This window comes from Salmo salar, chromosome ssa20 (assembly GCF_905237065.1).
Source record: "Salmo salar chromosome ssa20, Ssal_v3.1, whole genome shotgun sequence".
Classification (NCBI taxonomy): domain Eukaryota; kingdom Metazoa; phylum Chordata; class Actinopteri; order Salmoniformes; family Salmonidae; genus Salmo; species Salmo salar.
Genome location: NC_059461.1, coordinates 88,889,118 through 88,956,280, shown reverse-complemented (window position 1 = coordinate 88,956,280; position 67,163 = coordinate 88,889,118). Strand labels below are relative to the sequence as shown.

At 44.1% G+C, this 67,163-nt stretch overlaps 2 protein-coding genes and 1 long non-coding RNA gene across 5 annotated transcripts; all 3 read right to left on the bottom strand.

Moving 5' to 3' along the window:
- Positions 1 to 6,848: 6,848 nt before the first annotated feature.
- Positions 6,849 to 43,114, bottom strand: LOC106581512 (aldehyde dehydrogenase family 3 member A2). Of its 2 annotated transcripts, none has more exons than XM_014163608.2 (11): positions 42,842 to 43,114; positions 33,751 to 33,929; positions 33,450 to 33,578; positions 33,095 to 33,197; positions 19,380 to 19,465; positions 18,566 to 18,774; positions 15,738 to 15,855; positions 10,723 to 10,864; positions 10,140 to 10,306; positions 9,667 to 9,766; positions 6,849 to 7,783 (listed from the first exon to the last, which is right to left on the bottom strand). In XM_014163608.2, the coding sequence occupies exons 2-11, from the start codon at positions 33,904 to 33,906 to the stop codon at positions 7,491 to 7,493; spliced, it is 1,503 nt and encodes a 500-aa protein (XP_014019083.1). In that variant the 5' UTR covers positions 33,907 to 33,929; positions 42,842 to 43,114; the 3' UTR covers positions 6,849 to 7,490. The 2 variants fall into 2 exon arrangements, with proteins under 2 accessions (XP_014019083.1, XP_014019082.1); XM_014163607.2 differs by lacking the exon at positions 6,849 to 7,783 and adding an exon at positions 8,957 to 9,313.
- Positions 43,115 to 43,359: 245 nt separating this feature from the next.
- On the bottom strand, positions 43,360 to 61,793 carry aldh3a2 (aldehyde dehydrogenase 3 family, member A2). 2 transcript variants are annotated; one of them, XM_014163606.2, is made up of 12 exons: positions 61,495 to 61,793; positions 60,820 to 60,993; positions 60,361 to 60,489; positions 59,844 to 59,946; positions 58,480 to 58,565; positions 51,990 to 52,198; positions 51,065 to 51,182; positions 50,531 to 50,672; positions 50,178 to 50,344; positions 49,399 to 49,498; positions 47,470 to 47,708; positions 43,360 to 44,000 (listed from the first exon to the last, which is right to left on the bottom strand). In XM_014163606.2, exons 2-12 carry the CDS (start codon positions 60,979 to 60,981, stop codon positions 43,986 to 43,988), a joined length of 1,470 nt encoding a protein of 489 aa, XP_014019081.1. In that variant the 5' UTR covers positions 60,982 to 60,993; positions 61,495 to 61,793; the 3' UTR covers positions 43,360 to 43,985.
- LOC106581511 (uncharacterized) lies at positions 45,882 to 47,466 on the bottom strand. Its single transcript, XR_006761044.1, has 2 exons — positions 47,407 to 47,466; positions 45,882 to 47,176 (listed from the first exon to the last, which is right to left on the bottom strand). It is a non-coding gene; the product is annotated as an uncharacterized lncRNA (long non-coding RNA).
- Positions 61,794 to 67,163: the final 5,370 nt, after the last annotated feature.

Genomic DNA, 67,163 nt, shown 5'->3' with positions numbered 1-67,163 from the left:
ATATTATAGTGTATAGATTATATTATAGTTATAGATTATATTATAGATTATATTATAGTGTATAGATTATATTATAGTGTATAGATTATATTATAGATTATATTATAGTGTATAGATTATATTATAGTGTATAGATTGTATTATAGATTATATTATAGATTATATTATAGTGTATAGATTATATTATAGATGATATTATAGTGTATAGATTATATTATAGATTATATTATAGTGTATGGATCATATTATAGTTATAGATTATATTATAGTGTATAGATTATATTATAGTGTATGGATTATATTATAGATTATATTATAGTGTATGGATTATATTATAGATTATATTATAGTGTATGGATCATATTATAGTTATAGATTATATTATAGTGTATAGATTATATTATAGTGTATGGATTATATTATAGATTATATTATAGTGTATGGATCATATTATAGATTATATTATAGTGTATAGATTATATTATAGATTATATTATAGTGTATGGATTATATTATAGATTATATTATAGTGTATGGATCATATTATAGTTATAGATTATATTATAGTGTATACAGGGCCTCCTGAAAGTCTTCACACCCCTTGACTTTTTCCACCTGTTGTTGTGTTACAGCCTGAATTTCAAATGTATTAAATTGAGATTATGTGTCACTGGCCTACACACAATACCCCATAATGTCAAAGTGGAATCACATTTTCAGAATTTTTTACTAAATTAAGAAAAAAATGAAAATCTGAAATGTCTTGAGTCAATAAGTATTCAACCCCTTGTTATGGCGATGCCTAAATAAGTTTAGGAGTAAAACTTTGCTTAATTAACAAGTCACATAATAAGTTGCATGGACTCACTCTGTGTTTAATAATAGTGTTTAACATGATTTTTGAATGACTACCTCATCTCTTTACCCCACAAATACAATTATATGTAAAGTCCCTCAGTCAAGCAGTGAATTTTAAACACAGATTCAACCACAAAGACCAGGGAGGCTTTCCAATACCTCACAAAGAAGGGCACCTATTGGTAGATGAGTCCTTAGTACTTCACTACCATATATCTTCAACACAAAAAAGTGTGTGTATAGTGTGTGTGTATGCATGTGTTTGTGTCTATGTTTGTGTTGCTTCACAGTCCCCGCTGTTCCATAAGGTGTATATTATTTGTTTTTTAAATAAAATTTTACTGCTTGCATGAGTTACTTGATGTGGAATAGAGTTCCATGTAGTCATGGCTCTATGTAGTACTGTGCGCCTCACATAGTCTGTTCTGGACTTGGGGACTATGAAGAGACCTCTGGTGGCATGTCTTGTGGGGTAGAGATTGACATGCATATAATTAATGTTAGCTCTCTGTGTACATATATGGGACAGCCCTGCTGCCCTGTTCTGAGCCAATTGCAATTTCCTAAGTCCCTCTTTGTAGCACCTGACCACATGACTGAACAGTAGTCCAGGTGCGACAAAACTAGAGTCTGTAGGACCTGCCTTGTATATAGTGCTGTTAAGAAGGTAGAGTAGCGCTTTATTATGGACAGACTTCTCCCCATCTTAGCTACTGTTGTATTAATATGTTTTGACCATGACAGTTTACAATCCAGGGTTACTCCAAGCAGTTTAGTCACCTCACCTTGCTCAATTTCCACATTATTTATTACAAGATTTAGTTGAGGTTTATGGTTTAGTGAATGATTTTTCCCAAATACAATGCTTTTAGTTTTTTTTTTATTATTTAGGACTAACTTATTTCTTGCCCCCCATTCTGAAACTAACTGCAGCTCTTTGTTAAGTGTTGCAGTAATTTCAGTCGCTGTAGTAGCTGACATGTATAGTGTTGAGTCATCCGCATACATAGACACACTGTCTTTACTCAAAGCCAGTGGCATGTCATTAGTAAAGATTGAAAAAAGTAAGGAGCCTAGACAGCTGCCCTGGGGAATTCCTGAATATACCTGGATTATGTAGGAGAGGCTTCCATTAAAAGAACAGCTTCTGTGTTCTGTTAGACAGGTAACTCTTTATCCACAATATAGCAGGGGATGTAAAGCCATAACACGTGTTTTTCCAGCAACAGATTATGATCAATAATGTCAAAAGCTGCACTGAAGTCTAACAAAACAGCCCCCACAATCTTTTTATCATCAATTTCTCTCAGCCAATCATCAGTCATTTGTGTAAGTGCTGTGCTTGTTGAATATCCTTCCTTATAAGCGTGTTGAAAGTCGGTTGTCAATTTGTTTACTGTAAAATAGCAATGTATCTGGTCAAACACAATTATTTACAAAACTTTACAAGGGGTTGGTAACAGGCTGATTGGTTGGCTATTTGAGCCAGTAAAGGGGGCTTTACTATTCTTAGGTAGCAGAATGACTTTAGCTTCCCTCCAGGCCTGAGGGGCACACTTTCTAGAAGGCTTAAATTGAAGATGTGGCAAATAGGAGCGGCAATATCGTCCTCTATTATTCTTATGAATTTTTCCACCCAAACTGTCAGACCCCGGTTGCTTGTCATTGTTGATAGACAATAATATTTTTTTCACCTCTTCCACACTCACTTTATGGAATACAAAATTACAATTCCTGTCTTTCATAATTTGGTCAGATATACTTGTATGTGTAGTGTCAGCGTCTGTTGCTGCCATGTCATGCCTAAGTTTTCTAATCTTGCCAATGAAAGAATAAATCATTAAAGTAGTCCACTACAGAGGACATTTAATAATATCATGATGTCCACTACAGAGGACATTTATTAATATCATGATGTCCACTACAGAGGACATTTATTAATATCATGATGTCCACTACAGAGGACATTTAATAATATCATGATGTCCACTACAGAAGACATTTATTAATATCATGATGTCCACTACAGAGGACATTTAATAATATCATGATGTCCACTACAGAGGACATTTATTAATATCATGATGTCCACTACAGAGGACATTTATTAATATCATGATGTCCACTACAGAGGACATGTATTAATATCATGATGTCCACTACAGAGGACATTTAATAATATCATGATGTCCACTACAGAGGACATTTAATAATATCATGATGTCCACTACAGAGGACATTTATTAATATCATGATGTCCACTACAGAGGACATTTAATAATATCATGATGTCCACTACAGAAGACATTTAATAATATCATGATGTCCACTACAGAGGACATTTAATAATATCATGATGTCCACTACAGAGGACATTTATTAATATCCTGATGTCCCCTACAGAGGACATTTAATAACAAGCTTTCATTTGATGTGAAAAAATCATTACACTGCTCTGAAAACTCAAACTGTTCCTGAAATATTTACCTACTGAAAACTATTTGAATATCAAACTCACAAAATGTATAACTACACAATTACACACACTTACCATAAAATGTGCTCATTGTGATGTTTTTTGTGGTGGTAGCCGTTTGAAGAACCAAACAATAAACAACTATCAAGGTGAAACGCCCACACGTGAAATCGTTGAAAAGCCCAGAATGTTCTCTTAAAGGTACAACAGGACCTAATACTGCGGCACGCAATGGCCTTAGAGACACGGTCCAAAAACACTCTTTCTTTTAGAGAGGTGAAACATAAAGGGGTCTCAGGAATATATAGCAGTATGTGTTATATGATAAGATCATAAACGTCAGGTATTGACTTTAGAGAGAGAGAGAGATAGAGAGAGAGACAGAGAGAGAGAGAGACAGAGAGAGAGAGAGAGAGAGAGACAGAGAGAGAGAGAGAGAGACAGAGAGACAGAGAGAGAGAGAGAGAGAGACAGAGAGAGAGAGAGAGAGACAGAGAGAGAGAGAGAGAGAGAGAGACAGAGAGACAGAGAGAGAGAGACAGAGAGAGAGAGAGAGACAGAGAGAGAGACAGAGAGAGAGAGAGACAGAGAGAGAGAGAGAGAGAGAGACAGAGAGAGAGAGAGAGAGAGAGAGACAGAGAGAGAGAGAGAGAGAGAGAGAGAGACAGAGAGAGAGAGAGCTAGGTCCCAAGGTGCCCTCGCTCTGAACCACACTCTGCTAGGCAATGTTCCAAATCAACCCTTAGCCCCTAGACACAACCCCCTAGGCACTCCTGTAGATCTGAAATGACTGGATGAAGTTTAAGGACTACAGCAGAGTCCCCCCAGCCTAAGCCTATACAAATTAAACGTACTGAAACGTTCTGAATGTCGCAGATAGAAATATAGTAAATATAGCTGAATCCCACCTCTACCAAACACATTTACATCTGCTACGATCAATCCCCCTCTACCAAACACATTTACATCTGCTACGATCAATCCCCCTCTACCAAACACATTTACATCTGCTACGATCAATCCCCCTCTACCAAACACATTTACATCTGCTACGATAAATCCCCCTCTACCAAACACATTTACATCTGCTACGATCAATCCCCCTCTACCAAACACATTTACATCTGCTACGATCAATCCCCCTCTACCAAACACATTTACATCTGCTACGATCAATCCCCCTCTACCAAACACATTTACATCTGCTACGATCAATCCCCCTCTACCAAACACATTTACATCTGCTACGATCAATCCCCCTCTACACAACACATTTACATCTGCTACGATCAATCCCCCTCTACCAAACACATTTACATCTGCTACAATAAATCCCCCTCTACCAAACACATTTACATCTGCTACAATAAATCCCCCTCTACCAAACACATTTACATCTGCTACGATCAATCCCCCTCTACCAAACACATTTACATCTGCTACGATCAATCCCCCTCTACCAAACACATTTACATCTGCTACGATCAATCTGACTTATTCCCTTCTCATAATAATTATGTGTTTGCCTGGTTGTAACAGAGACCATTTGGTTGTAACAGAGACCATTTGGTTGTAACAGAGACCATTTGGTTGTAAAAGAGACCATTTGGTTGTAACAGAGACCATTTGGTTGTAATCTGGTTATATGCCGACGTCTTCTCAACCAAAAAATTACAAATATTATCCACTGTTTCTCCCCCTAGAATCACAGAGGCCTAGACCTCCCCTCCTCTACTCCCTCTGATCCACAGTAATGGGTATGTGCAGCTTTATGGCACCAGCTAAACCAGACCAGACAAGACCAGACCACAATAGACAAGACCAGACTACACTAGACCAGACTACACCAGACTACACTAGACCAGACTACACTAGACCAGACTACACTAGACCAGACTACACCAGACTACACTAGACCAGACTACACCAGACTACACTAGACCAGACTACACTAGACCAGACTAGACTACACTAGACCAGACTACACCAGACCAGACTAGACCAGACTACACTAGACTAGACCAGACTAGACCAGACTACACTAGACCAGACTAGACTACACTAGACCAGACTACACTAGACCACAATAGACTACACTACACTAGACCAGACTAGACCAGACTACACTAAACCAGACTACACTAGACCAGACTACACTAGACCACAATAGACTACACTACACTAGACCAGACTAGACCAGACCACACTAGACGAGCCCAGACTAGACCACACCAGACGATACTAGACCAGATGAACCCAGACCACACTAGACTAAACCAGACCAGACCCACACTAGACTAAACCAGACCAGACCCAGACTAGACTAATAGAGACATTACAAATTACACCATAGTTTTTTTATTGACAGCACAATTCGTTTTTTATTGACAACAGTGAGTGAACACTTACTCCATAATGCCTGGCTGTAGTCACCAGCATTAACCACCAGGCTATTAGATGGCTGAGGAGAGAAAGTCATCCAAGAGCATGTAACAGGGTGGTTATTTATGATAACGGTTTTGTAAAATCAGAGCAGCTCTCTGCTGCCACCTGGTGTTTAATGTATAATAACTTGTAACAGCCTAAACACAGTACTGTATATAAACTTTGGGTAAAAAACAAACACAATCCTAAGGCTCTACAGTCTGAACCTTAGGTAATGACCTAAATTGGTATTATAAACTGGGTAGTTTGAGTCCTGGATGTTGATTGGCTGAAACGGTGGTATATTAAAGCCGTGGTATATCAGACATAAACTGGGTGGTTCGAGCCCTGAATGCTGATTGGCTGACAGCCGTGGTATATCAGACCGTATGCCACGGGTATGACAACAACATTTATTTTTACTGCTTTAATTACGTTGGTAACCAGTTTATAATAGCAATAAGGCACATCGGGGGTGCGTTGCGGTTTTGCCAAAGAACAGCCCTTAGCCGTGGTATATTGGCCATATACCACACCCCCTCGTGCCGTATTGCTTAAATATACCACAGGTATGACGCAAAACTACTTGTTTACTGTTCTATGTATGCTGGTAACCAGTTTATAAGTGCAATAAAGCACCTCAGGGTTTGTGGTATATGGCTAATATATCACGGCTAATGGATGTATCCAGGCACTCTGCGTTGTGTCGTGCATAAGAACAGACGTTATCTGTGGTATATTAGCCATATACCACACCCCCTCGGACCGTATTGCTTAAATATACTATTTAGTGATGCTAACAAAAGATAGTTGGCATACATCTCACCCCAGCAGGTGAAGCATGTCTTCTGTTATATTGAGTATTATTTATATACATACATTTTACTTAACGCTTCCTGAACTCTCCAGGGGAGAAGTGTATTGTACGTGTATCACAAAGGGCATCCTATTCCCTGTATAGGGCACTACTTTTGACCAGAAACCTATATGCCCTGTTCAAAAGTAGTGCACCATATCGGGAATAGTATGTAATTTGGGATGGAACCTGGGGTGTGTGTAACTGTAGCAAGAGAGACAGAAAAGACACGTCCAGAATAGAACAATAAAGATTGAATTGACATTATTGTACAGACCAGGCAGGGCTACCAGCTGCAGTAGGAGAATAAAAACAAAGCTGACAGCTGCATTTTACCCCTCTAGTACCACTATCCACTTTAAAAGGAAAGTGACAACAACATTTCTGTAACACTGGGGCATATTCATCAAAGGTTTATGAGAGCAGAACATTAGACCTACTGCACTAAAGACATGGTTGTTCATTGATTAGTCTACCTCATCTTTTGAACTGTTGTTAAGTGAGAGAACTGCATAAATAGTATTTTATAATATCATTAAAAAAATAAAAAATAAACGGATAAACACTCATTAGATACAAATTCATACCACAGAATTAATAGAAAAGGAAGACATGGACAAACAAATCAATAATACTCACATAATGCCTTGACATTAATGTATTAATACCACAGTCCACTGTGTCTCGACTCTTTCCCAAGATTCTCAGGCTTTCCTGAGAAACCCAGGCAGGAATATTCCCGTAATCATAAGTGAAGAAGCGGGATATCAGAAATCTTCCAAACAGGATTTTTGGAAAACTAGGGAATTTTTGTGAACGATTCCAAAAATGCAACCCCCCCCGAACCCCACGAACCCCCCTGTATCTATCCATCAATCACCAACAGGTGCAGCTGACGCCGGCCGCTAGTATTAGAATCACAGTCAGGACGACCAGGAGTCCCAGAGCCACAATGGACGCCGTCACGGCCCAGATGTAGGTGCCCTTGGAGAAGTCAACCAGTGGGGTCCTCATGGCCAGCCTGACCCTGCGAGCCTTCTGGTGGTTCTGGGGTGGGTACCGCGGCATGTTGACCCTCTCCATGCCCAAGGACTTGACCAGACACGCTCGATGGTGGCTGAACTGATCAAAGGTGTGTTTTCCATGATACCTGCCTGTTCCACTCTGACCTGTGGGGGGATGGGGGGCAGTAAGGGTTAGAAACATTAGATGTTATAACGTTCATGTAGCGTTTTCCAGGCCTTCCAGAAATCCCAGTTGGAAGATTCCCCAAAATCAGGAAGGAAGCAACAGGAAATCCGGAATCCACCAACCAGGATTTTGGAAAAAACTGGGACATTTGGGAAGGTTATTGGAATTTTGTAACCCTAGTCCAAAATCAAGGATGCACCATGTTAGTTACTGTATGTTGCTTTCCATTCCAGCAAACCTCTTATATGAGACATTATATGTGAAAGCAGTTTGGTGGTTCTAGATCTTGATCAGTGCTTTAACAAGATGTAAACAATCAAAGCTGAATTACAAATTGTCTGTCTGATTAGAATTAAATGATAGATTAGACAACAATACATCTACCAAGCATACGACGGCTCGCCATCAGCAAAGTCAGTGGCTCATCGTCATTACAGAGGATCAGGGGTGGAAAGCCAAAACCACTAACAGCAGTCAAGAGTTTGCACCACCAAGGTTATGTGTTTAGTCACAGTGACAGACACACAAAGCAAATAGACAATATTCTAAAGCCAAGGGGACCAGACACAGACAAAGGGACATGTCTTTTGTTGAATGTACACTAACGTTCAAAAGTTTGGGGTCACTTAGAAATGTCCTGTTTTTGAAAGGAAAGCAAAAAAAAATTGTCCATTAAAATAACATCACATTGATCAGAAATACAGTGTAGACTGTTAATGTTGTAAATGACTATTGCCCAAGGTCTTTGTTTCTGGCTATTTTGAGCCTGTAATCAAACCCACAAATGCTGATGCTCCAGATACTCAACTAGTCTAAAGGTGGCCAGTTTTATTGCTTCTTTAATCAGACAACAGTTTTCAGCTGTGCTAACATAATTGCAAAAGGGTTTTCTAATGATCAATTAGCCTTTTAAAATGATAAACTTGGATTAGCTAACACAACGTGCCATTGGAACACAGAAGTGATTGTTGCTGATCATGGGCCTCTGTACGCCTATATATTCCATAAAAAAATCTGCCGTTTCCAGCTACAATAGTCATTTACAACATTAACAATGTCTACATTGTATTTCTGATAAATGTTATGCTATTTTAATGGACATAAAATGTGCTTTTCTTTCAAAACAAGGACATTTCTAAGTGACCCCAAACTTTTGAACGTTAGTGTACGTCGGCCAATACAGGTACAGACTGGCTAGCGCCAGATTTGCCAGACCCTCCAACAGGTGCAGTTCAGGCCACCAGCAATTAGCAGGATGGCAGTCAAGGTGACCAAGAGACCGAAAGCAAAGACGGTGGCCGTCACGGCCCAGATGTAGGTTTTCCTAGAGAAGTCAACCAGTGGGGTCCTCATGGTCAGCCTGACCCTGCGAGCGTTCTGGCAGTTCTGGGGTGGGTACCGCGGCATGTTGACCTCCTCCATGCCCAGGGACTTGACCAGACACGCCCGATGGTGGCTTAACTGGTCAAAGGTGTGTTTCCCATGATACCTGCCTGTTCCACTCTGACCTGTGGGGTTCAGAGGTCACAGGGCTAGGGTCAAATGAAGGGGGGGGGGGGGGGTCAGGGGTTCATGTGACTTGTTGTTAAGGATTAGATGTTAGCTGCATGAGGCTCTAGCAGTATTTCAGTATTTTAGACTCAGTCTGTCTGTCTACCTCAGGCAAGCCACCATTGGACTGCCGTAGGCATGACTATTGTAGTGGCAAGCTGTGGTTGGGCCGGCAGTGGCATGCTATCATATCAGCTGCCATCAGTTAACCAGCATCGACCCAATACCGGCTAGCGTGCCAACCTAGGTCTGGCTAGGCAACATCCCAAAGACTTGGCGTAAGCGTAAAGTATCATAAAACAGTTCTTACCTACACCCCCAAAGGGCAGAGAGTTGAGGGTGTAGTGCATCATAACGTCGTTGACTGTCACCCCGCCACTGGTAGTCTCAGCCAGCATTCGCTTTATCACCTTATTGACAGAGACAGAGATGTCTTTTATCAGCCCCCCATATGTAAATACATACTGTACATATCAAAATAAGTACAAATGTTATTTCCACAGTAACAGCTCACCTTCCTACAGTATAATCACATTTCACCAAGAGCTAACCTAACTGTGACCCATGCCCAATCCCAAATCAACCCCTAAACCCACTTGTGGAGATCTGAGTGGATTTGACAGGCGTAAGCAATATCTTAATAGCTCCAACTTGTGAACTGAAGTTTCACCATGTCGCTTATACTAATTCAATTATATAAGATCTCCAGATGAGTGTAAGGTCGCAGGGATTGATTTGGGTTTCAGCCTTACTCCATAGCTTGCTCACTATCTCCCTCCAGACCTTCTTGTTGGAGGAGAACACGTAGATCGCCAGGGGCTTCTCTCTCTCACTGATGAAGTGGATGGCGTCATCTACGTCGCTGATGGTTACTATGGGCAACAGAGGGCCGAAGATCTCCTCCTGCATCAGCCTAGCATAGGGGGGCACGTCCTTCACCACCGTGGGGGCTGAGGGGTCAGAGGTTGTTGGCCAACCAAGTATAGTTCCCAAGTGTTTCAGAAATTCAAGTTGGAGGATTACAAAACTGCAACATTAATGGAACTTTCCCAAAGTCCTCTGTATTCCAGAAATCCCAGTTGGAGAAATCCCAATTCCCATCGGTAAATTCTTAGTTGGAGGACTGCCAGTTGGAGTAATTCCAGTTGGGAGATTCCTGGAATCAAGAGGGAATAAAGAGGGAGGCAATCCTCCAACTGGAGAATTCTCCATCTGGGAATCCTCCAACTGGGATATCTGGAAAACCTTGGAACTTTGGGAAATGTCCCAGGCATGTTGGAACGCTAGGTCAAATACAGTACTATTACAACCCAAGTCAACTACAAATGTATCACCAAATATCTGTGAGCCCTATCAGTCTGCATACCAATGTAGCGCTGTGATGAGTCACTCTGGCCACCTAGCGCCGCTGTGTAGCCATCCAGTAGAGCCATCACGCGGTTGAAGTGGCGCTGGTTGATGATGCGGCCATAGTCAGGGGAGGATTTGGGGTCGGGCCCATAGAACTCCTTGGATTAAGGAAAACAGTCTTTGGATTATTTCAGGGGTATTCAACCTGGGGTCCACGTGGAAGTACTGCAAGGGGATTAGGTTTAGTTATAATTTGTGTATGAATATTGCTAGCAACAAAATAATAAACAAATGTTGAATTACAAACCTACAGTAGAAAAGCGGAAAATGCCTTCTTTCAAGTCAAATTCTTATTATAAGCAAATTACACTGACTGGAGCTAATTACACTGACTGGAGCAAATTACACTGACTGGAGCTAATTACACTGACTGGAGCAAATTACACTGACTGGAGCAAATTACACTGACTGGAGCAAATTACACTGACTGGAGCAAATTACACTGACTGGAGCAAATTACACTCACTGGAGCTAATTACACTGACTGGAGCAAATTACACTGACTGGAGCAAATTACACTGACTGGAGCAAATTACACTGACTGGAGCAAATTACACTGACTGGAGCAAATTACACTGACTGGAGCAAATTACACTGACTGGAGCTAATTACACTGACTGGAGCTAATTACACTGACTGGAGCAAATTACACTGACTGGAGCAAATTACACTGACTGGAGCTAATTACACTGACTGGAGCAAATTACACTGACTGGAGCAAATTACACTGACTGGAGCAAATTACACTGACTGGAGCTAATTACACTGACTGGAGCAAATTACACTGACTGGAGCTAATTACACTGACTGGAGCTAATTACACTGACTGGAGCAAATTACACTCACTGGAGCAAATTACACTGACTGGAGCAAATTACACTGACTGGAGTATCTGACATAGGCTTTGAAAATGCACCTGCTAGTATCAGTCCCAGCAATTGCCGCTGGCCGCTGACATGGACATACATTTTTTCCAACACATGGCTAACCTTTGTTTAACCTCTCTAGGGGATGTGGGACGCTACCGTCCCACCTGGCCAACATCCAGTGAAATTGCAGAGCGCCAAATTCAAAAACAGAAATACTCATTATAAAAATTGATAAAACATACAAGTGTTATACATCAGTTTAAAGATTAACTTCGGTGTCAACCACGGTGTCAGATTTCAAAAAGACTTTACGGCGAAAGCAAACCATGCGATTATCTGAGAACAGTGCCCAGCAGACAAATCATTACAAACAGTAACCAGCCAAGTAATGGAGTAAAAAAAGTCAGAAATAGCGATACAATTAATCACTTACCTTTGATGATCTTCATATGGTTGCACTCCCAAGACTCCATGTTACACAATAAATGTTTGTTTTGTTCGATAAAGTCCCTCTTTATATTCAAAAACCTCAGTTTTGTTGGTGCGTTTTGTTGAGCAATCCATTGGAACAAAGCGCGATCACAACAGACAGACGTAAAATCAAAAAAGTACCATAAAAGTTAATAGAAACATGTCAAACGATGTTTATAATCAATCCTCAGGTTGTTTTTGTCATAAATAATCGATCAACTTTCAACCGGACAATAACTTCGTCAATAGAAAAGGAAAAACAAGAAAGGCACGCTCCCGGTCACGCGCAGGACTCATGTCTGGAAATTTCCACTGTCTTCTCATTGAAAGTGGTATTTCTCCCGCATTTTTCAGAGTAAAAGCCTGAAACAATGCCTAAAGACTGGCCACATGTAGTGGAAGCCATAGGGATCGTGAACTGCATCTTAAGTCTTTGTATGGTGGATAGGCTTTCAATGGAAAAACAGCCATTTCAAAATAATAGCACTTCCTGGATGGATTTTCCTCAGGTTTTCGCCTGCCATATCAGTTATGTTATACCCACAGACATTATTTTAACAGTTTTGGAAACTTTATAGTGTTTTCTATCCAAATATATGTATATCCTAGCTTCTGGGCCTGAGTAGTAGGCAGTTTAATTTTGGCACGCTTTTCATCCAAAATTCCGAATGCTGGGGACCCTAGTGAGGTTAACCAGCTATTAGCAAAATGTGTTTCGAGTTACCTTTCTAGCTAATAGGCTATGCTAGAGTGTACACTTCCAGTTATAATGTGGGGAGGTCAAAATAATAAAAAACTATCTATCAAATCTATGAATTTTAAAATGTTGATTAACCCTGTCTGATACCATACTGTAGCCTACAGTAATGTATAATGTAATAATACATTGACAGAGCTACCCTAGCATGTTTGCTAGTTAGCTACAGTAGTTAGCTACATTTTTTTCTTGAGGTAAGTCGAAGTTTGGTAGCCGTTCATTGGATAACAGTAACACTCCTAGTAGGAGTAGGAACATGAAGTGCCTTTTACTGAGGAGCGGTTTCCATCTGGCCACTCTACCATAAAGGCCTGATTGGTGGAGTGATGCAGAGATGGTTGTCCTTCTGGAAGGTTCTTCCATCTCCATAGAGGCACTCTGGAGCTCTGTCAGAGTGACCATCGGGTTCTTCATAGGGGTCTGAATACTTTCCGAATGCACTGTGTGTGTGTGTATATATATATATATATATATACAGTGCATTCGGAAAGTATTCAGACCCCTATGAATATATATATATATACAGTTGAAGTCAGAAGTTTACATACACCTTAGCCAAATACATTTAAACTCAGTTTTTCACAGTTCCTAACATTTAATCCTAGTAAAAATGCCCCGTCTTAGGTCAGGTAGGATCACCAGTTTATTTTAAGAATGTGAAATGTCAGAATAATAGTAGAGATAATGATTTATTTCAGCTTTTATTTCTTTCATCACATTCCCAGTGTGTCAGAAGTTTACATTCACTGAATTAGTATTTGGTAGCATTGCCTTTAAATTGTTCAACTTGGGTCAAACGTTTTGGGTAGCCTTCCACAAGCTTCCCACAATAAGTTGGGTGAATTTTGGCCCATTCCTCCTGACAGAGCTGGTGTAACTGAGTCAGGTTTGTAGGCCTGCTTGCTCCCACACGCTTTTTCAGTTCTGCCCACAAATTGTCTATAGGATTGAGGTCAGGACTTTGTGATGGCAACTCCAATACCTTGACTTTGTTGTCCTTAAGCCATTTTGCCACAACTTTGGAAGTATGCTTGGGGTCATTTTCCATTTGGAAGACCCATTTGCGACCAAACTTTAACTTCCTGACTGATGTCTTGAGATGTTGCTTCAATATATCCACATAATTTCCCTACCTCATGAAGCCATCTATTTTGTGAAGTGCACCAGTCCCTCCTGAAGCAAAGCACCCCCACAACATGATGCTGCCTCCCCCTTGCTTCACGGTTGGGGGGGTGTTCTTCGGCTTGCAAGCATCCACCTTTTCCCTCCAAACATAACGAGAGTCATTATGGCCGAACAATTATATTTTTGTTTCATCAGACTAGAGGCCATTTCTCCAAAAAGTACGATCTTTGTCCCCATGTGCAGTTGCAAACCGTAGTCTGGCTTTTTTAATGGCGGTTTTGGAGCAGTGGCTTCTTCCTTGCTGAGTGGCCTTTCAGGTTATGTCGATATAGGACTTGTTTTACTGTGGATATAGATACTTTTGTACCTGTTTCCTCCAGCATCTTCACAGGGTCCTTTGCGGTTGTTCTGGGATTGATTTGCACTTTTCACATCCAAGTACCTTTATCTCTAGGAGACAGAACGCGTCTCCTTCCTGAGCGGTATGACGGCTGCGTGGTCCCATGGTGTTTATACTTGCGTACTATCGTTTGTACAGATGAACGTGGTACCTTCAGACGTTTGGAAATTGTTCTCAAGGATGAACCAGACTTGTGGAAGTCTTCTAAAGAAGCTTCTAAAGCCATGACATCATATTCTTGAATTTTCCGAGCTGTTTAAAGGCACAGTCAACTGAGTGTATGAAAACTTCTGACCCACTGGATACAGTGAATTATAAGTGAAATAATCTGTCTGTAAACAATTGTTGGAAGTCCTAACCAACTTACCAAAACTATAGTTTGTTAACAAGAAATTTGTGGAGTGGTTGAAAAACGAGTTTTAATGACCCCAACCTAAGTGTATGTAAACTTCCGACTTCAACTATATATATATATATGTGGTTATATATAAAAAAATATATATATATATATATGAGAGAGAGAGAGAGAGAGAGTGCGCGCTATGGAAATAGATAGAGGGATAGAGATATAGATAGAGGGATAGAGATATAGATAGAGGGGTAGAGATATAGATAGAGGGATAGAGATATAGATAGCGGGATAGAGGGGTAGAGATATAGATAGAGGGATAGAGATATAGATAGCGGGATAGAGGGGTAGAGATATAGATAGAGAGATATAGATAGAGGGGTAGAGATATAGATAGAGGGGTAGAGATATAGATAGAGGGGTAGAGATATAGATAGAGGGGTAGAGATATATAGAGAGAGAGGGATGAAGATCGAGATAGGGATAGAGAGAGAAAGGGATAGAGAGAGAAAGGGATAGAGAGAGAAAGGGATAGAGAGAGATAGGGATAGAGAGAGAGGGATAAAGATCGAGATAGGGATAGAGAGATAAAGGGATAGAGAGAGATAGGGATAGAGAGAGAAAGGGATAGAGAGGGATAGAGAGAGAAAGGGATAGATCGAGATAGGGATAGAGAGAGAAAGGGATAGAGAGAGATAGGGATAGAGAGAGAAAGGGATAGAGAGGGATAGAGAGAGAAAGGGATAGATCGAGATAGGGATAGAGAGAGAAAGGGATAGAGAGAGATAGGGATAGAGAGAGAAAGGATAGAGAGAGAAAGGGATAGAGAGAGAAAGGGATAGAGATATAGACAGAGAGAGGGATAGAGATATAGATAGAGAGAGGGATAAAGATCGAGAGAGAGGGATGAAGATCGAGATAGGGATAGAGAGAGAAAGGGATAGAGAGAGAAAGGGATAGAGAGAGAAAGGGATAGAGAGAGATAGATTAAGTAAGAGACCAGTAGTGTCTGCCGGATGCCCTCCACCACCCTGTTCTGGATGCTGGGTTCACACAGGATGTAGTCTGGGGCAATGCACGTCTGACCGCAGTTCACAAACTTCCCCCAGGTGATACGCCTGTGGAAACACAGAGGAGTAATGGGCTTCTGCTGTACATGCAGACTATAATACCGTGATGCACTTCCTGATCTCCTCCACCACTCCCCTACGTGATACGCCTGTGGTGGACACACAACCCAAAATCACAGAGATAAAATAGATACCTTGAAAATGTTTCCGTTTCGATGCTTCTGATGCTTCAGCCTTGGCGCAGGGAGCTAATCATGTATATTATAATTACATCAAATGACTCCTAAACCCTGCGCCTCCCAATTGTAATCTTTGTGGTCAATCTTTGTGTAATAAAATTTTTTCCAAAGACAATCATGGTACCAATAATTGCTTCTAATATACCAGATGTATGTTCTTAAACTGATTCATCTGGTGTATTAGAAGTAAATATTATTGGTACCATGATTGCCTTCTTGTCACGTCCTGACCAGTAAAAAGGGTCATTTGCCATAGTAGTATGGTCAAGGCGCGGCAGTGCCTTGACCATACAGGGTTGTTTTGTGTGGTTTGGGGTTTTTTTTTCATGGGGAATTTGTTCTAGTTTTCTATTTCTATGTTTCGTTTTCTATGTTTGGCCGAGTATGGTTTCCAATCAGAGGCAGGTGTCTTTCGTTGTCTCTGATTGGAAGCCATACTTAGGCAGCCTGTTTTCCTTTGGGTTTTGTGGGTGGTTATTTTCCGTTTAGTTATTGTACCTGACGGAACTGTTGGCCGTGTTTGTTATTTTGTAAGTGTTACTCATTAAAGATTTAAAGATGAGCACTCAACACGCTGCGCCTTGGTCTGTTCAATACAACGCCCGTGACACTTCTAAACATTTTTAATTACACGAAGATTAACCACGAAGATTGCCATTTTTCCTTCACTACAATGGGGGTCCTTCACTACAATGGGGGTCCTTCACTACAATGGGGGTAATTCACTACAATGGGGGTCCTTCACTACAATGGGGGTCCTTCACTACAATGGGGGTCCTTCACTACAATGGGGGTCTTTCACTACAATGGGGGTCCTTCACTACAATGGGGGTCTTTCACTACAATGGGGGTCCTTCACTACAATGGGGGTCCTTCACTACAATGGGGGTAATTCACTACAATGGGGGTCCTTCACTACAATGGGGGTCCTTCACTACAATGGGGGTCTTTCACTACAATGGGGGTCCTTCACTACAATGGGGGTCCTTCACTACAATGGGGGTCTTTCACTACAATGGGGGTAATTCACTACAATGGGGGTCCTTCACTACAATGGGGGTCCTTCACTACAATGGGGGTAATTCACTACAATGGGGGTCTTTCACTACAATGGGGGTCCTTCACTACAATGGGGGTCCTTCACTACAATGGGGGTCTTTCACTACAATGGGAGTCTTTCACTACAATGGGGGTCTTTCACTACAATGGGGGTCTTTCACTACAATGGGGGTCTTTCACTACAATGGGGGTCCTTCACTACAATGGGGGTTTCACTACAATGGGGGTCTTTCACTACAATGGGGGTCTTTCACTACAATGGGGGTCCTTCACTACAATGGGGGTCCTTCACTACAATGGGGGTCCTTCACTACAATGGGGGTCTTTCACTACAATGGGGGTCCTTCACTACAATGGGGGTCTTTCACTACAATGGGGGTCCTTCACTACAATGGGGGTCCTTCACTACAATGGGGGTCTTTCACTACAATGGGGGTCTTTCACTACAATGGGGGTCTTTCACTACAATGGGGGTCCTTCACTACAATGGGGGTAATTCACTACAATGGGGGTCTTTCACTACAATGGGGGTCCTTCACTACAATGGGGGTCCTTCACTACAATGGGGGTAATTCACTACAATGGGGGTCCTTCACTACAATGGGGGTCCTTCACTACAATGGGGGTAATTCACTACAATGGGGGTCTTTCACTACAATGGGGGTCCTTCACTACAATGGGGTTCTTCACTACAATGGGGGTCTTTCACTACAATGGGAGTCTTTCACTACAATGGGGGTCTTTCACTACAATGGGGGTCTTTCACTACAATGGGGGTCTTTCACTACAATGGGGGTCCTTCACTACAATGGGGGTCTTTCACTACAATGGGGGTCTTTCACTACAATGGGGGTCCTTCACTACAATGGGGGTCCTTCACTACAATGGGGGTCTTTCACTACAATGGGGGTCCTTCACTACAATGGGGGTCCTTCACTACAATGGGGGTCCTTCACTACAATGGGGGTCTTTCACTACAATGGGGGTCCTTCACTACAATGGGGGTAATTCACTACAATGGGGGTCCTTCACTACAATGGGGGTCTTTCACTACAATGGGGGTCCTTCACTACAATGGGGGTCCTTCACTACAATGGGGGTAATTCACTACAATGGGGGTCTTTCACTACAATAGGGGTCATTGCAGATCATGATTTCTGCCAACAATGCCTGCAGTACCGTGGTCGGCAATGAACTTCCATGTCTTCAATCCTTCTAAATGTTTTTAAAAGTCACCAGTAAACCATTGCAAAAAAACATTAGCTAAAGTAAAGTATAACGGAGTGATATTGTAGCAGATAAACTCATCCACAGCTATATTTTTCACCAATAGCGCCATTGACTCTTGATCTTTTCAGTGGCTAAAACTGCTATGCTAGCTAGAAAAAATGTGCTAAAGCTAAAATTCCCTATCGGAGTGCTAACGGCCAAAGCTAGCTCTATTGTATCAAGTTACTGACCGGCATGCAACTCTGAGGTCGACGTTCTTATCGATGTAACAGGGGCTCTTCCCCCCCAGCTCCAGGGTCACGGGGGTGAGGTGTCGGGCTGCGGCCTCCATCACCAGTTTACCCACAGTGCTGTTCCCTGTGTAGAAGATATGGTCGAAACGCTGACGCAGCAACTCCTGGGTCTCTGAGACGCCCCCACACACTACAGGGTACAGCTCCTAGAAAGACCCAGGAAAATCAGGATTTCAGTTCATTTAGCCAATACGTTTTGGAAATTGCACAGATGCCCCTGTCACTTTCCATTGATTGTTAGCTAGCAGTGGGGCTAAAGTTAGCTGAAGCTAAAGTGGCTGTTAAAATCTAGAAAACCAAACCGTGGATTACAGTTCTCCCTGGCACATAGACTACTTTCAGTTCGAGGAACCGTCTAACATAAAGTCGTAAAATCCTGAACTTCCCCTTTAAAAAGGACAGTTACACAGAAGTAAAGTTTGTCAGATGCCTGTTCATATACTGTCAGGTGGTTCAGAGTGATGTGTACTATCCCTTTAAGAATGCTGAGCAGTGAGCCAGCCGTTGGACACTGACTCAAGACAGCAGGATATATCTGTAGCTAGTATGTATGATTTGCATGACAACAATAGAAGACTTGTCTATAGCACATACAGTATAAGGTGAGGCTAACACATTGGAACTAAAACACTGATTTCCAACTATTGGTTGACAGTCACGGTAATCACAGTAGTTTTGTAGTAACTTCAGCTCAGATATCTCTCATTTATATTCTTATACAATGACAGACCAGGAGGAATATAATAGGGACCTGGTCCAGATATCGTGGGAGCAGAGCTTTGAGGAGACTAGCAGAGTTTTCACTCAGCTCAGATGGCTTCACCACAGCAGCATTGCCTACAGAGAGAGAGAGAGAGAGAGAGAGAGAGAGAGAGAGAGAGAGAGAGAGAGAGAGAGAGAGAGAGAGAGAGAGAGAGAGAGAGAGAGAGAGAGAGAGAGAGAGAGAGGTCATGAGCAGGTGAGCTCCTGCATTTTTCAGCATGCTCTTAAAAAAAAGCTAGATTTAGAGTTAGATAAACTTAGAATTTTTTGTCAGGGACATATACAGGATGCTACCCTCTACAACATAACCTTCACTATGTCACCAGGACATATACAGGATGCTACCCTCTACAACATAACCTTCACTCCAAATCAAAACTCAATACCTACAACCTGATTTGATGGAATTACCTGGAAGGCTTACAACTACGAAATATTATTATTCCAAAACTATACAGCAAATGCTCTGGCAAACAAACAGAAACCTGCAAACACCGTCCAACCTGGACCTGAGTGAGCAATGTTTAGTCTGAAGCTACATTTATTTCCAAAAGCCAAGAAGAAAAATACATTACAATGATATATTTTACAAGAACTGAATGCTAAATTAAGGCTACCAAGCTTGATACAACTTCAATTAGCACTGACGTGTCAAGTGAGAGGTGTCAAAGTCCTTTAGCCCAACAATGGCAGGAGAGTCAAACAGGCTACTCCAACCAAATGGGGAGGCCTTAGAAGCTGCCTCCCGCTGTTCAGAGGTAATTAAAATACAGTAGCCTGTTTATGTAAAGAATGATAAGGCAAGAAAAGATCACAAAATGAACCTCCTTATGGAAAATCAAGAGATGCTTTTTGCTGACTAATAAAAAATGGGAACATAAGCAACTTAATCTTCCACACAGACCATCCCCTGGCATGGCACAGTGCTATATTAACACACTACCCCTCTTTGAACTCTTTAGGGATAGGGGGCAGCATTGGGAAGTTTGGATGAAAAGCGTGCTCAGAGTAAACTGTCTGTTACTCAGGCCCAGAAGCTAGAATATGCATATAATAGTAGATTTGGATAGAAAACACTCTAAAGTCTCCAAAACTGTTAAAATAATGCCTGTGAGTAATACAGAACTCATATGGCAGGCAAAAACCTGAGAAAAATCCAACCAGGGAGTGGGAATTCTGAGGTTTGTAGTTTTCAAGTGAATGCCTATCGAATATCCAGTGTCTGTGGGGTCAGATTGCACTTCCTAAGGCTTCCACTAGATGTCAACGGTCTTTAGAAGTTGTTTCAGGCTTCTATTGTGAAAGGGGAGCAAATAAGAGTACTCTAAGCAGATGGCCCAGGTGAAAGGCTTTAGTTTAGTCACGCACGTGGCCATGAGCACGAGCTCCGTTCCCTTTCCTTTCTAATGAAAACAGTATTGTCCGGTTGAAACATTATTGAATATTTATGATAAAAACACCCTAAGGATTGATTATAAACATCGTTTGACATGTTTCTACGAACTCAAATTGAACTTTTTTGACTTTGTCTAGACTTTGTGCCCGCGCTTTGTGCATTTGGATTACTGGACTAAACGCGCGAACAAAAAGGAGGTATTTGGACATAAAGATGAACTTTATCGAACAAAACAAACATTTATTGTCTAACATGGAGACCTGGGAGTGCCATCAGATGAAGATCATGAAAGGTAAGTGATTAATTTGAATGCTATTTCTGACTTTTGTGACACCTCTCCTTGGTTCGAAAATGGCTGTATGGTTTTTGTTGCTAGGCGCTGACCTAACATAATCGCATGGTGTGCTTTCACCGTAAAGCCTTTTTGAAATCGGACACAGCGGCTGGATTAACAAGAAGCGTATCTTTAATCGTATGTATAACACTTGTATCTTATATCAATGTTTATGATGAGTATTTCTTTAATTTGATGTGGCTCTGCATTTTCACCGGGTGTTTGTTTGAAACAATGCATTTCTGAACATAACACGCCAATTTCAAATGAGGTTTTTGGACATCAAGATTAACTTTATCGAACAAAACAAACATTTATTGTCTAACATGGAGTCCTAGGAGTGCCACCAGATGAAGATCATCAAAGGTTAGTGATTAATGTTAACGCTATTTCTGACTTTTGTGACACCTCTCCTTCTTTGGAAAATGGCTGTATGGTTTTTGTTGCTAGGCGCTGACCTAACATAATCGCATGGTGTGCTTTCACCGTAAAGCCTTTTTGAAATCGGACGCTGTGGTTGGATTAACGAGAAGTTTATCTTTAAAATGGTGGATAATACTTGTATGTTTGAGGAATTTTAATTATGAGATTTCTGTTGTTTGAATTTGGCGCCCTGCAATTTCACTGGCTGTAGGCCAGGTGTTCCGCTAGCGGAACCCCCTTCCCAGAAAGGTTAAAGGGGGCGGGGGGTGTTAACGATGGGTGGCATCTCAGGTTACTAGACAACGAGGACTCTGAGTCAGCTATAAATCTCTATAAGTCTGGAACAGTATTGGTACAGTGGCCACTCCCGCAGAGAAGCCAGAAGAACAGCCCACCTCAGCTCCCAACAAAAGTCTCAACATCACAGCAGAACAGTCCACACCAGACCCTGACCATAGCATCGACATCACAGCAGAACAGTCCACACAAGACCCTGACCATAGCATCGACATCACAGCAGAACAGTCCACACCAGACCCTGACCATAGCATCGACATCACAGCAGAACAGTCCACACCAGACCCTGACCATAGCATCGACATCACAGCAGAACAGTCCACACCAGACCCTGACCATAGCATCGACATCACAGCAGAACAGTCCACACCAGACCCTGACCATAGCATCGACACCACAGCAGAACAGTCCACACCAGACCCTGACCATAGCATCGACATCACAGCAGAACAGTCCACACCAGACCCTGACCATAGCATCGACACCACAGCAGAACAGTCCACACCAGACCCTGACCATAGTGTTAACACCACAGCAGAACAGTCCACACCAGACCCTGACCATAGCATCGACACCACAGCAGAACAGTCCACACCAGACCCTGACCATAGCATCGACACCACAGCAGAACAGTCCACACCAGACCCTGACCATAGCATCAACACCACAGCAGAACAGTCCACACCAGACCCTGACCATAGTGTTAACACCACAGCAGAACAGTCCACACCAGACCCTGACCATAGCATCGACACCACAGCAGAACAGTCCACACCAGACCCTGACCATAGCATCGACACCACAGCAGAACAGTCCACACCAGACCCTGACCATAGCATCGACATCACAGCAGAACAGTCCACACCAGACCCTGACCATAGCATCGACATCACAGCAGAACAGTCCACACCAGACCCTGACCATAGCATCGACATCACAGCAGAACAGTCCACACCAGACCCTGACCATAGCATCGACATCACAGCAGAACAGTCCACACCAGACCCTGACCATAGCATCGACATCACAGCAGAACAGTCCACACCAGACCCTGACCATAGCATCGACATCACAGCAGAACAGTCCACACCAGACCCTGACCATAGCATCGACATCACAGCAGAACAGTCCACACCAGACCCTGACCATAGCATTGAAATCACAGCAGAACAGTCCACACCAGACCCTGACCATAGAATCGACACCACAGCAGAACAGTCCACACCAGACCCTGACCATAGCATCGACATCACAGCAGAACAGTCCACACCAGACCCTGACCATAGCATTGAAATCACAGCAGGACCGACAAATGAAGAACCCCAAGCCCAGGGGATCTCACCCCCTCTGAGCACCCCCCATCAGCCACCCTGATAGCCCTCCTGACAACCCCCCACACCCACCGAGGACATACACAAGACACAGATTGTACTCCTTATGGACTCAAACGGGAAATATAAACATGAAAAAAAAACTCCCAAACACAGTGTGTCTAAACTCTGGTGTCCAAACACCCAGCGCGCCCTAGACCTTCTGTCTGAGGACCAACTAGGGTCACCCAGCCACGTAATAATACACAGAGGCACAAACCACCTGAGAACACAGCAGGAAAGGGTGGCCACAGCACTGAAGGGAGTGATTGAAAAAGCTTCTTCTACTTTCCCCAATGCACAAGTGGTTATCTCCACCTTGCTACCACGAAAAGACTTCCACCCTGCTACCATCCACCCTGCTACCATCCACCCTGCTACCATGAAAATACTTCCACCCTGCTACCATACAGCGGGTAAACGCAAGTATCAAATCAAATCAAAGTTTATTTGTCACGTGCGCCGAATACAACAGGTGAAATGCTTACTTACAGGCTCTAACCAATAGTGCAAAAAAGGTATTAGGTGAACAATAGGTAAGTAAAGAAATAAATCAACAGTAAAAAGACAGGCTATATACAGTAGTGAGGCTATAAAAGTTGTGAGGCTATATACAGTAGTGAGGCTTTAAAAGTAGTCAGGCTACATACAGACACCGGTTAAATGGTTAAAGTAACTATGCATATATGATGAACAGAGAGTAGCAGTAGTGTAAAAAGAGGGGTTGGAGGGTGGTGGGACACAATGCAAATAGCCCGGTTAGCCAATGTGCGGGAGCACTGGTTGGTCAGCCCAATTGAAGTAGTATGTACATAAATGTATAGTTAAAGTGATTATGCATATATGATAAACAGAGAGTAGCAGCAGCGTAAAAGAGGGGTTGGGGGGGGGCACACAATGCAAAAAGTCTGGGTAGCCATTTGATTACCTGTTCAGGAGTCTTATGGCTTGGGGGTAAAAACTGTTGAGAAGCCTTGTTGTCCTAGACTTGGCACTCCGGTACCGCTTGCCATGCGGTAGTAGAGAGAACAGTTTATGACTGGGGTATTTCCCATGACTATTTCCCATGACTGTGCCTCAAAACCAAATGTTTTCCTGGCCCACCACTCCACCCTGGACTTGACCAGCGTCTATGACCCGGTCCACCTATACAAGGAAGCAGTGCCCCCCGACCCCCGGACCTACACATAGAGGACCTACATAACACAATAAGACCAACAACATCCACACCCCCACCCATCCTCCCCAAGTCAACCATGCCCACACCCACATTTAGGCCCCCTCAGATCAGACCTATGCCCTTCCTGCCCACCCCATGCACCCCACCCCCGCAAAGAGGGCCTCAACATGGAAGTCACACATATACGCTCAGGCCGTGAGCGGGCAAACAGGCCCAACCCCACCCTTACACTAGCCCAAGCTAATGGAATGTACCAGATGCTCAGCACGCTCTGCTCACACTTACTGGCCTGAGGCCAAACCACACGACCAACAACATTGGACACTTTATGGAACACAAAGGCTTCACTATCTCATCCTGGAATATCCAAGGCCTGATGTCATCTGCCTTTGGCCTAAAGAGCATGAACCTGGACTTTACCAAATAAATCAGAAATACAGACATTGTCATTCTACAAGAAACATGGTATAGAGGAGATGGACCCACTGGTTGCCCTCTAGGTTACAGAGAGCTGGTAGTCCCATCCACCACACTACCAGGTGTGAAACAGGGAAGGGACTCAGGGGGTATGCTAATTTGGTATAGAGCAGACCTAACTCACTCTATTAAATTAATCAAAACAGGAACATTTTACATTTGTCTAGAAATTCAAAAGGAAATGTTCTTAACAGGGAAAAATGTCCTCCTGTGTTCTACCTATATGTGCTACAAAATGTTATTGTCAGGTAAATAAGCCCAAATCTATGCATTGTCTAGACAGCATCTCTCCTGGCCCCTTACACTAAGTTTGAATTTGTCCTGCTAGGTGACCTAAACTGGGACATGCTTAAACCACCTGACCAAGTCCTAAAGCAATGGGACTCCCTAAATCGTTCTCAGATTATCACCAATCCCACAAGGTATGACTCCAAACTAGAGGTCGACCGATTAATCGGAATGGCCGATTAATTAGGGCCGATTTCAAGTTTTCATAACAATCGGTAATCGGTATTTTTGGACACCGATTTGCCGATTTTATTTATTATTATTATTTATTTTTTACTCCTTAATTTAACTAGGCAAGTCAGTTAAGAACACATTCTTATTTTCAATGACGGCCTAGCAACGGTGGGTTAACGGCCTTCAATCTTGCAACCTTACTTGTCCAACACTCTAACCACCTGCTTTACATTGCACTCCACGAGGAGCCTGCCGGTTATGCGAATGCAGTAAGAAGCCAAGGTAAGTTGCTAGCTAGCATTAAACTAATCTCAGGTTGTTTAGAAGACAGCCACGGTTTGTCCTTTATTTAAAGGGGGAGATCAAGCTGGTCCTACCTGTTATAGGCCTATTTCTATTTTGTCCTCTTGATGTCTATAGTATTCTCTCTGGTATGCAATCTGGTTTCTGCTCAGGTTATGGATGTGTCACTGCAACCTTAAAAGGTCTTCAATGATGTCATCATTGCCCTTGATTCCAAGCAATATTCTGCTGCTGTTTTTATTCACTTGGCCAAAGCTTTTGATACAGTAGACCATTCCATTCTTGTGGGCTGGCTAAGGAGTATTGGTGTCTCTGAGGGGTCTTTGGCCTGGTTTGCTAACTACCTCTCTCAAAGAGTGCAGTGTATAAAGTCAGAAAATCTGCTGTCTCAGCCACTGCCTGTCACCAAGGGAGTACCCCAAGGCTCGATCCAACATAGCTCAGGCAGTAGGAAGCTCTCTCATCCATTTATATGCAGATGATACAGTCTTATACTCAGCTGGCCCCTCCCCGGATTTTGTGTAAAATGCTCTACAACAAAGCTTTCTTAGTATCCAACAAACTTTCTCTACCCTTAACCTTGTTCTGAACACCTCCAAAACAAAGGGGGGTTTAGAGCTTGAGGTAGTCACCTCATACAAGTACTTGGGAGTATGGCTAGACGGTGCACTGTCCTTCTCTCAGCACATATCAAAGCTGCAGGCTAAAGTTAAATCTAGACTTGGTTTCCTTTATCGTAATCGCTCTTCTTTCACCCCAGCTGCCAAACTAACCCTGATTCAGATGACCATCCTAACCATGCTAGATTACAGAGACATAATTTATAGATCGGCAGGTAAGGGTGCTCTCGAGCGGCTAGATGTTCTTTACCATTCGGCCATCAGATTTTCCACCAATGCTCCTTATAGGACACATCACTGCACTCTATATTCCTCTAAACTGGTCATCTCTGTTTACACGTCGCAAGACCCACTGGTTGATGCTTATTTATAAAACCCTCTTAGGCCTCACTCCCCCCTATCTGAGATATCTACTGCAGTCCTCATCCTCCACATACAACACCCATTCTGCCAGTCACATTCTGTTAAAGGTCCCCAAAACACACACATCCCTGGGTCCCTCCTCTTTCAGTGCACGGCAGCTAGCGACTGGAACGAGCTGTAGCAAACACTCAAACTGGAACGTTTTAACTCAATCTCTTCATTCAAAGACTCAATCATGGACACTCTTACTGACAGTTGTGGTTGCTTCGCGTGATGTATTGTTGTCTCTTCCTTCTTGACCTTTGTGCTGTTGACTGTGCCCAATAATGTTTGTACCATGTTTTGTGCTGCTACCATGTTGTGTTGCTACCATGTTGTTGTTATGTTGTGTTTCTACCATGCTGTGTTGTCATGTGTTGCAACCATCCTGTATTGTTATGTGTTCCTACCATGTTGTTGTCATGTTGTGTTGCTGCCATGCTGTGTTGTCATGTGTTGCTGCCTTGCCATGTTGTTGTGTTGGGTCTCTCTTTATGTAGTTTTGTGTTGTCTCTCTTGTTGTGATGTGTGTTTTGTCCTATATTTATATTGTATTTATTTATATTTTCTAATCCCAGGCCCCCGTCCCTGCAGGAGGCCTTTTGCCTTTTGGTTTTGTCCCAGAGTAGGCCGTCATTGTAAATAATAATTTGTTCTTAACTGACTTGCCTAGTTAAATAAAGGTTAAATAAATAAAATAAAAAAAAGAATGTACTTTTTACTCCATACATTTTCCCTGACACCCAAAACTACTCGTTACATTTTGAATGCTTAGTAGGACAGAACAATTTATAATTCACACACCTATCAAGAGAACATCTCTGGTCATGCCTACTGCCTCTGATCTGGAGGACTCACTAAACAGAGAACATCCCTGGTCATCCCTACTGCCTCTGATCTGGAGGACTCACTAAACAGAGAACATCCCTGGTCATCCCTACTGCCCCTGATCTGGAGGACTCACTAAACAGAGAACATCCCTGGTCATCCCTACTGCCTCTGATCTGGAGGACTCACTAAACAGAGAACATCCCTGGTCATCCCTACTGCCTCTGATCTGGAGGACTCACTAAACAGAGAACATCCCTGGTCATCCCCACTGCCTCTGATCTGGAGAACTCACTAAACAGAGAACATCCCTGGTCATCCCTACTGCCTCTGATCTGGAGGACTCACTAAACAGAGAACATCCCTGGTCATCCCTACTGCCTCTGATCTGGTGGACTCACTAAACAGAGAACATCCCTGGTCATCCCTACTGCCTCTGACCTGGAGGACTCACTAAACAGAGAACATCCCTGGTCATCCCTACTGCCTCTGATCTGGAGGACTCACTAAACAGAGAACATCCCTGGTCCTCTCTACTGCCTCTGATCTGGAGGACTCACTAAACAGAGAACATCCCTGGACCTCTCTACTGCCTCTGATCTGGAGGACTCACTAAACAGAGAACATCCCTGGTCCTCTCTACTGCCTCTGATCTGGAGGACTCACTAAACAGAGAACATCCCTGGTCGTCCCTACTGCCTCTGATCTGGAGGACTCACTAAACAGAGAACATCCCTGGTCGTCCCTACTGCCTCTGATCTGGAGGACTCACTAAACAGAGAACATCCCTGGTCGTCCCTACTGCCTCTGATCTGGAGGACTCACTAAACAGATAACATCCCTGGTCGTCCCTACTGCCTCTGATCTGGAGGACTCACTAAACAGAGAACATCCCTGGTCGTCCCTACTGCCTCTGATCTGGAGGACTCACTAAACAGAGAACATCCCTGGTCGTCCCTACTGCCTCTGATCTGGAGGACTCACTAAACAGAGAACATCCCTGGTCGTCCCTACTGCCTCTGATCTGGAGGACTCACTAAACAGAGAACATCCCTGGTCATCCCTACTGCCTCTGATCTGGAGGACTCACTAAACAGAGAACATCCCTGGTCCATCCCTACTGCCTCTGATCTGGAGGACTCACTAAACAGAGAACATCCCTGGTCCATCCCTACTGCCTCTGATCTGGAGGACTCACTAAACAGAGAACATCCCTGGTCCATCCCTACTGCCTCTGATCTGGAGGACTCACTAAACAGAGAACATCCCTGGTCCATCCCTACTGCCTCTGATCTGGAGGACTCACTAAACAGAGAACATCCCTGGTCCATCCCTACTGCCTCTGATCTGGAGGACTCACTAAACAGAGAACATCCCTGGTCCATCCCTACTGCCTCTGATCTGGAGGACTCACTAAACAGAGAACATCCCTGGTCCATCCCTACTGCCTCTGATCTGGAGGACTCACTAAACAGAGAACATCCCTGGTCATCCCTACTGCCTCTGATCTGGAGGACTCACTAAACAGAGAACATCCCTGGTCATCCCTACTGCCTCTGATCTGGAGGACTCACTAAACAGAGAACATCCCTGGTCATCCCTACTGCCTCTGATCTGGAGGACTCACTAAACAGAGAACATCCCTGGTCATCCCTACTGCCTCTGATCTGGAGGACTCACTAAACAGAGAACATCCCTGGTCATCCCTACTGCCTCTGATCTGGAGGACTCACTAAACAGAGAACATCCCTGGTCATCCCTACTGCCTCTGATCTGGAGGACTCACTAAACAGAGAACATCCCTGGTCATCCCTACTGCCTCTGATCTGGAGGACTCACTAAACAGAGAACATCCCTGGTCATCCCTACTGCCTCTGATCTGGAGGACTCACTACACACATGCTTCGTTTCTAAATGATGTCTGAGTGTTGGAGTTTTCCCCTGGCTATCCATAAATACATTTAAAAAATAGTTCCATCTGGCTTGCTTAATATAAGGAATTTAAAATGATTTATACTTTTACTTTTGATACTTAAGTATATTTTAGCAATTACATTTACTTTTGATACTTATGTATATTTAAAACCAAATACTTTACTCAAGTAGTATTTACCTGGGGGATTTTTCACTTTTACTTGAGTCATTTTCTATTAAGGCACTTTACTTTTACTCACATATGATAATTGGGTACTTTTTCCACCAATGATTTTAAAGTAATCAATTTTCTTCTTCTTCATTGGCTGATTGCTCCCAACTCATAGGAATCCCCACCCAGTTGACTAGTTTACGAATTCCTGTTATCAACACCTCAGAACCCTGAGTTGCACACTCTACTCCCCCATCCCCCTCAACCGGAGGGCCTGAGAGTCCCTAGAACAGGGGTGGGCAACTCCAGTCCTCCAGGGCCTGATTGGTGTCACAGTTTTGCCCCAGCTAACACACCTGACTCCAATAATCACCTACTCATGATCTTCAGTTCAGAATGCAATTTGATTCATCAGCTGTGTTTGCTAAGGGATGGAGAAAATGTGTGACACTAATCAGGCCCCCCGAGGACTGGAGTTGTCCACCCCTGATCTAGTGGTACCATAAACCTGCTTCTCAAATTTTCTCTGACCTGTGTGACCTTTGCCTTGATAGGTTGCTAAGGAGGTTACTAGGGGGCCGGACATCTGCCAACATCTCTGTCTTTGCTCATCAACAACTGGACTCAGTTATAGCTCTGGACTTGTGGGAGGGTGTCCAAAAACCATCCCCATGTAGACTACCAGACAAAAGTTTGGACACACCTACTCATTCAAGGGTTTTTCTCTATTTTTACTATTTTCTACATCCACACAAAAATACCTCACTTTGTGGGCATATTTTCGTGGACAAAGTATGGGCGCAGAAAAGCCTCTCGCTTCACCTCTTCCTCTCTGAGAATACAAGACAACAAGGGAGGTGGGAAATGGTGAGTGTTGTCAGTGGAGGCTGTTGAGGGGGGGACGGCTCATAATCATGTCTGGAACGGAGCAAATGGAATGACATCAAACACATGGAAACCATAGAAACCCTGTGTTTGATACCATTCCACCTATTCTGCTCCAGCCATTACCATGAGCCGGTCCTCCCCAATTAAGGTGCCACAAACCTCCTGTGGTGTGTGTGTCTGCGTGCATGTCTGTGAGGGATGAGAGATATAGCTGAATAATAGACAACTACACAGAGGCGGCAAGAGTTGGAACTAAAGGAGGGTCCAGCTGAAGAACTAAGGGAGGGGCCAGCTGAAGAACTAAGGGAGGGGCCAGCTGAAGAACTAAGGGAGGGGCCAGCTGAAGAACTAAGGGAGGGGACAGCTGAAGAACTCAGGGAGGGGCCAGCTGAAGAACTAAGGGAGGGGCCAGCTGAAGAACTCAGGGAGGGGACAGCTGAAGAACTCAGGGAGGGGCCAGCTGAAGAACTCAGGGAGGGGCCAGCTGAAGAACTCAGGGAGGGGCCAGCTGAAGAACTCAGGGAGGGGACTGCTGAAGAACTAAGGGAGGGGCCAGCTGAAGAACTAACGGAGGGGCCAGCTGAAGAACTAACGGAGGGGCCAGCTGAAGAACTAAGGGAGGGGCCAGCTGAAGAACTAAGTGAGGGGCCAGCTGAAGAACTCAGGGAGGGGACAGCTGAAGACCTAAGGGAGGGGCCAGCTGAAGAACTAAGGGAGGGGACTGCTGAAGAACTAAGGGAGGGGCCAGCTGAAGAACTAACGGAGGGGCCAGCTGAAGAACTAACGGAGGGGCCAGCTGAAGAACTAAGGGAGGGGCCAGCTGAAGAACTAAGTGAGGGGCCAGCTGAAGAACTCAGGGAGGGGACAGCTGAAGACCTAAGGGAGGGGCCCGCTGAAGAACTCAGGGAGGGGACAGCTGAAGACCTAAGGGAGGGGCCAGCTGAAGAACTAAGAGAGGGGCCCGCTGAAGAACTAAGGGAGGGGCCAGCTGAAGAACTCAGGGAGGGGACAGCTGAAGAACTAAGGGAGGGGCCAGCTGAAGAACTAAGAGAGGGGCCAGCTGAAGAACTAAGGGAGGGGCCAGCTGAAGAACTAAGGGAGGGGCCAGCTGAAGAACTAAGGGAGGGGCCAGCTGAAGAACTAACGGGGAGGGGAGGGCAGCTGAAGAACTAAGGGGGGGGCAGCTGAAGAACTAATGGGAAGAACTAAGGGGCAGGGGAGGGCAGCTGAAGAACTAAGGGGGGAGGGGGGACAGCTGAAGAACTAAGGGGGGAGGGGGGGACAGCTGAAGAACTAAGGGGGAGGGGGGGACAGCTGAAGAACTAAGGGGGAGGGGGGACAGCTGAAGAACTAAGGGGGAGGGGGGACAGCTGAAGAACTAAGGGGGAGGGGGGACAGCTGAAGAACTAAGGGGGAGGGGGACAGCTGAAGAACTAAGGGGGGGGGGGGACAGCTGAAGAACTAAGGGGGGAGGGGGGACAGCTGAAGAACTAAGGGGGGAGGGGGGACAGCTGAAGAACTAAGGGGGGAGGGGGGGACAGCTGAAGAACTAAGGGGGAGGGGGGACAGCTGAAGAACTAAGGGGGGAGGGGGGACAGCTGAAGAACTAAGGGGGAGGGGGACAGCTGAAGAACTAATGGGGGAGGGGGGGACAGCTGAAGAACTAAGGGGGGAGGGGGGGGACAGCTGAAGAACTAAGGGGGGAGGGGGGACAGCTGAAGAACTAAGGGGGGGAGGGGAGGGCAGCTGAAGAACTAACGGGAAGAACTAAGGGTATTGTGGGTATTTTATTAGGATCCCCATTAGCTGTTACAAAAGCAGCAGCTACTCTTCCTGGGGTCCACACAAAACATGAAACATAATACAGAATGACATAATACAGAACATCAATGGACAAGAACCGCTCAAGGACAGAACTACTGTCATCCATTTTTTTTTGAAGGCACATGTAGCCTACATATCAATGCATACACACAAACTATCTAGGTCCAATAGGGGAGAGGCGTTGTGCCGCCAGGTGTTGCTTTATCTGTTTTTTGAAACCAGGTTTGCAGTTTATTTGAGGAATATGAGATGGAAGGAAGAGCCCATGCAATAAGGGCTCTATATAATACTGTACGCTTTCTTGAATTTGTTCTGGATTTGGGGACTGTGAAAAGACCCCTGGTGGCATGTCTGGTGGGATAAGTGTGTGTGTCAGAGCTGTGTGTAAATTGACAATTTGGGATTTTCAACACATTGTTTCTTATAAAGAGAAGAAGTGATGCAGTCAGTCTCTGCTCAACTCTTAGCCAAGAGAGACTGGCATGCACAGTATTTATATCAGCCCTCTGATTACAATGAAGAGCAAGACGTGCCGCTCTGTTCTGGTCCAGCTGCAGCTTAACTAGGTCTTTCCTTGCAGCACTTGACCATACGACTGGACAATAATCAAGATTAGACAAAACTAGAGCCTGCAGGACTTGCTTTTTGGAGTGTGGTGTCATCTCTTTATTACGGTCAGACCTCTCCCTATCTTTATAACCATTGAATCTATATGTTTTGACCATGACAGTTTACAATCTAAGGTAACGCTGAAAATAAACACAGCTATGGAGGAATAGGAATAGAGGGGAAAGATAAACATGGGGGGGCGTACCAGCAGCGATGGCCCCGACCAGGGGCTGCAGGGTGAGGGCCCAGGGGTAGTTCCAGGCCCCAATGATGAGGACCACTCCCAGGGGCTCTGGCTGGATGTACACCTTCAATTACATGAAACTGTATTAATCCTCTCAGTCCGTGGCTAAATGGTTTGGGAGAACCCTTTGAAGAACCCTTTTGAGAACCAGGTAGAACCCTTTTGGGTTTCATATAGAACCCTCTGTGTGAGGGGTTATTCAAATGCTTCTCTCATGGGGACAGCCGTAGGACCTTCTCTCTAAAGAGTGTAGTTAAGTGTAAATGACTGCTGTAAAGGACTGATGTAGTTCGATGATACGTCGTCCATACTGTACCTGGTCTGAGATGGTGAGGAGGCTCTTCTCTACTGGCCGAGGAGCATCCCACTGCGCCAGCTTCGACACAGCCAGGCTAATCTCATTCTCCAGGCCGATCAGCTCCAACAGCGGAGTGTCGTACTGGCTCTGTGGAACGCAAAGTGAGGTTTCTTGATGTGAGATATAGGACGCATTCCAAATGGAACAGGGCCCGTAGAGATCTATGGGCCCATAGGGCAATTTCACTTTACTTCCTGAATTGTTTGTCTTTACTTTTTAATTGACCCCAACCCTGATAAGTCCAGTGCGAAGATTTTACCCTGTTGATGTCCTGTTTGAGGGCGGTGGCAATCTCTCCCTGTCTGTCTGTGATCATCCTCTGGAGGGACTTGAGCTGCTGAACTCTGAACTCCAGGGGTCGCGACCTCCTGGTAAGGAAGGTCTCCCTGGCCCGCTGCACCACCTGCATCTCCATGAAAAAGTGTCACCAGCACACACCTGGATAGACAGACCGACAGACAAAGGTCAAAAACTCGCACCTGTAGAGTACACACACAGGTGCCTGTCACCAGACCACACCTGTACAGTACAGATACAGGTACCTGTCACCAGACCACACCTGTAGAGTACACACACAGGTACTTGTCACCAGACCACACCTGTAGAGTACAGATACAGGTACCTGTCACCAGACCACACCTGTACAGTACAGATACAGGTACCTATCACCAGACCACACCTGTACAGTACAGATACAGGTACCTGTCACCAGACCACCAGACCACACCTGTACAGTACAGATACAGGTACCTGTCACCAGACCACACCTGTACAGTACAGATACAGGTACCTGTCACCAGACCACACCTGTACAGTACAGATAAAGGTACCTGTCACCAGACCACCAGACCACACCTGTACAGTACAGATACAGGTACCTGTCACCAGACCACACCTGTACAGTATAGATACAGGTACCTGTCACCAGACCACCAGACCACACCTGTAGAGTACAGATACAGGTACCTGTCACCAGACCACACCTGTACAGTATAGATACAGCTACCTGTCACCAGACCACCAGACCACACCTGTACAGTACAGATACAGGTACCTGTCACCAGACCACACCTGTACAGTATAGATACAGGTACATGTCACCAGACCACCAGACCACACCTGTACAGTACAGATACAGGTACCTGTCACCAGACCACCAGACCACACCTGTACAGTACAGATGCAGGTACCTGTCACCAGACCACACCTGTACAGTACAGATACAGGTACCTGTCACCAGACCACCAGACCACACCTGTACAGTATAGATACAGGTACCTGTCACCAGACCACACCTGTACAGTACAGATACAGGTACATGTCACCAGATCACACCTGTACAGTATAGATACAGGTACCTGTCACCAGACCACCAGACCACACCTGTACAGTACAGATACAGGTACCTGTCACCAGATCACACCTGTACAGTACAGATACAGGTACCTGTCACCAGACCACACCTGTACAGTACAGATACAGGTACCTGTCACCAGACCACACCTGTACAGTACAGATACAGGTACATGTCACCAGATCACACCTGTACAGTATAGATAAAGGTACCTGTCACCAGACCACCAGACCACACCTGTACAGTACAGATACAGGTACCTGTCACCAGACCACCAGACCACACCTGTACAGTACAGATACAGGTACCTGTCACCAGACCACCAGACCACACCTGTACAGTACAGATACAGGTACCTGTCACCAGACCACCAGACCACACCTGTACAGTACAGATACAGGTACCTGTTACCAGATCACACCTGTACAGTATAGATACAGGTATCTGTCACCAGATCACACCTGTACAGTACAGATACAGGTAGCTGTCACCAGACCACCAGACCACACCTGTACAGTACAGATACAGGTACCTGTCACCAGACCACCAGACCACACCTGTACAGTACAGATACAGGTACCTGTCACCAGATCACACCTGTACAGTATAGATACAGGTACCTGTCACCAGACCACCAGACCACACCTGTACAGTACAGATACAGGTACCTGTCACCAGACCACACCTGTACAGTACAGATACAGGTACCTGTCACCAGATCACACCTGTACAGTATAGATACAGGTACCTGTCACCAGACCACACCTGTACAGTACAGATACAGGTACCTGTTACCAGATCACACGTGTACAGTATAGATAAAGGTACCTGTCACCAGACCACCAGACCACACCTGTACAGTACAGATACAGGTACCTGTCACCAGACCACCAGACCACACCTGTACAGTACAGATACAGGTACATGTCACCAGATCACACGTGTACAGTATAGATAAAGGTACCTGTCACCAGACCACCAGACCACACCTGTACAGTACAGATACAGGTACCTGTCACCAGACCACACCTGTACAGTATAGATACAGGTACCTGTCACCAGACCACCAGACCACACCTGTACAGTACAGATACAGGTACCTGTCACCAGACCACACCTGTACAGTACAGATACAGGTACCTGTCACCAGATCACACCTGTACAGTACAGATACAGGTACCTGTTACCAGATCACACCTGTACAGTATAGATACAGGTACCTGTCACCAGACCACACGTGTACAGTATAGATACAGGTACCTGTCACCAGACCACACGTGTACAGTACAGATACAGCTACCTGTCACCAGACCACACCTGTACAGTACAGATACAGGTACCTGTCACCAGACCACACCTGTACAGTACAGATACAGGTACCTGTCACCAGATCACACCTGTACAGTACAGATACAGGTACCTGTCACCAGACCACCAGACCACACCTGTACAGTACAGATACAGGTACCTGTCACCAGACCACACCTGTACAGTATAGATACAGGTACCTGTTACCAGATCACACCTGTACAGTATAGATACAGGTACCTGTCACCAGATCACACCTGTACAGTACAGATACAGGTACCTGTCACCAGACCACCAGACCACACCTGTACAGTACAGATACAGGTACCTGTTACCAGATCACACCTGTACAGTACAGATACAGGTACCTGTCACCAGATCACACCTGTACAGTATAGATACAGGTACCTGTCACCAGACCACCAGACCACACCTGTACAGTACAGATACAGGTACCTGTTACCAGATCACACCTGTACAGTACAGATACAGGTACCTGTCACCAGATCACACCTGTACAGTACAGATACAGGTACCTGTCACCAGACCACACGTGTACAGTATAGATACAGGTACCTGTCACCAGACCACACCTGTACAGTACAGATACAGGTACCTGTTACCAGATCACACCTGTACAGTATAGATACAGGTACCTGTCACCAGACCACCAGACCACACCTGTACAGTACAGATACAGCTACCTGTTACCAGATCACACCTGTACAGTATAGATACAGGTACCTGTTACCAGATCACACCTGTACAGTATAGATACAGGTACCTGTCACCAGACCACCAGACCACACCTGTACAGTATAGATACAGGTACCTGTCACCAGACCACACCTGTACAGTACAGATACAGGTACCTCTCACCAGACCACCAGACCACACCTGTACAGTACAGATACAGGTACCTGTCACCAGATCACACCTATACAGTACAGATACAGGTACCTGTCACCAGACCACCAGACCACACCTGTACAGTACAGATACAGGTACCTGTCACCAGACCACCAGACCACACCTGTACAGTACAGATACAGGTACCTGTCACCAGATCACACCTGTACAGTATAGATAAAGGTACCTGTCACCAGACCACCAGACCACACCTGTACAGTACAGATACAGGTACCTGTTACCAGACCACACCTGTACAGTATAGATACAGGTACCTGTCACCAGACCACACGTGTACAGTATAGATACAGGTACCTGTCACCAGACCACACCTGTACAGTATAGATACAGGTACCTGTCACCAGATCACACCTGTACAGTACAGATACAGGTACCTGTCACCAGACCACACCTGTACAGTACAGATACAGGTACCTGTCACCAGACCACACCTGTACAGTACAGATACAGGTACCTGTCACCAGACCACACCTGTACAGTATAGATACAGGTACCTGTCACCAGACCACACCTGTACAGTATAGATACAGGTACCTGTCACCAGATCACACCTGTACAGTACAGATACAGGTACCTGTCACCAGACCACACCTGTACAGTACAGATACAGGTACCTGTTACCAGACCACACCTGTACAGTACAGATACAGGTACCTGTCACCAGATCACACCTGTACAGTACAGATACAGGTACCTGTCACCAGACCACCAGACCACACCTGTACAGTACAGATACAGGTACCTGTTACCAGATCACACCTGTACAGTACAGATACAGGTACCTGTCACCAGATCACACCTGTACAGTATAGATACAGGTACCTGTCACCAGACCACCAGACCACACCTGTACAGTACAGATACAGGTACCTGTCACCAGACCACCAGACCACACCTGTACAGTACAGATACAGGTACCTGTCACCAGACCACACCTGTACAGTACAGATACAGCTACCTGTCACCAGACCACCAGACCACACCTGTACAGTACAGATACAGGTACCTGTCACCAGACCACACCTGTACAGTACAGATACAGGTACCTGTCACCAGATCACACCTGTACAGTATAGATACAGGTACCTGTCACCAGATCACACATGTACAGTACAGATACAGGTACATGTCACCAGACCACACCTGTACAGTACAGATACAGGTACCTGTCACCAGACCACCAGACCACAATGTAAATTGTCCGGTGGCGATTTTTATGAATTATTCAGCAGTCTAATTAATGGCATGGGGGTAGAAGCTGTTGAGGAGCCTTTTGGTCCTAGACTTGGCACTCCGGTACCGCTTGCCGTGCGGTAGCAGGGAAAACAGTCTATAACATTTACATTACATTTAAGTCATTTAGCAGACGCTCTTATCCAGAGCGACTTACAAAATGGTGCATTCACCTTATGATATCCAGTGGAACAACCACTTTACAATAGTGCATCTAAATCTTTTAAGGGGGGGGTTAGAAGGATTACTTTATCCTATCCTAGGTATTCCTTAAAGAGGTGGGGTTTCAGGTGTCTCCGGAAGGTGGTGATTGACTCCGCTGTCCTGGCGTCGTGAGGGAGCTTGTTCCACCATTTGGGTGCCAGAGCAGCGAACAGTTTTGACTGGGCTGAGCGGGAACTGTGCTTCCTCAGAGGTAGGGGGGCCAGCAGGCCAGTGGTGGATGAACGCAGTGCCCTTGTTTGGGTGTAGGGCCTGATCAGAGCCTGAAGGTATGGAGGTGCCGTTCCCTTCACAGCTCCGTAGGCAATCACCATGGTCTTGTAGCGGATGCGAGCTTCAACTGGAAGCCAGTGGAGAGAGCGGAGGAGCGGGGTGACGTGAGAGAACTTGGGAAGGTTGAACACCAGACGGGCTGCGGCGTTCTGGATGAGTTGTAGGGGTTTAATGGCACAGGCAGGGAGTCCAGCCAACAGCGAGTTGCAGTAATCCAGACGGGATTACAGAGCTGGTCATGGGTGCACCTCAGCCACGCTCAAGGTCCTAAATGATATCATAACTGCCATCGATAAGAGACATTACTGTGCAGCCGTATTCATCGATCTGGCTAATGCTTTCGACTCTGTCAATCACAACACTCTTATTGGCAGACTCAACAGCCTTGGTTTCTCTAATGACTACCTCGCCTGGTTCACCAACTACTTCTCAGATAGAGTTCAGTGTGTCAAATCGGAGGGCCTGTTGTCCAGACCTCTGGCAGTCTCTATGGGGGTGCCACAGGGTTCAATTCTTGGGCCGACTCTCTTCTCTGTATACATCAATGATGTCGCTCTTGCTGCTGGTGAGTCTCTGATCCACCTCTACACAGACGACACCATTCTGTATACTTCTGGCCCTTCGTTTGACACTGTGTTAACTAACCTCCAGACGAGCTTCAATGCCATAGAACTCTCCTTCCGTGGCCTCCAACTGCTCCTAAATACAAGTAAAACTAAATGCATGCTCTTCAACCGATCGCTGCCCGCACCTGCCCGCCCGTCCAGCATCACTACTCTGGACGGTTCTGACTTAGAATATGTGGACAACTACAAATACCTAGGTGTCTGGTTAGACTGTAAACTCTCCTTCCAGACTCACATTAAACATTTCCAATGGAAAATTAAATCTAGAATCAGCTTCCTATTTCGCAACAAAGCATCCTTCACTCATGCTGCCAAACATACCTTTGTAAAACTGACCATCCTGCCAATCCTCGACTTCGGCGATATCATTTACAAAATAGCCTCCAACACTCTACTCAACAAATTGGATGCAGTCTATCACAGTGCCATCCGTTTTGTCACCAAAGCCCCATATACTACCCACCACTGCGACCTGTATGCTCTCGTTGGCTGGCCCTCGCTTCATACTCGTCGCCAAACCCACTGGCTCCAGGTCATTTACAAGTCTCTGCTAGGTAAAGCCCCACCTTATCTCAGCTCACTGGTCACCATAGCAGCACCCACCCGTAGCACACGCTCCAGCAGGTATATCTCACCGGTCACCCCCAAAGCCAATTCCTTCTTTGGCCATCTCTCCTTCCAGTTCTCTGCTGCCAATGACAGGAACGAACTGCAAAAATCTCTGAAGCTGGAGACTCTTACCTCCCTCACTAGCTTTAAGCACCAGCTGTTAGAGCAGCTCACAGATCATGTGGGAGTTAATGTAATGTAACTAGATGCAGCTGCTATGCTGAAGAAACATAATTGAATAGCAGGAAGTAGCAAGGACAATGAGTATGAATTGAGTATGAATAAGACACCATTTCGTAGACGTTAACCTGACAACGTAACGTGTTTTAATTAACCCTCCCGTATTATTTTTTTAAAAAATGTTAAAAAACAACACGGTCCAAAGTAGTAGTAACTAAACATTAAGTTAAGCATACGTACAAATTCAACCACACCAACTCCCTCTTGTTTGAGGAGTTTCTCTGCATGCTAAGCAGGACTGTGTTTAAGAAGGTTCAGTGGGTGTTTAATTTTAGGGGGGAGAAAAGCAGGAGAAGAATGATGGCAAATTGACTGACATGTGAACCATATGCAATAAGTGTATTTTTGTTGTATAAGTTAGGGGGTTCTGCCACCAAACCGGAACAGATGTGTGCATCATCAGGCGTAAACAAGAAAGAAACTCGGGTTGGAAGACAATGGTGGCGAAAGGGCTAAGGGGATGTACCCATATGCTGTATGTGGATAAAAGCAGAGCCGATGCTCAGGGAAGTTAGATGTTTCCGCGGACCACCTCGGTTTGCTACTTTGTATTAAAGCCTATATTGAATTCAAAAGTTCTTGTAAGAGTATTATATTCTTAAGACAATTTTCCACGACAATCACTGCACCTGTACATAGCTCATCTGTAAATAACCCATCCAATCTACCTCATCCCCATACTGTATTTATTTATCTTGCTCTTTTGCACCCCAGTATCTCTACTTGCACATTCATCTTCTGCACATCCTACCATTCCAGTGTTTAATTGCTATATTGTAATTCCTTCGCCACCATGGCCTATTTATTGCCTTACTTCTCTTATCCTACCTCATTTGCACATGCTGTATATAGATTTTTCTACTGTATTATTGACTGTATGTTTGTTTATTCCATGTGTAACTCTGTGTTGTTGTTTGTGTCGAACTGCTTTGCTTTATCTTGGCCAGGTCGCAGTTGCAAATGAGAACTTGTTCTCAACTAGCCTACCTGGTTAAATAAAGGTGAAATAATTATTTATTTATTTTAAATCTGGAGCATCAGCATTTGTGGGTTCGATTACAGGCTCAAAATGGCTAGAAACAAAGACCTTTCTTCTGAAACTCGTCAATCTATTCTTGTTCTGAGAAATGAAGGCTATTCCATGTGTGAAATTGCCAAGAAACTGAAGATCTCAACGCTCTGTACTACTCACTTCACAGAACAGCGCAAACTGGTTCTAACCAGAATAGAAAGAGGAGTGGGAGGCCCCGGTGCACAACTGAGCATGAGGACAAGTACTTTAGTGTCTAGTTTGAGAAACAGACGCCTCACAAGTCCTCAACTGGCAGCTTCATTAAAATAGTACACCGCAAAACACCAGTCTCAACGTCAACAGTGAAGAGGCGACTCCGGGATGCTGGCCTTCTAGGCAGAGTTGCAAAGAAAAAGCCATATCTCAGACCGGCCAATAAAAAGAAAACATTAAGATGGGCAAAAGTTTCATCAACAGTTCTGAATTCACGCTGCTCCAGATGCATAGGGGGTTGTACCTAATAAAGTGACCAGTGTATCTATAGACTTTCCAGAATGTGTTCTGGGAATACCCGGGGTATTAAACATTTGGCTGTAAGTGTTAAACAGTTGAATCTATTAACTCAGAAGATGGTACCATTCAGCTTGTCTGGGGATGACAAAAAAAAGGACTTCAACAAAGCCAAAATAGAAAATGATTGGCTGTTAAATTGGAGACGTATAAATAAATAACTGTTAAATTGGAGACATATAAATACATAACTGGTGTGCCTTGTAACTACTTTAAAATGTGGAACTGTTGCACTAAACAATACAAACATTACTTTGGCATACAATTTAAGACTGTGAACATTGTACAACTTAATGTAAACATTGTCTGACATCATATAGTACAAATCGCACTTGAAATGAACATTTCTTTCAAGTTATTGCAAATAAATGCATATTTTCACTTTTTTTCTGCGACAATCACTGAATTAGTTATTGATTTCTTCATCTTTAAATGCAATATTTGAGATTTTATGTATTTCTATCAAGTCAAAACTGGAATATTTCCTCAAAACAAAGGTTGTAAAAGTATACTAGACATTTATAGATGAAATCATATCTAGTTTGATGATTCTGTGCAAACGGTGAATTAGTTATTGATTTATAAAGCTTTAAATGGCATTGTATAGATTTAATGTATTTCTAAAACATCAAAACTGGAATATTTCCTTAAAACAAAGGTTGTAAAAGTATACTAGACATTTATAGATTAAATCATATCTAGTTTGATGATTCTGTGACAAACGGTGAATTAGTTATTGATTTATAAAGCTTTAAATGGCTTTTGGCGAATGTCTGATGAATATCCTAATGTGTGAATATAAACTTTACCTCGGTTATAAAATATGACTTTATAATTATTCGTTGGTTGGTTGTCAATTCTAAAAGTGTATACAACTAAAATAACAGTCTAATGAACGTTGTAATTACTGTGATAGACTACATACAGTACTTTGTCTGTTGGATCAATCTGAACAACAATGTCCCATACTCACACGTGAATGAAAGCATCAATCTGGAGCAACAATAGACGAAATCAATTTATCCCGATTTATCCAAGTAGTGAAATCACCGCTGGCAGTGTTAAAGAAATAGCAATCAGAAACGTTCCTATCCTGAGAAAATAAAAGTATTGCTGCATAACCAACGAGATGAACAGCGTTATGCCACAGTACAATACGGTGTGTCCTTGTTCCTGTCTCACTGACGTGACCGTGGGAGGCACATGGCTGCACATTTAACGTTTATCCCACAAAGCTACCGGTGGTACCGGGTTTACCCCATCACACGTAACTAATAACTAGGTAGCCTGCTTAAATTAGACGTTTTTTTGTTGCATTTTTACAAATTATAAAAATGGACCTACAAAATGGCCATATGGTTAGTCCTACAATATCCCAGATTTTTTTTCATGAAGTTACATCAGTAAAATACCAGAATGGCTTATGAAATGTTTTTTTGTTGTTGCTAAAGATAAAAAAGTGACATAAAAGAAGTGTAATAAATACCCATAAACAAGATAACTTTTTATTTGAAATGAATAACTTTTCTCAGTCTTATTATATATTACTTCATCACAGCTAAGCCTAAATGTCATTTTAATATCTTAAATAAAAAAAACTGATCACTGTGGAAGACAAGTCTGTTTTCATCTCATTGTTAATGTTATACAGTATATAACGCAGGCAAGTTTTCTTTTCACACTAAACATAAAAGTACTGTTGACAATAATCAGTATAAAAACTAGCACAACAAGAGGCACATTCTTTACATTACAAAACAGTTGCACTCCTTTAGGAAACTCTCAGGAATAATGCAAATGCACGGTACTCAGTCTTCCATTGAGGCTAGAATCCATTTACAACAGTGCAACAGAGATGAAATGCGTAGGACACGATATGAAATTAAAAAAATTACCTCAAATATACAGGTTTACTGGCATCATAAACACCTCTAAAATCATTAATGATTCATAACCCTTGTTTGAATGACAGTTAAATAATTGTGATTTAAAATGAACTATTGCAATTTTGTTATGTTTATGACTGACACTGAGCCATAACTGTTGCCCCCCCAGCACTACAAGTCTAAATCAGGGTCCAAGATGGCGGAGCCTCACGTAGTTTCACCACATCAGCATCACCGCAGGTACCTCTGCAAGAAACACAAGGCACAAAATGTCTCCCATCATCACTTTTCACAAACAGGACAACAATGAATATGACAATCAACAGTGACACAGCAAATTACAAAGACAGATATGTGTGGAGGTACTCGAGGACCCAAAACAAAGGCCTTATTTAGTGAAGGAGAATGATGCATGCTGGGTAATTAAAGGGGGCCGTAGATCATGTTTCTAGTGTTGTGTGATTAGATTTCCTCAACAACACCAAACATTGTCTGAAGGAGACAAAGCCATTCTTGTGTTGGGAGCACAAGGGTTCTGTCCACAATGTCAACCTATTCCCTATATAGTGCACTACTTTTGACCAGAGCTCTATGGGCCCTGACCAAAAGAAGTGCACTATGCAGAGAATAGGGTGTAATTTGGGACAGACACCATTATTTGGAGCTGTGGGAGTTAAGAGAGGGAATATTCGCATAATGTATCTTGCCATCTCTGTGAAAATGTACTCTCCAGGATGGATTCAAGAGACAAAATAGAAGCACTCAGTTAGCATTGAGACACACAAATAGCTCATTGAATAACAATAGCTGGGTTACTTTCGAGATAATGATTTAAATCGTATTTAATAAACTGTTTTCATTTGAAAGAAATCGAACCGTTGACAACATAAACTACGTATTCTAGAAAAACACTTTATTCGGCCAACAAGCTGCAGTTCGCTACACTCGCATTAACATCTGCTAACCATGTGTATTTGAGTATGAGTCAGTTAGTGTGACAAAAAACTAACTTCTATGTCAGTGTCCTAAATGGCACCATATTCCCTATATAGTTCACTACATTTGACTAGGTCCAGGTCAAAAGTAGTGCACTAAATAGGGAATAGTGTGCCATTTGTGATGGACCCTATATCTCCCTCTCTTCCTTGGATCGCCGGTCTCCGAGAGATTCTCGTTTATTAAACCAGTCATGACCGAGACGCCCCAGTCCCTCCCCCCAGTCCCTCCTCCCAGTCCCTCCTCCCAGTCCCTCCCCCCAGTCCCTCCCTCCAGTCCCTCCCTCGGCCCTCACACAGGCCACTATGGTATTTAAGTAGGAGGGCTGTAGTGACCAGCGGAGCTAAGACAGGGATCCATTGTGGGGATCTTAACTGTTTCGTAGTATCCACTTATGTGTTTGTGTCCAGAATGGCACCCTTTTCCCTATGTAGTGCACTACTTTTGACCAGGGCTTAGTCAAACGTAGTGCACTACATAGGGAATAGGGTGCCATTGGCTCTCTAAACCATTGATTAAAAACTAGAGCAGGAAGGCCTGTTAGCTAACTCAGTCTGAACCCCCCCCCTGATAAATAAGGGAACAACAGTTAAAAGGATCTATTGTAAGCCTATATTTTGAAATCTGAGTTTATAGTTTGGGGTGGCAGGGTAGCCTAGTGGTTAGAGCGTTGGGCCAGTAATCGAAAGGTTGCTGGATCGAATCCCCGAGCTGACAAGGTAAAAATCTGTCATTCTGTTGTTCCCTGGTAGGCTATCATTGTAAATAAGAACTTGTTCTTAACTGACTTTCCTAGTTAAATAAATAATAATTGATTAAGTCTTGCATCCTCAATTTCACATCTCCCAACACTTAGAGATGTTTTGATCAAGTAAAACCTTGTGATTGGAGGCTTGTTAAGCACATGGCACCTTGGGGATATCTATGGTCTAATTACCATTGAAAAACATTTTGGGAATGTGTTTTAATTCATGATGTTATCCCCTCGGACAAAATGCACATCTTGTTTGACATATTATTTCAATTAAATATCTGACCTGTACTTTAGTCTATCTGACCTGTACTATAGTCTATATGACCTGTACTATAGTCTATCTATCTGACCTGTACTATAGTCTATATGACCTGTACTATAGTCTATCTATCTGACCTGTACTACAGTCTTTCTGACCTGTACTATGCTCTATCTATCTGACCTGTACTATAGTCTATCTATCTGACCTGTACTATAGTCTATCTATCTGACCTGTACTTTAGTCTATCTGACCTGTACTATGGTCTATCTATCTGACCTGTACTATAGTCTACCTATCTGACCTGTACTATAGTCTATCTGACCTGTACTATAGTCTATCTGACCTGTACTATAGTCTATCTATCTGACCTGTACTATAGTCTATCTATCTGACCTGTACTATGGTCTATCTGACCTGTACTATAGTCTATCTGACCTGTACTATGGTCTATCTATCTGACCTGTACTATAGTCTACCTATCTGACCTGTACTATAGTCTATCTGACCTGTACTATGGTCTATCTGACCTGTACTATGGTCTATCTGACCTGTACTATAGTCTATCTGACCTGTACTATGGTCTATCTATCTGACCTGTACTATAGTCTATCTGACCTGTACTATGGTCTATCTGACCTGTACTATAGTCTATCTGACCTGTACTATGGTCTATCTGACCTGTACTATAGTCTATCTGACCTGTACTATAGTCTATCTGACCTGTACTATAGTCTATCTATCTGACCTGTACTATAGTCTATCTATCTGACCTGTACTATGGTCTATCTGACCTGTACTATAGTCTATCTGACCTGTACTATAGTCTATCTGACCTGTACTATAGTCTATCTATCTGACCTGTACTATGGTCTATCTGACCTGTACTATAGTCTATCTGACCTGTACTATAGTCTATCTATCTGACCTGTACTATGGTCTATCTGACCTGTACTATGGTCTATCTGACCTGTACTATGGTCTATCTGACCTGTACTATGGTCTATCTGACCTGTACTATAGTCTATCTATCTGACCTGTACTATAGTCTATCTGACCTGTACTATAGTCTATCTATCTGACCTGTACTATGGTCTATCTGACCTGTACTATAGTTTATCTATCTGACCTGTACTATGGTCTATCTATCTGACCTGTACTATAGTCTATCTATCTGACCTGTACTATAGTCTATCTATCTGACCTGTACTATAGTCTATCTGACCTGTACTATGGTCTATCTGACCTGTACTATAGTCTATCTGACCTGTACTATAGTCTATCTATCTGACCTGTACTATGGTCTATCTCTCTGACCTGTACTATAGTCTTCCTATCTGACCTGTACTATAGTCTATCTATCTGACCTGTACTATAGTCTATCTATCTGACCTGTACTATGGTCTATCTGACCTGTACTATAGTCTACCTGACCTGTACTATAGTCTATCTATCTGACCTGTACTATAGTCTATCTCTCTGACCTGTACTATAGTCTTCCTATCTGACCTGTACTATAGTCTATCTGACCTGTACTATAGTCTATCTGACCTGTACTATAGTCTATCTCTCTGACCTGTACTATAGTCTTCCTATCTGACCTGTACTATGGTCTATCTGACCTGTACTATAGTCTATCTGACCTGTACTATAGTCTATCTGACCTGTACTATAGTCTATCTGACCTGTACTATAGTCTATCTGACCTGTACTATGAAGGCAGCCAAGGCAGAGAACAGGGCCAGTAGTGCCATGCGTCGGAGCCTGCGCAGGTTGACCCGCTTCAGGAAGAAGAAGCGCGCCCAGCCCAGCTTCTTAGCCGTGTGGGGCGGGTAACGCATGGCGTTGGCATCCTCCATGTTCAGCTTCTTAATGAGACAGGCACGCAGGTGGCTGAGCTGGTCAAAGCCGTGCTGGCTGTGGTAGCGTCCCATACCACTGTTACCTTGGGGAAGGGAGGAGAGGGACGATGGTGGGAAAATTCAATATACAGTGAGGGAAAAAAGTATTTGATCCCCTGCTGATTCTGTACGTTTGCCCACTGACAAAGAAATGATCAGTCTATAATTTTAATGGTAGGTTTATTTGAACAGTGAGAGACAGAATAACAACAACAAAAATCCAGAAAAACGCATGTCAAAAATGTTATAAAATAATTTGCATTGTAATGAGGGAAATAAGTATTTGACCCCCTCTCAATCAGAAAGATTTCTGGCTCCCAGGCGTCTTTTATACAAGTAACGAGATGAGATTAGGAGCACACTCTTAAAGGGAGTGCTCCTAATCTCAGTTTGTTACCTGTATAAAAGACACCTGTCCACAGAATCAATCAATCAATCAGATTCCAAACTCTCCACCATGGCCAAGACCAAAGAGCTCTTCAAGGATGTCAGGGACAAGATTGTAGACCTACACAAGACCATCGCCAAGCAGCTTAGTGAGAAGGTGACAACAGTTGGTGTGATTATTCGCAAATGGAAGAAAGACAAAAGAACTGTCAATCCCCCTCGGCCTGGGGCTCCATGCAAGATCTCACCTCGTGGAGTTGCAATGATCATGAGAACTGTGAGGAATCAGCCCAGAACTACACGGGAGGATCTTGTCAATGATCTCAAGGCAGCTGGGACCATAGTCACCAAGAAAACAATTGGTAACACACTATGCCGTGAAGGACTGAAATCCTGCAGCGCCCGCAAGGTCCCCCTGCTCAAGAATGTACATATACATGCCCATCTGAAGTTTGCCAATGAACATCTGAATGATTCAGAGGACAACTGGGTGAAAGTGTTGTTGTCAGATGAGACCAAAATGGAGCTCTTTGGCATCAACTCAACTCGCCATGTTTGGAGGAGGAGGAACGCTGCCTATGACCCCAAGAACACCATCCCCACCGTCAAACATGGAGGTGGAAACATTATGCTTTGGGGGTGTTGTTCTGCTAAGGGGACAGGACAACTTCACCGCATCAAAGGGAGGATGGATGGGGCCATGTACCGTCAAATCTTGGGTGAGAACCTCCTTCCCTCAGCCAGGGCATTGAAAATGGGTCGTGGATGGGTATTCCAGCATGACAATAACCCAAAACACACGGCCAAGGCAACAAAGGAGTGGCTCAAGAAGAAGCACATTAAGGTCCTGGAGTGGCCTAGCCAGTCTCCAGACCTTAATCCCATAGAAAATCTGTGGAGGGAGCTGAAGGTTCGAGTTGCCAAACGTCAGCCTCGAAACCTTAATGACTTGGAGAAGATCTGCAAAGAGGAGTGGGACAAAATCCCTCCTGAGATGTGTGCAAACCTGGTGGACAACTACAAGAAACGTCTGACCTCTGTGATGATATTTTATAACATTTTTGACATGCGTTTTTCTGGATTTTTTTGTTGTTATTTTGTCTCTCACTGTTCAAATAAACCTACCATTAAAATTATAGACTGATCATTTCTTTGTCAGTGGGCAAACGTACAAAATCAGCAGGGGATCAAATACTTTTTTCCCTCAGTGTTACTAAGACACACACATCACATCATATCAGTATCGTGTGTGTGTGTGTGTGTGTGTGTGTGTGTGTGTGTGTGTGTGTGTGTGTGTGTGTGTGTGTGTGTGTGTGTGTGTGTGTGTGTGTGGTAGTGTTAACTTACCCACCCCTCCGAAGGGGAGGGTGTTGACAGTGAAGTGGACCAGACAGTCATTGGCCACTAGGGCCCCACTAGAAGTCTCTGCTATCACCCTCCTAATCAACTACAGGTGGAGGGAGGGAGGGGGAGAGAGAAAGGGGGAGAGAGAGGGGGAGAGAGATGGAGAGAGGGAGAGAGAGGTGGAGAGAGGGAGGGGGAGAGAGAAAGGGGGAGAGAGAGGGGGAGTGAGATCGAGAGAGGGAGAGAGGTGGAGAGAGGGAGGGGGAGAGAGAAAGGGGGAGAGACAGATGGAGACAGAGAGGGAGAGAGAGGTGGAGAGAGGGAGGGAGGTGGAGAGAGGGGGAGAAGGGGAGGGAGGGAGGTGGAGCGAGAGGGAGGTGGAGAGAGAGGGTGAGAGAGGTGGAGAGGTAGAGAGAGGGATAGAGAGGGAGGTGGAGGGAGGGAGGGAGGGCGGGAGGGAGAGGAAGAAAAAGAGGGAGAGAGGAGAAAGAGGGAGGGAGACAGAGAGGGAGGTGAGAGGGAGAGAGAGGAGAGAGGGAGGTCAGAGAGGGAGAGAGAGAGGGGGAGAGACAGAGACAGAGAGAGACAGAGAGAGACAGAGAGGGAGAGAGAGGAAGCGAGAGAGCGACAGAGAGAAAGACAGAGCGAGTCAGAGGGAGAGAGACAGAGAGACACTAACTTAGTATTTAACATAGGTCAGAAGTCATATTCATTAATATGGATAAGTTTCATTAGTTAAATCTTACAGACTTTAGCTTTGATTTCACTTCTGTGGTCTTTACCTTGTTGTCAGGTGAGAACACGTAGAGGGCCAGAGGCTTCTCTCTCTCATTGATGAACTGTATAGCCTCGTCCACTCCACTAACAGTGACAATGGGGAGCACGGGACCAAAGATCTCCTCTTGCATCACCTTGGAGCCCCCTGTCACGTCCTTCAGCACCGTGGGGGCTGGACACACACGCACATTGAGAAATAACACAATAACACACACAGTGAGCAGACACAAAGGGGCAGGGGGGAAAGGGAAGGCTCGTGAATACTACAAACATGAGGAATAACACACACACACACACACACACACACACACACACACACACACACACACACACACACACAGGGGCCTCGTTAACGTACCTATATAGCATTGTGACTGGTCGCTGTCTCCTCCGATGGCCACAGTGCTCCCCTCGAGCAGTGACATCACTCTCTGGAAGTGGCGCTGGTTAATGATGCGTCCGTAGTCCTCGAAGGTCTTTGGGTCGTCCGTATAAAACTCCTAACACCAGCCCAAAGGTAAAATATACTATAGCGAATGACCATTAAAATGCAGATATAGTGCCTAGTGAAAGTCTGCACCCCCTTGAATGTTTTTCCTTAATATAAAAAGGATGGAATTATAATTTTTTCCCCCTCTATTTTCCAGTATTGTGGTGGCAGCATCATGTTATGGGTATGCTTGTCACCGGCAGGGACTTGGGAATTTGTCAGGATGAAAATAAATATGAAAGGAGCAGAGCCCAGGTAAAAAGTTTGAGGAAAACCCCACCTCATGCCAAACAAGTAGTGGAATATTAATTAGCCTACTGTATGTGTAAGCCCCATTCTGTAATTCTATGTTTCTATTCAAGTCATTTCTATAATCTCTGCTGTACATGCAGACTATAATACCGTGATGCATTTCCTGATCTCCTCCACCACTCTGTTCTGGATGCTGGGTTCACACAGGATGTAGTCTGGGGCAATGCACGTCTGACCGCAGTTCACAAACTTCCCCCAGGTGATACGCCTGTGGAAACACAGAGGAGTAATGGGCTTCTCATCTGAGTAAAGTATGAAACAGTCCTTGAGCTGTTCTCATCTGAGTAAAGCACTATGAAACGGTCCTTGAGCTATTCTCATCTGAGTAAAGCACTATGAAACGGTCCTTGAGCTGTTCTCATCTGAGTAAAGCACTATGAAACGGTCCTTGAGCTGTTCTCATCTGAGTAAAGCATGACACAGTCCTTGAGCTGTTCTCATCTGAGTAAAGCACTATGAAACGGTCCTTGAGCTGTTCTCATCTGAGTAAAGCATGACACAGTCCTTGAGCTATTCTCATCTGAGTAAAGCACTATGAAACGGTCCTTGAGCTGTTCTCATCTGAGTAAAGCACTATGAAACGGTCCTTGAGCTGTTCTCATCTGAGTAAAGCACTATGAAACGGTCCTTGAGCTGTTCTCATCTGAGTAAAGCACTATGAAACGGTCCTTGAGCTGTTCTCATCTGAGTAAAGCTATGAAACGGTCCTTGAGCTGTTCTCATCTGAGTAAAGTATGAAACAGTCCTTGAGCTATTCTCATCTGAGTAAAGTATGAAACGGTCCTTGAGCTGTTCTCATCTGAGTAAAGCATGACACAGTCCTTGAGCTGTTCTCATCTGAGTAAAGTATGAAACAGTCCTTGAGCTGTTCTCATCTGAGTAAAGCATGACACAGTCCTTGAACTATTGCAGTGACGCTGCCCACAATATACTATTTCCAAGATTTTTGATGACCAGGGACAAAATTACACAGATTGAATAACTCTCAAGGAATATGGGTCAGTCTGCCACTGACCGGCATGCGACTCTGAGGTCGACGTCCTTATCGATGTAACAGGGGCTCTTCCCCCCCAGCTCCAGGGTCACAGGGGTGAGGTGTCGGGCTGCGGCCTCCATCACCAGTTTACCCACAGTGCTGTTCCCTGTGTAGAAGATGTGGTCGAAACGCTGACGCAGCAACTCCTGGGTCTCTGAGACGCCCCCACACACTACAGGGTACAGCTCCTGTGGAGGAACAGGGACAGACATGTAAACACACACTACAGGGTACAGCTCCTGTGGAGGAACAGGGACAGACATGTAAACACACACTACAGGGTACAGCTCCTGTGGAGGAACAGGGACAGACATGTAAACACACACTACAGGGTACAGCTCCTGTGGAGGAACAGGGACAGACATGTAAACACACACTACAGGGTACAGCTCCTGTGGAGGAACAGGGACAGACATGTAAACACACACTACAGGGTACAGCTCCTGTGGAGGAACAGGGACAGACATGTAAACACACACTACAGGGTACAGCTCCTGTGGAGGAACAGGGACAGACATGTAAACACACACTACAGGGTACAGCTCCTGTGGAGGAACAGGGACAGACATGTAAACACACACTACAGGGTACAGCTCCTGTGGAGGACAGGGACAGACATGTAAACACACTACAGGGTACAGCTCCTGTGGAGGAACAGGGACAGACATGTAAACACACACTACAGGGTACAGCTCTGTGGGCACAGACATGTAAACACACACAGAACAAGAAGACATGTAAACACACACACACACACACGACACACAGCACACACACACAGGCACACAGACACACAGAACACACACACATATGCACATGCCCACACACACACAACACACACACACACACACACACACACACACACACACACACACACACACACACACACACACACACACACACACACACACACACACACACTTCAGTTCCCTCTCACCATGAACAACAGCCTATGACACAAGAGAGCTTGAAATGAGAATTTAAAGGAAACACAGCTCCTTAAGAAAGTATTCACACTCCTCGACTTTTCCCACATTTTGTTGTTACAGCCTGTATTTCAAATGGATTTGATTGTCCTACACACTACGCCCTACAATGTCAAAGTGGTAATATGTTTGTTCTCATTTTTTACTGATTAATAAAAACTGAAAAGCTGAAATGTTTTGAGTCAATAAGTATTCAACCCCCTTGTTATGGCGATGCCTAAATAAGTTCAGGAGTAAACCCTTGCTTAACAAGTCACATAATAAGTTGCATGGACTCACTCTGTACACAACAGTGAATTTTAAACACAGATTCAACCACAAAGACCACGGAGGCTTTCCAATGCCTCACAAAAAAGGTCACCTATTGGTAGAAGGGTAAAAAGAACAAAAAATGAAATTTGAATTTCCTTTTGAGCATGGCAAGTTATTATTTACACTTTGGATGGTGTATCAATACACCCAGTCACTACAAAGATACAGGCGTCCTTCCTAACTCAGTTGCCGGAGAGGAAGGAAACTGCTCAGTGATTTCACCATGAGACCAATTGTGATTTTAAAACAAATACAGAGTTTAATGGCTGTGATGGGAGAAAACTGAGGATGGATCAACAACATTGTAGTTACTCCACAATACTAACCTAACTGATAGAGTGAAAATGCCATCCCTAGGAGGGGTGTGTCACTTGAGTGGGTTGAGTCACTGACGTGGTCTTCCTGGGTGGCGGAGATCTTTGTGGGCTATACTCGGCCTTGTCTCAGGATGGTAAGTTGGTGGTTGAAGATATCCCTCTAGTGGTGTGGGGGCTGTGCTTTGGCAAAGTGGGTGGGGTTATATCCTGCCTGTTTGGCCCTGTCCGGGGGTATCATCGGATGGGGCCACATTGTCTCCTGACCCCTCCTGTCTCAGCCTCCAGTATTTATGCTGCAGTAGTTTATGTGTCGGGGGGCTAGGGTCAGTCTGTTATATCTGGAGTATTTCTCCTGTCTTATCTGGTGTCCTGTGTGAATTTAAGTATGCTCTCTCTAATTCTCTCTTTCTTTCTTTGGGGGACCTGAGCCCTAGGACCATGCCTCAGGACTACCTGGTATGATGACTCCTTGCTGTCCCCAGTCCACCTGGCCGTGCTGCTGCTCCAGTTTCAACTGTTGTGCCTGCGGCTACGGAACCCTGACCTGTTCACCGGACGTTCTACCTGTCCCAGACCTGCTGTTTTCAACTCTCTAGAGACAGCAGGAGCTGTAGAGATACTCTCAATGATCGGCTATGAAAAAGCCAACTGACATTTACTCCTGAGGTGCTGACCAGTTGCACCCTCGACAACCACTGTGATTATTATTATTTGACCCTGCTGGTCATCTATGACCATTTGAACATCTTGGCCATGTTCTGTTATAATCTCCACCCGGCACAGCCAGAAGAGGACTGGCCACCCCTCATAGCCTGGTTCCTCTCTAGGTTTCTTCCTAGGTTTTGGCCTTTCTAGGGAGTTTTTCCCTAGCCACCGTGCTTCTACACCTGCATTGCTTGCTGTTTGGGGTTTTAGGCTGGGTTTCTGTACAGCACTTTGAGATATCAGCTGATGTAAGAAGGGCTTTATAAATACATTTGATTTGAAAATAAGGAAGTCTGTTCCAAAACGTGCATCCTGTTTGCAATAAGGCACTAAAGTAATACTGCAAAAAATATGCCAAAGCAATTAACTTTTTGTCCTGAATACAAAGTGTTATGTTTGGTCAAATCCAATATAACACATTACTGAGTACCACTCCCCATATTTTCAAGCATGGTGGTGGCTGCATCATGTTATGGGTATGCTTGTAATCGTTAAGGACTGGGGAGTTTTTCAGGATAAAAAAGAAACAGAATGGAGCTAATCACAGGAAAAATCCTAGGAGGAAAACCTGGTTCAATCTGCTTCCACCAGACACTGGGAGATTAATTCACCTTTCAGCAGGACAATAACCTAACACACAAGGCCACATCTACACTGGAGTTGCTTACCAAGAAGACAGTGAATGTTCCTGAGTGGCCGAGTTTTGACATAAATCTTCTTGAAAATCTATGGCAGCTTGAAGAATTTTCTTTAAAGCATAATGGGCAAACGTTGTACAATCCAGGTATGGAAAGCTCTTAGAGACTAAGGTATGGAAAGCTCTTAGAGACTAAGGTATGGAAAGCTCTTAGAGACTAAGGTATGGAAAGCTCTTAGAGACTAAGGTATGGAAAGCTCTTAGAGACTAAGGCATGGAAAGGTATGGAAAGCTCTTAGAGACTAAGGTATGGAAAGCTCTTAGAGACTGAGGTATGGAAAGCTCTTAGAGACTAAGGTATGGAAAGCTCTTAGAGACTAAGGTATGGAAAGCTCTTAGAGACTAAGGTATGGAAAGCTCTTAGAGACTAAGGTATGGAAAGCTCTTAGAGACTGAGGTATGGAAAGCTCTTAGAGACTAAGGTATGGAAAGGTATGGAAAGCTCTTAGAGACTAAGGTATGGAAAGCTCTTAGAGACTAAGGTATGGAAAGCTCTTAGAGACTAAGGTATGGAAAGCTCTAAGAGACTATCCTAGAAAGACTGTAATCGCTTTTAAAGGTGCTTCTACAAAGGATTGACTCGAGGGTGGGAATACTTATGTAAATGTGATAACTGTATTTCATTTTCAATACATTTGCAAAGATTTCAAAAAACATGTTTGCACTTTCTCTTTATGGGGTATTGTGTGTAGATAGTTGGGGAAAAAAATATTTAATCCATTTTGAATTCAGGCTGAAACAACAAAATGTTTCAACAAGATATAAGAATAACACGAGTAAAGTAAGTAAGCATAATATATAGAGGGTCCGTTCCAGTACCATATTAACAATGTACAGGGATACTGGAGTTATGGAGGTAGATATGTATAGGGGGAAGGGGACAGGGATACTGGAGTTATGGAGGTAGATATGTATAGGGGGAAGGGGACAGGGATACTGGAGTGATGGAGGTAGATATGTATAGGGGGAAGGGGACAGGGATACTGGAGTGATGGAGGTAGATATGTATAGGGGAAGGGGACAGGGATACTGGAGTTATGGAGGTAGATATGTATAGGGGAAGGGGACAGGGATACTGGAGTTATGGAGGTAGATATGTATAGGGGAAGGGGACAGGGATACTGGAGTGATGGAGGTAGATATGTATAGGGGAAGGGGACAGGGATACTGGAGTTATGGAGGTAGATATGTATAGGGGGAAGGGGACAGGGATACTGGAGTTATGGAGGTAGATATGTATAGGGGGAAGGAGACAGGGATACTGGAGTGATGGAGGTAGATATGTATAGGGGAAGGGGACAGGGATACTGGAGTGATGGAGGTAGATATGTATAGGGGAAGGAGACAGGGATACTAGAGTTATGGAGGTAGATATGTATAGGGGGAAGGGGACAGGGATACTGGAGTGATGGAGGTAGATATGTATAGGGGGAAGGAGACAGGGATACTGGAGTGATGGAGGTAGATATGTATAGGGGAAGGGGACAGGGATACTGGAGTGATGGAGGTAGATATGTATAGGGGGAAGGAGACAGGGATACTGGAGTGATGGAGGTAGATATGTATAGGGGGAAGGGGACAGGGATACTGGAGTGATGGAGGTAGATATGTATAGGGGGAAGGTGACTATATACAGGGTCAGTACCATATTTACAATGTACAGGGATACTGGAGTGATGGAGGTAGATATGTATAGGGGGAAGGGGACAGGGATACTGGAGTGATGGAGGTAAATATGTATAGGGGGAAGGGGACAGGGATACTGGAGTGATGGAGGTAGATATGTATAGGGGGAAGGGGACAGGGATACTGGAGTGATGGAGGTAGATATGTATAGGGGAAGGGGACAGGGATACTGGAGTGATGGAGGTAGATATGTATAGGGGGAAGGAGACAGGGATACTGGAGTGATGGAGGTAGATATGTATAGGGGGAAGGAGACAGGGATACTGGAGTGATGGAGGTAGATATGTATAGGGGGAGGGGACAGGGATAGTGGAGTGATGGAGGTAGATATGTATAGGGGGAGGGGACAGGGATACTGGAGTGATGGAGGTAGATATGTATAGGGGGAAGGGGACAGGGATACTGGAGTGATGGAGGTAGATATGTATAGGGGGAAGGAGACAGGGATACTGGAGTGATGGAGGTAGATATGTATAGGGGGAGGGGACAGGGATACTGGAGTGATGGAGGTAGATATGTATAGGGGAAGGGGACAGGGATACTGGAGTGATGGAGGTAGATATGTATAGGGGGAAGGGGACAGGGATACTGGAGTGATGGAGGTAGATATGTATAGGGGAAGGAGACAGGGATACTGGAGTGATGGAGGTAGATATGTATAGGGGAAGGAGACAGGGATACTGGAGTGATGGAGGTAGATATGTATAGGGGGAAGGGGACAGGGATACTGGAGGGATGGAGGTAGATATGTATAGGGGGAAGGAGACAGGGATACTGGAGTGATGGAGGTAGATATGTATAGGGGACAGGGATACTGGAGTGATGGAGGTAGATATGTATAGGGGGAAGGGGACAGGGATACTGGAGTGATGGAGGTAGATATGTATAGGGGGAAGGAGACAGGGATACTGGAGTGATGGAGGTAGATATGTATAGGGGGAAGGAGACAGGGATACTGGAGTGATGGAGGTAGATATGTATAGGGGGGAGGGGACAGGGATAGTGGAGTGATGGAGGTAGATATGTATAGGGGGAAGGAGACAGGGATAGTGGAGTGATGGAGGTAGATATGTATAGGGGGAAGGAGACAGGGATACTGGAGTGATGGAAGTAGATATGTATAGGGGGAAGGGGACAGGGATACTGGAGTGATGGAGGTAGATATGTATAGGGGGAAGGAGACAGGGATACTGGAGTGATGGAGGTAGATATGTATAGGGGGAAGGGGACAGGGATACTGGAGTGATGGAGGTAGATATGTATAGGGGTTACGGTGAATAGGCATCAGGATATATGATAAACAGAGAAGCAGCAGTGTACAGTATATGATGATTGTATGTGCGTGTGTGTAGAGTCAGTATAAATGCATATTATGCGTGTGTGAGCAGATGATGGTGTGAGTGTTTGTGTGTGTTGGAGTGACCGTGTGTAGGACCATGTGAGTGTGCATAGAGACAGTGAAAAAAATAAGAATAAAATACAAGGGACACCTCAGATAGTCCGTGCAGCCATTTTGTTAGCTATTTAGTTAGCTATTTAGTTAGCTATTTAGTTAGCTATTTAGTTAGCTATTTAGTTAGCTATTTAGTTAGCTATTTAGTTAGCTATTTAGTTAGCTATTTAGCAGTCTTGCGGCTTGGGGATAGAAGCTGTTCAAGAGCCTATTGGTGTAAATGTAGAATAGGTCAAAGGGTTTGAATACTTTCTGAAGGCACTGTAAAGGAGTAAACATGCATCTGATAGGGATTTGATGTTAGTGAAGTGACCTTGTCCAGGTAGAGAGGGAGCAGTTCCTCCATGACCTTGGCTGAATGAGAGCTGACCTCTGATGGCTTAACCACAGCAGCATTACCTGAGGAGAGATGGGAGGGAGGGAGGGATGGATGGAGAGATGGGAGGGATGGATGGAGAGATGGGAGGGAGGGATGGAGAGATAGGAGGGATGGGATGGATGGATGGGAGGGAGGGATGGAGAGATGGGAGGGAGGGATAGAGAGATGGGAGGGAGGGATGGAGAGATGGGAGGGATGGATAGAGGGATGGAGAGATGGGAGGGAGGGATAGAGAGATGGGAGGGAGGGATAGAGGGATGGGAGGGAGGGATAGAGAGATGGGAGGGAGGGATAGAGGGATGGAGAGATGGGAGGGAGAAATGGGAGGGAGGTATAGAGGGATGGAGAGATGGGAGGGAGAGATGGGAGGGAGGGATAGAGGGATGGAGAGATGGGAGGGAGAGATGGGAGGGAGGGATAGAGGGATGGAGAGATGGGAGGGAGAGATAGATGGGAGGGATAGATAAAGGGATGGATGGATGGATGCAGAAGAGAGGTGGTATTAGACAGTGAATGTGTAATCATAACAACGTTACAACACTGTGTTAGGTCCATGTTAGCCTGCTGAGGTAAAGCCTAGGCATTAGCTCTATGCTAGCCTGCTGAGGTAAAGCCTAGGCATTAGCTCTATGCTAGCCTGCTGAGGTAAAGCCTAGGCATTAGCTCTATGTTAGCCTGCTGAGGTAAAGCCTAGGCATTAGCTCCATGCTAGCCTGCTGAGGTAAAGCCTAGGCATTAGCTCTATGTTAGCCTGCTGAGGTAAAGCCTAGGCATTAGCTCCATGCTAGCCTGCTGAGGTAAAGCCTAGGCATTGGCTCCATGTTAGCCTGCTGAGGTAAAGCCTAGGCATTAGCTCCATGCTAGCCTGATGAGGTAAAGCCTAGGCATTAGCTCTATGCTAGCCTGCTGAGGTAAAGCCTAGGCATTAGCTCTATGTTAGCCTGCTGAGGTAAAGCCTAGGCATTAGCTCCATGCTAGCCTGCTGAGGTAAAGCCTAGGCATTGGCTCCATGCTAGCCTGCTGAGGTAAAGCCTAGGCATTAGCTCTATTTTAGCCTGCTGAGGTAAAGCCTAGGCATTAGCTCTATTTTAGCCTGCTGAGGTAAGGCCTAGGCATTAGCTCCATGTTAGCCTGCTGAGGTAAAGCCTAGGCATTAGCTCTATGTTAGCCTGCTGAGGTAAAGCCTAGGCATTAGCTCGGGGAGCGAACACAAGTCTCCAAATCTCAGGCAAGGTTATTCATCACGCGAGCATTGTTTACACACATAACCACCTCCATTGCGTTTTCTACTACAGTACCTGCAGCAATAGCCGCGACCAGGGGCTGGAGAGTCACTGCCCAGGGGTAGTTCCAGGCCCCGATGATGAGGACCACTCCCAGGGGCTCTGGCTGGATGTATACCTGTGACAAGATGTAGACTATTTTTTTAAATCTATGATCCACCATCCTTCATATGTTCTGTAGGGGTGGCAGGTAGCCTAGTGGTTAGAGCGTTGGGCCAGTAACCGAAAGGTTGCTGGATCGAATCCACGAGCTGCCCCTGAACAAGGTAAAACCTAGGCTTTACCTCAGCAGGCTAACCCACTGTTCCTAGGCCGTCATTGTAAATAAGAATTAGTTCTTAACTGACTTGCCTAGTTAAATCAATTTAAAAAATGTTGTGTTGTATTATATGTCCTGTAATGAGATTACAGGACATAAAAATAAATGTAGGTGAAAACAGACAATAAGGTCCGATGGGCCCTGGTCACAAGTAGTGCACAATATAGGGAATAGGCTGCCATTTGGGACCCTAAAATGTTTATCTTGTCTTACCTCGTCTAAGATGGTAAGGAGGCTCTTCTCTACAGGCCGAGGGGCAGCCCATTCTGCTAGCCTCTCCACAGCCACGTCGATCTCCCCTTCCAGACCTAGGGTCTCAAACAACTCTGTGCTGTGTTCAGTCTGCAGCAGGTTAAGGACACACCAATACACCAATCAGTCAGTCAGACAGTCATAATTATATAGCCATTTTTACAAAAACATTGTCACAGAGTGCTCTACAGTAGGTTAACACATAGTTATAAGTGGGTTATAATTAGATGTCCAGACTACATATTAACTCATTCTAAAAACGACTTATAAACCCTACCTTTATGTAAATTGTCAAATTAAACTCTCAAATGGCACCCTATTCCCTTTATAGTGCGCTACTTTTGACCAGGGCCCAGGGCTCTAAAGTAGTGCACTATAATGGGAATAGGGTGTCATTTGGAATGCAGAATCAACGCTCACCTTGTTAAGGTCCTTCTTGACAGCGTCTGCAATGTCCTTGTGTCTCTCTGTGATGAAACGGTGCAGGTTCTTAAGCTGGTGAACTCTGAACTTCAGTGGTTTAGACATACCGGTCTGGAAGGCTCTCCTTGCCCTCTCTACCACCAGCTGTTCCCGAGACATACTACTACCGTACTGGGGCAAGGAGTGGAAGAACAGGGACACTAAGGGAATGCATTATTGGGTTAGTAGCTAACGTTACACGTTGTGTGCTACCGAGGTACAGTGTGTGTGTGTGTGTGTTATCAAAACAGAGATAAGGATATATATTATTTAAAGTTATATTTCTACTCGTACATAACTATAGGGTAGGAATGTCAAAGTGTATTCATTAAAGCCAGTAGCCTAATAGGAGGAATCAACAATAATGCAAAAGTGTATGTCTATGCGGTAGTAATACACACTATTAGTAGACAAGGATCTTTACCAGGCGATGCTGTAGGCACTTGATTCTAAAACAACGCCTAGCATTACGAGACTATAATCCTGGACTTTTGCCATTGAAATAAAGGGGCTGAGCTACTAGCCAACGTTAGCTAAATGGCTAACAGCTAAAAACAAAAAAAACATTGAATTACAGAACCGTTCATATTCGAAGGCAACTAAATGGCAAAACCCAGATTTTCATATTATTACCTTGTAAATCAGCAGAGAACTGTTGTATAATTTTTTGAACGAACGTTGCACTTCAGCCGACCCCAATAGTGCAACAGTGTAGCAGCTCACTTCAGTACAGTAGCCTTCGTCCTGTTATCCTGAAAAATTATAACAGTAACACTACGTCATCGGAGGGGGAAGGGCCACCACAGCAAACACCATGGCGGTTGGTTAAGCAATATGTCAATCCAACTCAAGATGCACTGTTTGTCAAATGACAAGTGTCGATCATTTGGGAAGTAGGCGCCGCCTATTTGATGGTGTCATAGATGATAGAACAAAGAGACAAGATGTTTCACCGGATGTTAAAATCTTTAGCATCCGGTTGGAATTTCCATTCCCAAATATGGTCAGGGGAGGAAGCCCAGTCAGAGAATCAGAGGCAAATCGAGAGTTTTCACTCGCCAAAATCTGTCCAAATTAAACCCAACGCTACAGTAGCGGTGCGTATGTAACATCATTGAGGAAGACAAGGCAGAAAAAAATGCTATTGTTGTGATAATTGCGTTGTTTGCTCTATAACCTGTTAGTCATATACCTTGCCACCATGATATATATATAGGCCTAGACAAGTCAATATAAGACACAGTGGCAGAATAAATTCAACCACACCTTTGTTTCATCACAAAACCAGAGAGCAACACCTGTCTGTTGAACTCCACAAAGCATATTCCATGTAACAAACAGTTTTGTGATGTTACCTGCCTGCATATAGACTTGAAATCATTGGCCAATTTAATAAATGGAACACTAGTCACTTTAATAATGCCACTTTAATAATGTATACATATCTTGCATTACTCATCTCATATGTATATACTGTATTTTATACCATCTACTGTATCTCTATTCTATGCCGCTCTGTCATTGCTCATCTATATATTTATATGATCTTATTCCATTCCTTTACCTAGATGTGTGTGTATTAGGTAGTTGTTGTGAAAGTGTTAGATTACTTGTTAGATATTGCTGCACTGTCGGAACTAGAAGCAAAGCATTTTGCTACACTCGAATTAACATCTGCTAACCATGTGTATGTGACCAATAAAATTTGATTTGATTTGATTTACATGACCTACAGCATTGTCTGACAAATTCATGTGTCCGACATTTTCGGACTACAAAACAACTATTGATTTAGTACCACAGAGAGTTACCCGCAAGAGGCAAAGAAAACAGGAGCTGCCTCCACTATTCCAGCACCATTTCAACTTCAACATTTCAACATCTTCAAATCACCTATGTTTAGTCTAATACAGTGACAACTAAAGATACCAAAAACAATTTAGTCCAATCAACATAAGCTAGATATGATGTGGCTGTCCAAAGATTCTGATTTCTGTGTGTGTGTGTGTGTGTGTGTGTGTGTGTGTGTGTGTGTGTGTGTGTGTGTGTGTGTGTGTGTGTGTGTGTGTGTGTGTGTGTGTGTAAGAAGAAAAAACATGACTCACCCTACATGTAGAGAAACGCCAATGTCATCCTCCTCTCGTTCATGTTGACGAAACGGTCTATGACTCTGTCATACAGTACACGCTTTTAGTTTTGTTGTTCTTGGCTACCTGGCTAAAACGCTTGCACGCTCGCTAGCCTAGCTTCCTTTCATGGGCAACGATGAGCCAACTAGTTAAGATTAGCGTACTACATCTAACTACATATTGAACTTCCATCCTCTCAGGCCAGAGGCACAACAATTTATGAATTTATGGTTGGATCAGAATTGCCGTTTTAATAATTGGCCAGTAAGGAGAATTAAGTAAAACCACAAGTCCAAATCCCTATCTCCATACATGGCAAATTTAAGGAAGGGTCAATTTTAGCTAGCTGGATAGCCACCGGAGGACAACACCACAACGAGATACAACTATTCAAGTTTTTCCTGACAATGACATTTTGCTTTTGATGTGATTAGTGTGAAGCCAAATCCAAACTGGCTTCCCTTGACACTTTTTTTTGGGGTGCACGAGGACCATTCACAGTTGAGCTCACTCAGTTTAAATCAATGCGGATTTGCAATTATTTTATACTTTTTTTTATCAAGGGAGACCAAATGCTCACTGGCTTCCTTTGCATTCAATGGGATTATTTTGAACCTAAGCTTGTTGCCTACCTTCCAGGCTTTGGGACAACGACTCCCATTGTTAAGGCGGAGACATGAGCATCGCGTCATTATACAGTGCATTTGGTAATTATTCAAACCCCTTCACTTTTTCCACATCTTGTTACATTACAGCCTTATTCTAAAATTGATTAAATTGTTTTTTTCTCTTATCAATCTACACACAATACCCCATAATGACAATGACATAATTGCAGGAAATTTGTGATAAATTCACATTTTCTCTCCGCCCCATGGGAAAATGTGTAGAATTACCAAAAAGTTACTTTAAAAAAAAACGTAGAGGCTACTTCTGTCAAGAGGGGTGCAACAACAAAAAAATTGCACGTGAAGGGGGGGGGGGTACCAAATCTCGCTTAGGGCCAAAAATGCAATAGCTGTCCATGCTATACACTCGCGAACTGAAAGCATATGTACCATTTATTGGTTAGAGAGAGGTCTCAAATATCACCTTCATTTGTATGCCCTGTAGCTTTATCATCGCTGCAAAGTTGGTTCCTGTTTCAGTCACTTCTTTGGCCACGTTCGCATGGGTCTAACAAAAACACCTTAATGACTGGTTGACATATGGAATTGTTTTAAGAAGGTCACACCAAGGATCATTTAGTTATTTGATTTAGAATTTTAGGACCCCTTTAGGTGTAATTCTTTTTTTAATAAAAAATATTTGATGAAACATTTTCACCCATATTTCACCTTTCCATAGAGAGATCATATTAATGTGTAGCCCAAACTGTTCGGACAATACAAACAGAAGTTGTCAGATCAGCGGTACCGACTTCCGAGATGTCCCGTGACGCAACCCAAACCGTTCAAAAGCTACAGATGTTTTCGTGAGATTACTGATTTTCAGGATGTCTTATAGTCTGACAAACACCGCTGTAGCTCGGCCACCTTCCACCGCAGATGTGGAAGGCCGCCATTGGCGGATGTGGTGGATTGAGATGCAGCCCATGCAAAATGTATGCTAATTCGATTTACACGGGGGCGTGGACATCAACTCTAGGTTAAGAAGAGAAATTTTAGAAACAGGCGGGTTTATGATTGTGGCTGTGGTAACTAGTGATGTTAGTTACTAGTTACATGCAGCGTACCAGAGCAGTTCTTCCCCTGTCAGGAGAAATGGTTATGCATATTAATATGTTAATTGCATGCAAATAAAGGTTGCTTTGCTACCACACCCACAACGGAAGCGAAATCATGGTCTTAGATTTACAGGTGGAGGACTTCTGTGAGAGGTCGCTGTTGTGCCTGAATTCGACTTAAAACCAACAAGGAAGTCTGCTGACTTATGAATTGTTCATACCATGGATCATTTCGCTATTTGATTTGGAATTTTAGCACCCATTTAGGTATCAAAAATAAAATACAATTCAAGTATTTGATAAAATATTTAATTTGTCCTTAGTAGGTGTATCTTTGACTGGTGCTGTTTCTGTGTGAGTAGGTGTATCTTTGACTGGTGCTGTTTCTGTGTGAGTAGGTGTATCTTTGACTGGTGCTGTTTCTGTGTGAGTAGGTGTATCTTTGACTGGTGCTGTTTCTGTGTGAGTAGGTGTATCTTTGACTGGTGCTGTTTCTGTGTGAGTAGGTGTATCTTTGACTGGTGCTGTTTCTGTATGAGTAGGTGTATCTTTGACTGGTGCTGTATCTGTGTGAGTAGGTGTATCTTTTGACTGGTGCTGTATCTGTGTGAGTAGGTGTATCTTTGACTGGTGCTGTATCTGTATGAGTAGGTGTATCTTTGACTGGTGCTGTTTCTGTATGAGTAGGTGTATCTTTGACTGGTGCTGTATCTGTGTGAGTAGGTGTATCTTTTGACTGGTGCTGTATCTGTGTGAGTAGGTGTATCTTTTGACTGGTGCTGTATCTGTGTGAGTAGGTGTATCTTTTGACTGGTGCTGTATCTGTGTGAGTAGGTGTATCTTTGACTGGTGCTGTTTCTGTATGAGTAGGTGTATCTTTGACTGGTGCTGTTTCTGTGTGAGTAGGTGTATCTTTGACTGGTGCTGTATCTGTGTGAGTAGGTGTATCTTTGACTGGTGCTGTATCTCTGTGTTATTATTTTTTGGACACCTACATACTTCCATTAATTTGTATGCATTAGGCCAGTCTCGTGACACTTGTGGGGGTCATAGGGCAAAACGGAGAACACCATCGTGTTTGTGATAGTCTCCCCTCTCTAGGCGGATATGAGAAGGCCGATCTTTGAGGTGTCACCTGGTCTGACAAACCGTGCTGTAGCTCTGCCACTTTCCACTGCATATGCGGAAGGACGACATTGGTGGATACGGTGGATTGAGACGCAGTCCATGCTAAAAAGCAGATATCTCCAGTTTAAACTAACAGAATTTGTGGCAGATTTATTTATTATGTTACTTATATGGACGCACTGGTGCATCAATAGAGTCTAGGGGGTTAAATAATCAAAATCAACAAAACATACTGTAGCAAACTTTGCTATCCCTATTGGCGGGATGCGTAGGTGGTTTGTTTTTCACGCTGGAGACCCAGGTTCGCTTCCCTCTGTTTGCTACATTGGTGTCAAAAGTGGGATGGTGGCTGTAAGGCAGTCGGAACACATGGCCCCAATGTGTGAGGGGCGCTGAGGTTAGTCGAAGCACGTGCCTTCCCGTTTGTAGGAGGCAGTCTAGTGATTCTCGCCACGTTACAATTAGTTATCGAGCCATCTTACCAGCACCAGCTAGCTTTCTAGCAGGTTGTTTAAAGAAGAAGATATAAAAAAAAACGAACATGTTCACTATATTTGTGAGATTAGAACAACTTTCCAATGATAAATATAGCTAGTTATCTACAAAAACAGAATCATACAATAAATCACCCAAAATTGCTCACTCACCGTAACAGCAGATTGGTCAAATTATCCTTTTAGAGCATGCAGCAGGTTTGAAAATGTAATGTAAGCCCCGCCCTCGTAATTGAGTCAACCAACCAGAATAATTCTTCCTTTGGGGCAGAGCAGCCTTAATGCCCGCGTTCACATTATGTCGGGAAACCGTAAATACGACCTTCCTACTGGGATAAATGCACGTGAACACTCCTCCAACTTGTCGTTACGACTAGGAAACATGGCCATGATCTCTTTCCCACATGCTGAACACTGACTTCACGCACCACAAACATGGCCGTGATTTCGGCTGTCAATGGTGAGAACGGTTCTTGCGTTCCTTATGAGTTCTGAGCACGTGAACGCTCCATGTAGTTCCTCCGAAGTAGAAAAGTCGTTCCTCCGATCACTCCGACAGGACGTGAACGCTCCATGTAGTTCCTCCGAAGTAGAAAAGTCGTTCCTCCGATCACGCCGACAGGAGGTGAACGCGACATAAGTACATAAGTCATGACATTAAATGAGCACCTGCACATAGCACTTTACATAAACACAGCACTAGCTAAGCCTGTAATAGCGTCTTTACATAAACACAGCACTAGCTAAGCCTGTAATAGAGTCTTTACATAAACACAGCACTAGCTAAACCTGTAATAGCGTCTTTACATAAACACAGCACTAGCT

What these genes read in the sequence shown, in the direction of transcription:
- LOC106581512 (XM_014163607.2), bottom strand. Translation starts at nt 33,906, where the DNA reads ATGGAGATGCAGGTGGTGCAGCGGGCCAGGGAGACCTTCCTTACCAGG. An exon ending in TCCTCACCATCTCAGACCAG is followed by an intron (nt 33,198 to 33,449) that starts GTACAGTATGGA and finishes ATGTAATTGAAG; the next exon opens with GTGTACATCCAGCCAGAGCC. An exon ending in GGTCGGGGCCATCGCTGCTG is followed by an intron (nt 19,466 to 33,094) that starts GTACGCCCCCCC and finishes CTCTCTCTGTAG; the next exon opens with GCAATGCTGCTGTGGTGAAG.
- aldh3a2 (XM_014163606.2), bottom strand. Translation starts at nt 60,981, where the DNA reads ATGTCTCGGGAACAGCTGGTGGTAGAGAGGGCAAGGAGAGCCTTCCAG. An exon ending in TCCCTCTCTACCTGGACAAG is followed by an intron (nt 52,199 to 58,479) that starts GTCACTTCACTA and finishes GTTCCTCCACAG; the next exon opens with GAGCTGTACCCTGTAGTGTG. An exon ending in AGATCAGGAAATGCATCACG is followed by an intron (nt 50,673 to 51,064) that starts GTATTATAGTCT and finishes GGCTGGTGTTAG; the next exon opens with GAGTTTTATACGGACGACCC.